General features: G+C 36.8%; 2 protein-coding genes across 4 annotated transcripts; one reads left to right on the top strand and one right to left on the bottom strand.

The window, feature by feature from the left end:
* Window positions 1-7,525: 7,525 nt before the first annotated feature.
* Window positions 7,526-9,143, bottom strand: LOC110102551 (pentatricopeptide repeat-containing protein At1g55890, mitochondrial). Its single transcript, XM_028697443.1, has one exon. The coding sequence runs from the start codon at window positions 9,100-9,102 to the stop codon at window positions 7,798-7,800; it is 1,305 nt and encodes a 434-aa protein (XP_028553276.1). The 5' UTR covers window positions 9,103-9,143; the 3' UTR covers window positions 7,526-7,797.
* A 10,370-nt stretch (window positions 9,144-19,513) lies between these two features.
* Window positions 19,514-70,705, top strand: LOC110102516 (pre-mRNA-processing protein 40C). 3 transcript variants are annotated; one of them, XM_020830874.2, is made up of 18 exons: window positions 19,514-19,730; window positions 21,423-21,515; window positions 21,940-22,358; window positions 22,452-22,601; window positions 22,730-22,999; window positions 23,113-23,761; window positions 23,845-24,005; window positions 24,119-24,156; window positions 34,230-34,308; window positions 36,303-36,755; window positions 37,380-37,463; window positions 47,578-47,718; window positions 47,850-47,956; window positions 48,053-48,176; window positions 57,285-57,428; window positions 57,573-57,719; window positions 58,216-58,338; window positions 70,116-70,705. In XM_020830874.2, the coding sequence occupies exons 3-18, from the start codon at window positions 21,948-21,950 to the stop codon at window positions 70,425-70,427; spliced, it is 3,393 nt and encodes a 1,130-aa protein (XP_020686533.1). In that variant the 5' UTR covers window positions 19,514-19,730; window positions 21,423-21,515; window positions 21,940-21,947; the 3' UTR covers window positions 70,428-70,705. The 3 variants fall into 3 exon arrangements, with proteins under 3 accessions (XP_020686533.1, XP_020686530.1, XP_020686534.1); XM_020830871.2 differs by lacking the exon at window positions 21,423-21,515; XM_020830875.2 differs by lacking the exons at window positions 19,514-19,730; window positions 21,423-21,515 and having other exon boundaries at window positions 22,217-22,358; window positions 22,452-22,578.
* The last annotated feature ends 1,384 nt before the right edge of the window (window positions 70,706-72,089 follow it).

Below are 72,089 nucleotides of genomic sequence, written 5' to 3'. Positions count from 1 at the left end.
TGTCGTCAATTCCCTCTCTTCAGCAGATTTCTTGTTTAGGCTTTTATTAAAATGACTAGTTTGAGTTGGACCGAAGATCTATGATCATATTATCTTATTTTGTTACCTCTTAACTGTTGATGCTTCTGTTACTTAATTCTTTTTATTTACTTGACAAAGTTAAAAAGAGAAGGAAGATCCAACAAAATTTTTTCCAGCTCTTTTGGTATGTAATTTTTTTCTTTTCTTTTCTTTTATTTGTATAGATATCGTACGGCAGTCTTGAAACAATGATTAGGAGTTGCCTTTCGCTGAACTTGATCTCCTTCTAACAAACATCTTCAATTTTCTTTTCTTCTTTTTTAAGTCTGATAGCTATTAATTATCTTTTATGAGATACCTATTGTATCCTTTTTAATTGATTTTCATGTAGTTTAATGATCTTCTATGCCACTATTGTGATGCCCCAGATATCAATAGTGAAAGGATTCGTCTGACATTCTGATCGAACTCCATTTCAGTTGCCTTGCTCGGACCTGAAAATTTTCAACCACATATAATGAGCTTACAAGGAACAGTAAGGGAACGAGGTCTCACAACCATTTACTGGATTAAACGTGAAATATATTAATCACTCTCCCAACAATTTTTCTCATTGCAAAATTTTTTAGAAAGCAGCACAGAAGCTGTAGTTAAATATTTAAATGTTTGGCATGCAATGTGTGAAAAAAAGCTTCGGAGCAAAATTGCAACATATTTATGCATAACATTTAGGACTAATATATTATAAGCACTTGATTTTATAGGTCGAGGAGGTGAAAGATGGCAAATTCGTCAAGGGGCCGTGATGTGAGATCAAATGGTTCCATCAATGCAGGTGCTGGCGAAGCTTAGTAAATCATTGGTTGCATGCAAGATTTTCTTCTTTATAAAGCCTTGGATGCCTGCTCAGTCCAGAGTGTTCTTTCTTACTTTTTGTTTTAAAATTTTGAGATGAAAAACTCGCAGGTTAACCATAGTCGGTTTTAAGTTGTCAGGATAAAACCTTGTAATGAGTTCTTATGACTCTATAGGATTAGTTAGATGTCATCTTATGTCCTTCCTTTTATGACTGATTGTAGCATTCAACCTGTAGAGCAGCACATTCTTTTATTATTATTATTTTATCCTTAAACTTTCTAGCTTGAGTAATCATTATGTTCAGTTAATTAAGATTTTAAGATTGAAATTATGTTCTGATGCTGGCATGATTTAGATGTAGGATGATTTATTTTCAACATTGTTGTATTGATTTCTTTATGTAGTAAACTTTGTTGTTCTTGTATGAGTTGTGTGAAGCAGAATCACGCAGCTGATATTTTAGGTGGTAAAAAAAAACTATGGGTCAGGATATCCAATTTTGCTTTAAGATGGTGGAATATGAGTTTTATCATATATTCCATTTATTTTAAAGCAAATATGATAATTAGAATTTTATCAAATTTTGGTATATGCTTCAAAATATATTATTCAAATAACATAGTTTGATTTGATTTGTTTTTTGAAGTTTCTTAAAACTCGAAATTTACTAAAATTGATTAAGTAGAACTGCTATGAACAAAATCAAATGCAATCTAATCAAACTGAGCTTTATTTTTCATTTAATTTATTTTACAGTTTTTAGGAACTTTCGTTAGTAATAAATGCTTCGCTTTTTTGTTTGCACGTGTTTGATAAGAATTAGTGCAGCCATTAGTGCCGAGCTTTAGTAACACTATAAAGTTTTGATAGTCTTGGCTTGGATTTGACAATTTATGACTCAAATAGTTTAGAAATTTTTGTACCATATTTTATATATAGAGGCTATTTGATTTGAAGTAAAAGGAGTGTAAAATATTTTAAATGTAAAGATTTTAAAAATATTCATATTTGATTTGAAGTAAAATAAATGTAATGTATAATTTTGATGTATTTAAAATTCATCCTCTAGACAAAATCAAAACAATTTGGTCTGTTTGGATCATTTTCACATGTTTACGTATTTAACAATGCAGGATCCAAGATTTAGGCAAGAGCATTCAAGCACATATGAGCCAGTTAAATGCAATATTGATTGCAAATGTGATAAGAAGAAAATGCATTGTACTTATGTGAGGCATTATACTGAAATTAGCTCCAGCAGTGGGCTGTTTGCTCAACAAGTCATATCATTTGGTAATTAAATTGAACGTTTGCCACAACGAGCCATTTATTTAATGTGAAAATTTTGAATCTTGTGATTTGGTCAATCAACATGCTCATGGCATTATTGGTCTAGGTCATGGCTAGTTAAGTATGGTTGATCAACTTGTTAAAAAGGGTGCAATTAGTGACTCATTTTCGTTATGTTATGGTGAAATTAATATTAGGGTTGGTTCAATGGTTCTTGGTCTAATTTATCTACATTCCGGCATGGTATTTTCCCAAACATATCCTGCTCGTATGTACGTTCAAAAAAGTTGTTTTAAGGAGAAAATAAAATACATACTTACTTTACATATATAATTGATACGTCTCCCACATTTACTCTAGATAATCTTTGATATATATATAATTTTATTTCAATTTATGTTTATTCAAGCATAAGAGAAGTATAAATCATCTTTATTTATACAAATTTTATATTTAATTATGATATAGAATTTTACATCTTTGATATAACACATCATAAAAAAATTTCTGATTTTATTACATATTTCTTTATTTTTAAAATTTTATTCACGTGCACCGTATGCACGTGTATTTACGCTAGTACACTATAAATGTGAGAAAGCTGGGCAGTTTCTTACCTCCATGGTTGAATAGTTTAGCATTACCCTTTGTAGTTTAACGGGTCATTTTAAATCACCCTTATACATTTTAGACTAGAAGTTTCTAATCATCCAGGTTATCAATGAAATACATCAACCCACAGCATTTCCATAAGACAAAAATATTTTTGGCATAATATGTTTATAAGGTTCAGGCAATACTAACAATGTGGTAGCTAAAACTCATTGCAAAATATGAAAATTCTAGGAAATTCCATCTTTTAGCTTAACTGTTAAAGAATATTGTGAACCTGAGTCATGCTTATCTTCGCCCAATTCTCTATATCAATGGCGGATCAAATTAAAGATTAGGAAGCCCGTCTGTAGGTTATGAAAGTGCTCATAAAGATCCAGAAAATGGGTAACAATTTGTTAGTTCCGGATAACCTCCTATCTGCTCTCGGCCATCAAAAAATTAATTTTCAAGATTAGTTCAGCATCTATCTTGGAGCACCTAACAAGCTACAACTTGACAATGAGTTTAGTGATACCATAATCATCAGGAACACCTAAAGAAATGTTGCCAGGATTCCTTACACAGTGCTGATTCCATTAAAAAAAAATATTAAGAAAGTGTACTGAAGGCAATACTAAAAAAAAAAAGAGAGAATTGTTTGTACTTGAAAGCGCAAGTTGTAAAAGGGCCAATATCAAACTGCAAAGGTTTTAGAAAATCAATTTCGAACTGGAAAAGAACACTTGCGATGTCATTTGAATGGAGGAAGTTCGACGTTTGTGGCTTAATGGAAGGCTGGAGTAGCAACCAGTTGAACGTCAGTAGCAACCAGTTGAAGGAGAGCATAACAATGCATTGCTCAAGCTGGAAGATTTCTCAGCTGATTAGTTAAAATTCATCTAGCTGTGTATAAGTGATAGTTCCAATTCAAGCATCCTAGAAGATTTGTCATTTGTATAACAAAAAATGGACAACTTATTGATGATTCATGATGACCTTTATGATAGAAATGTTGCAGCAAATAATCAACATTTTGATGCATTTCTGAAAGAAGAGGGCCTAATAGTACCGATGAAATGCTGTGATAAATATGCAAATAGGAATAGTGGTGATACGTCATCGAAAATTGTTTTGATCAGAACGAATCTCGAGGCATATTCAAGTTGGAAACTTTCAAATTTAAATTTGGGATAATTTGAATTCCAATTTCAGCAAACTTATAATCAAACTGAACATCTCAAAGAAACGAACCTAAAGACACCAAAATCAGTCCAACCCAAGCCCAAATGAGTCCAAATCGGGGGCCCATACCACATTTGGAATGGAAAAATCAATATGACAAAATGATATCTAAATATGGCATGCTTATATTCAAATCAAGCGGCTCGGCAAGACGAATCCAACGAGCATAAAATCGCTGAATTTTGACATCGTTAAGGCACTTAAACAGTTGAAAAACTCTCTATAATCGAGGGAATCAATATGAGTCATCCGATGGAGCACTCCGAACCTGCCTCGAATCTTCTCTATATTAACGGGGTGTGAGACTCATGCAAATCTATAAATAGAATCCTACTGTCAACATAAGGAGGGGGAGGGAGCTAGAGATTGGAGAGAGCTATGAAACGTCAAGAGCTCCAGCACCACCGCCTGGCCGCCGACCATCGTCGGACTTTCGCCCGACTGCTGTTGGAACACTTACCAGATGCCGACCTCCGCCGGACTTCCACCCGGCAGCCGACCGCCGCCGGACTTCAACCCGACCGCCGATTTTCACTGCATCATCGCTCGGCCGCCGACCGCCATCGGACTTCAGCTCGACTTCTGTTGGACCACAGCCCGGCTGCCGAACACCGCCAGACTTCCACCCGACCGTCGGACTTTAGCCCGATTGCCGTCAGACCACCGTCCGAATGCCGACTACTGCATGACTTCCACCATGCCACCGACCGCCGTCGGACTTCTGTCAGACTGCCGACTGATAAATGCCCAATGCCGGACCACCGCCCGAAGCCGAAGTTCTATCGGACCACCACTTGACGCCGGAGTTCCGCCGAACCACCTCCTGACGCCAGAGTTCCGCCATACCACTGACTGATGCCGAAGTTTTGCCAAACCACCACCGGACCACCGACTGAGGCCCGAACTTTCTCCAGACCACCAATAGAAGTCGGAGTTCCGCCAGACCACCGAATAATGCCCGGACTTCCGTCGAACCATCTCCTTACAACAACAGTCTTTCTGACCCATGTTTCTTGCCGACTATGGTCCTTCCGACCTCCTTCATCTACATTGATCCTTCCAATCTCCGTCGCCGACTATGGTCCTTTCGATCTCCCTTGCTAGATAATTGTCTTTCCAGCCTCTGTCGCCTACGACAGTCCTTCCGACCCCCATCACAAGACAACGGTTTTTCTAACCCCTATCTCCCGCCACCTACTATGGTTAATTCAAAATTTAAAAAAAAAATTAAAAATGATTAATTTAAAATTCAATCTACCTCGGGAAAATAAGAACCTTAAGCTTGTGAGGGCGGGGTTTGCACCTATTTTCCTGAGCAAGAACATTTCTAAATGATAGATGGATCATGAATGAGCAATAAGACAAGCTAGTAGCCCCATATTGTATAAAGAAATTGTACCTTGAGTGCTCTTACGCTTCGCTTGGAGTGGCTTTCTTACTACTTCTTAAAGCAATTTTTTTATTACTTGATGCATAAGAACTAGTTTCCTCTTGCGTGTGCAGATGAACTAGTGATTTTCTCTATTATATGTCCACCAATAAATGGTGTATGCAGAAGATCTAGAACCGTGTTGAAGGAAGCAATTAGAGATTTTTTTTTTTTCCGGACAAAGGTATAGAAGGGGAAAAGGAATAATAATAATAATAATAATAATAAATTTGACTAGCATAGAGATAAAAAAGATAAGAAAGGATAGAAATAACACATTAGTTTTACTCTGAGTGAAATTGACAAAAAGGATTCATATAACCAAGCATACGTAGCGGAATAAAAATTTGATTTTATTGTTTTTGTTGTTGTTCGAGTGAAATGACACATTAGAGAAAAAAATGTTTCTAAAAGTAAAATTAATTTTTAATTATTGAAATCTTTGAACTCTTTTTTTTAGAAGAAAACTTTTTTTTTTTGTTATAATAAAAATATGTTTCAAAAAGGAAATTCACGTTGCTTTGAATCATTCTGGGTATTTTGCACACACCTCTATGAAGTAATTGGCAAGTTGGAAGCCTTCACATGACATTCTTGATCCTTATTCAAAGCATGCTCATTTGGATTTTGGATTCAGTAAACCTTATGCTCTTTTTACTTTTAATTGAACCTATTTTACTGTTATTTCAATTTATTGAGTAAGCCCTAGTGCAACTACAATAAGCAAACAATTAGTAGATAAATCTCCATTATTTTGTGTCAGCCCATATTCCTAGTTGAGAAGAGCAAAGGAAAATTTGCTTTATGTATATGTCATGCGCGCATTAATCTAGGTTAATGCTATCATTAGGGTTGCAACTTAGTTCAGTCTTGAACAATTTGGCTTAAAGCGAGAATCTACCCTATTAATCGATAATTGGTTTTCATAAGCTGTCCCCAAAAAGAAACATCTTTTGTACTTTAGCCCACAATGAATTAAACCAAGTGCCGATAGTACAAGATGGTCGGAATCTTAGAGTTATGATTTCACCTTCAGAAAGAGAGATGATGATGGAAGAGAAGAGAAGGATGAAATGTGAAGAGGGGAGCAAACTTAAACTAATTTTAAGCCTAACTAATCAATTTTAAGCAAACTTAACTATTACTCAATGCTTGCTTAAGCCTCCAATCATCTAAAGTTATCTTTTATCGAAATGTGTTGTGCCAGAACTGTGCAACTACACCCCAAACAAAGCACTACAAAAATCATTGTGATTGCAATCCTTTTACTCAACACTTATTCTGTGATCAACCAAACAACTACCCCCAATGAGGAATATGCATAAAAGTTATCCCCATCAAGTTCTTTAAGAAGCCAATTGTAAATTTCATCTATTTAAGAAACATTTTGATAAAGAAAAACTGAAGAAAAGAGAGTACAGAAATGTTGTGTCTTAATTCTTATGATTCAACCATGATCTCGGTACAATGACTGCTGATGTGCTCAACTGTGACACTCCAATAAAAAAAAAACTACTATAAGATCAAGGGAGATATAATATGAATTATCTTTTCTCTAAGCACTATCTTCTACAACTAGCATTCTTCAACCTTCGGACTCTAGTAGCTCCACTTCAGTTACCAGTCTAGGTTCATTAAGACAAATCACTTAACGAATTTGAATTTGTTCTATCTTCTACTTTTCTTTTTTTATTTCTTTTTAGATTTACTTCTTCTTTTTTTCTTCTTTCTTTTGGATTTTTATTTCATTTCAATTTTCTTTCGATTCACTTTCATCATTTTGGAAGCCCCATAGGTTTGTTGATTCTGTAAAATCGGACCCATTTTCTCATCAAGCGAGAGGTACGAAAGCAATCAGATTTCCTTTTCGATCAAAAGTACTATGCGAAAATCTTCAATATATTATAAAATCAATGTCAGGTGATTAGCAGGTCATGTAGCCCATTTCTAGTACTTTATTTCACTTGTTTGGGATGCACAAATCTATTAGCAAAATGAATATAGCTAAACTAGTAGAGAACCAAAAATTGGTGGCATGGTCAAAGTATGTGCTTTAACATTTTTATAGACTTAGGCTAAATCTTTAGCTAGTTTATAAGGAACCGAAGAATAAATCTTCTAGATAATGCATATTAACATACCCAAACAAGCTTCATAAACATGGACACATTAGCTTCTTAAATGAAAACCATATCATTTGTAAGGTAATGGAATAATAACAATAATATTTGTAAAGATAAACCAAATGCATAAACTATTTATCGATAATTTTCATCTTGGAAAAAATAGGATCTTCTACCTCAAATGAAAAAGGTCGAGCTACCAAGAGAATTTTCATTCCAGACTCTTGAAAATGGTGCAGGCTATAACGGAAGCTCAGCTTCGAGCTTTGACCAGGAAGCCACAGCAGAGCCTTTCACAACCTTCCTCATGTTATCAACAAGATCCTTGGCCGCAGTAACCTTAGAATCCTTCACCAATTGATTAATGAGAGCTTTCAAGCTTTCAAATGGAGGGACATACTTTCTAATTAAGCATTCCCTGCATATCTCCTCTGCTGAAGCAAAGTCTTCAGTATCCACCAAGCCACGAATAAGCACAACATAGGTATCAGCATTGGGTAAGAACCCTTTCTCCCCTTTGGCTATTTTCATAGATTTCATCCTCTTAAACACCCTGGTCGCAGAATACAAATTTCCTTCTTTGCAAAACCCATCAATTATTGTATTAAAGGTTGAAAGATATGGCCGGATTCCTTTTGAAATCATCACCTCAAGCAGCTCCTCAGCCTTGAAGCTCTCCAACCTCTTACAAAAATTCAATATCCTCAAATTGTATGTGACTACATTAGGAGCAATACCCTTGCAGTTAATCTCCTTCAAAGCGTCGTCAAATCCAACTTTATCTCCTTTATTCAAATAACCACTTAAGATCGCATTGTAAGAAATGACATCAGGTTCCAATCCCTTCTTCGGCATTTCATCGAGCACCTTGCGGGCGTCATCCATTTCACCAGCCACACACAAGGAACTAAGCAAAATATTATGCGCAGCGACGCCAGGTACGATGCCAGACTCACCGGGAACGCGTTCGAAGAGATCGCGAACACGGTCACAGTGCCGATGCTTGAGGAAGGCGGTGAGAAGAGCGCAGAAAGACTTCTCCGTGCGTTCTGTGCCGGGGATCTGCTCAAAGGTTCGAAAAACGTGATCGAGCATCGAAGCGTTAGAATAAAGTGACATTATGCGGATGAAAAAGCCCTCGGATTTGGGTGCGGCAGGATCGGCTTTCTGAGATTCGAGGAGACGCTCGACAAGATCGACGCGGCGATAACGGTAAAGTCTGTTGATGGATATGTCGTAGAGAGGGCGATGAGAATAGAAGCGTGGGAGGTGAGTGGAGGACTGGAAAAGGTCGAAGATCTTCTCTGGGTTGGATTCAGTAAGTAGAGCGGATTTAAGGCGGGCAAGGGCTTTGGAGGGAGAAGGCAAGTTGTGGAGTACAGAAGGAGGAGGAGGAATGTCGAGCGCGGCGGCAGTTGAGAGGCGGCGGCGAAGGAAGAAATTGTAGCTGCTGCGCATGGCTATTGCTTTCGATAGTAGTACAGGACAGGAGCCCTGCGAAGGAAAATGTTGGCGGCTGAAGAGTGAGCAGAGTGCGTGTGGCATCTCCTAGTTTACATTTTCCACCCACATAGGTTTAAGCTGTTTGGTTGGGACCCTCCCCCTCCCATCTCCGGTTCAAATTTCCTTTTATTATTATCTGGTCTCTTTAGTTGTGCAAAGTAAGTGTGGGCTCGATATTGATGGGTGGGCTCGTTAGATTCCGCTGAGAGATTAGTTACGCCGTCAAACACTTCCTTTAGAGTGGCAGTATATAAATACCCTGTTCCAAAAAAAAATTTACATTCTCTTAAAATTTTTTTAAATGATTTCCAATTTTCAAAAAATTAATCATTCTAATTTACAACTATCTCTTAATCACGTATTTAATTTATATTTTAAAATAAATTAAATATTTATTGCAAGCTTATCTTTATAAAGAGCTTATCATAATGTGAAAATATTTTATTTATTATTTGGCTCATTTAAAAATATTTTTTTTCTTAATAGAGTAGAACAAAGAGGTGTGGGTAAATAGAAGTGCAGTTGAACAAAAGGTATGTGTCATCTTATGTATTTTGATGGTGGTATAATGAGGCCTAGTAGTGATCATCTTCATAGAGCCCCAAATTACTAGTTGTCGTCCAATACTAGGGCATCCTTTACCTATAATTTGGTTTTGGCTCCTCAACTATCCTTCAAACTCCTTAGATCTCAACCAAAACTTGTGAGTAAATCTATCTGCAATCTCTTAGCCTTCCAAAGACTCTTCTGCCCCAAAAGAAATCATTAGCCCAAATTAGATACATTGGCTTAATCTTTCTGCAACCTCCACTAAACAACCCTGAACCTGTTGGATCCCATCTAAAGATTTAGATCACATTCCCTAAACTTACCCTAAGGGCATCTCAAACCGAAAATCTCATTTTTCACTCCAAAATGCAGTGAAACCAAAAAGTGTCGTGATTCATCTCCAATCGAACGTCATTTTGCCCCCTAACCATCGCTCTCTTCTTTCGCGTCTTTCTTCCGCAAGTTTGGTAGAGACCAAAAAATGGTGCAGATGAACAGTGCCACGCCAATATTGACATCGCACTATTCATTCGCGATCAAATGGCCGAGGAAAAGGCGTTCGGTTGCAACGTTTGAGGGCCTCCATTCGGTTGTGTTTCAAACGGTTGAAGATGGTATAAAACTTCTATTCATATTAGATACATTGACTACATCTTTGTGAAACCTCTACTAAACAACCCTAAACTTGTTGGATCCCATCTAAAAGTCTCATATCACATTCCCTAAACTTCTCCGAGAACTTCTATTCATATCCACGCCTTAAATTTTCCTCCTTGAGACAGTCCTAAAGGTAAAACTCTATGGGGGTATTAGTATTTAAGTGCAAGTTAATGTAGGCTCTTGTTTGACCATCTTTCTTTGAAGAGTGAGTACGTGTAGCATCTCCTAGTTTACATTATCTACCCACATAGGCTTAGGATGTTTGGTTGGGACCCAATCTCGGGTTCAAATTCCCTTTATTATTATCTCGTCTTTTTAGTGGTGCAAAGTAAGTGTGGGCTCGATATCGGTGGGTGGGCTCGTTAGATTCCGCTGAGAGATTAGTAACGCCGTCAAGCACTCCCTTTAGAGTGGCAGCATGTAGATACCCGTTCCAAAACAAAATAGTGTACATTCTCTTAAATTTTTTTTAAATGATTTCCAATTTTTAAAAAATTAATCATTCTAATTTACGACTATCTCTTAATCTCGTATTTAATTTGTATTTTAAAATTAGTTAAATGTTTATTTTAAACTTATTTTTATAAAGAGCTGATCATAATCTGAAAATATTTTATTTATTATTTGGCTCATTTAAAAATATTTTTTTCTTAATAGAGTAGAACAAAGAGGTGTGGGTAAATAGAAGTGCAGTTGAACAAAAGGTATGTGTCATCTTATGTATTTTGATGGTGGTATAATGGGCGAATTATTGCATCCAGTCACCTGACATCCGGACAACCAATCCAGATGTGTCACATCACCCAAATACATTGGGGCCCGATGTATTTTGGTGATGTGTCGCGTCTGGATTGGTGTCCGGACGAATCCGGACTCCAGACGCAATAATTTGCCTGTATAATGAGGTCGGGTTGTGATCATCTTCATATAGCCCCAAATTACTAGTTGTCGTCCAATACTAGGGCATCCTTTACCTAATTTGGCTTTCGCTCCTAAACTATCTTTCAAACTCCTTAGATCTCAACCAAAACTTGTGAGTAAATCTATCTGCAATCTCTTAGCCTTCCAAAGACTCTTCTGCCCCAAACGAAATCATCAGAACCACCTTCCAACAATTTTTTTTTTTTTTTTTTTTTTTTTTTTTTTGCATTGCAAAAATTAGCCCAAATTAGATACATTGACTTAATCTTTCTGCAACCTCCACTAAACAACCCTGAACCTGTTGGATCCTATCTAAAGATTTAGATCACATTCCCTAAACTTCCCCTAAGGGCATCTCCAACCGAAAATCTCATTTTTCACTCCAAAATACAGTGAAACCAAAAAGTGCCGTGATTCACTCCAATCGAATGCCATTTTGCTCCCTAACTGTCGCTCTCTTCTTTCGCGTCTTTCTTCCGCAAGATCGGTAGAGACCAAAAAATGGTGCAGATGAACAGTGTAACGCCAATATTAGCGTCGCACTGTTCATTAGCGATCAAATGGCGAAGGAAAAGACGTTTGGTTGCGACATTTGAGGGCCTCCATTCGGTTGTTTGCCGAACGGTTGAAATGGTCTAAAACTTCTATTCATATTAGATACATTGACTACATCTTTGTGAAACCTCTACTAAACAACCCTAAACTTGTTGGATCCCATCTAAAAGTCTCATATCACATTGCCTAAACTTCTCCGAGAACTTCTATTCATATCCATGCCTTAAATTTCCCTCCTTGAGACAGTCCTAAAGGTAAAACTCTATGGGGGTATTTAAGTGCAAGTTTAGGTAGGCTCTTGGTTGACCATCTTTCTTTGGCCTACGCCGCATATAAAAATTTCCCAATCATCTAAGGTGTTCCCCGCACTCTTGAACACCCACCATAATGATTGAAAGCATTAGAACCATACCTCAAAGGCTAGATCAAAAAAGAGTTTCATACAAAAATTTCATGTAAATAGATAAGATACATGATTTGGTAAGAATAGCAAATCTTATGAAACCTCACATAAAAACTCATTAAAACTTTGGAATTATTACTATAGAAAATATATTTTGATATATTGAATGTCATGGAGCCCTAAGGAATATAACTCCTCAAGTTAATCATCTCTTATAAATCTTCAATAATACTTTCGATTAAGAAATTATGCTTGTGTTATGATTTTAGCCTAGGTATGCTAAGAGAATCAGCCATAATGATTGTAAAAAGATAATGAATGGGCTTAAGAAAGGCTAGATGGTATCGGCAAGGATAGACACAATTTAATTAAAAAAATATAAATGTAATTAGTTAGAATTTCTGAGAATTTTGTCATCTTAATTATCAAACTCTATATCTACTTAGTCAAGAATGTATTTAAACATTAATAATCATGAATTTTATCTTTCAAAAAAATCTCATAAATCCAAAAATAAATAAATTAAAAGGAGACATACAATTTTTCAACAAAGGTGCTACATAATAGATTTAGAAGGAAAATGAAACCTTTATTTTAACATTGTAAAGAAACTCCTCTAAAGAAATATAACAAAGATAAATTGACTAAATAAGTTAAATAGCTCAATTGGCCTCACAATCTTGCCTAAATTAAGATTATCATCGCTAAACATCTTAAGCATTGCCAAGCAAACATGAAAATCATGATGTTAACTAAATTAAGTATACTCCAAGAGAAATGATGAAGCAATATATATGTCCTTAATATAAGGCTTTTAATTGTACCCAAGATAGTTTAGCCATTGTCATGATCTATGAATTAGCTAGATTTTTATTGATTATGACTTGCATTTGTTAAAAGGCGTATATAGATCAATATGTACACTACTTTTTCACATAAAGAATAATTGAGAAAGTTTAATTTAAAATATATATTCTTGAGAGAGACAATGCATTAACATTAAGAAAAGCTTTTTCTAAAATTGATTTTCGAGTCGATAAAAATTTAATAAGAATATAAAAAGATATTTTACATAAGATCATAATCATAACATAATTCTAGAAAATTAAGGATCATCAAAAAAAGAGAAAGCAAGCGTAAATAAATATATAGATAAATAGTATGCAAATTATAAGAGAAATATCGGGAATACCTACACTCTATAAGCACATCTAGTTAAAAATTTTATAACCGTTTACGTCACCTCCTGCATTCCCTGTGTGAATCCGGCACTTGATCAAACTCCATTGCCCACGCTATTAAAATGAGAGCTCGGAGGTCTCGCTGGTTTTTCTTCTTCCTCCGTCTCTACCTCCAAACTCCAGATCCACGCGCCATCCAGCTTTCGACCTGCATATACCCGGCTTCCTCACATGCCAATCCCAACATCTAATAGAGCTGAATTTCTCACCCGTTCGGGCCAGTCCATCGATTCAAACCCTGTCGACGCCCCACACACAGCTGCAGAGATCTCGTTGAACCCATTTTGGGCTCCTTTCCAGCCAGCCGACTTCACATAACTAATCTACCGCTTCTATAATCAGACTCCACCTCACAGGTGTTCCTACTTCTCTCTGCACCTATCCCACACCTGGCTAATTTTTCGCAACAACAAACTTCCTCCGTTCCTTCAAAACCCTAACAGCAAACCTGACCCAACCTCACATTCCTCCGACTCCCTGCTTCATGAAGGCCACAGACCGTCCATCACTCTCCAGGCAGCTAACCTCATGTTGGTCTTTGATTGGACCCTCTAGCCATTCAATCCTGTCATCCTCGAGTAGCTAAACCCATGCCAACCTCCCCCAGCTACTAACCAACCAAACTCCAAATTATAGTTCTCTCTGTCGTGATATCCTTCTCCTCACCCTAGCCATATTTCACCACCTTACTAATCATCTACATCATCTACAACTCTCCAAATCAACTTCACCATACCTGCCATCTGATCCAATCTCTTAGCTGCAGCCAAAATCACATCCAGCTCGACCAAGACAGGTAAAATCTCTCTGTGATTTCCTTAACCATATCCTACCATAAACTAACAACATTTAAAATCTCACCTAGTATAGTACCTAGTATCTCAAGAAGTTGATGTGCTAAAAAAGGTTAGCTCCAAAAAAAAACCACCCAAATTGCTTTTATCATATGGAACCATCTCGCCATAACTTATTGTTTTGAATCTCGATCAAACTCCACGACCCACGCTATTAAAATGAGAGCTCGGTGCTCTCGTTGTTTTTCTTCTTCCACCATCTCTACCTCCGAACTCCAGATCTACGCGCCATCCAACTTTCAACCTGCATATACCCGGCTTCCTCACATGCCAATGAAAACATCTAATAGATCAGTCAAATTTCTCATCCGTTCGGGTCAGTCCATCGATTCGAACCCTTTCAATGCCCTTACTCACAGCTGCAGAGATCCCGCCAAACCCATTTTGGCCTCATTTCCAGCTAACCAACTTCACATAACTGATCTACCGCTTCTAGAATTGGACTCCACCTCATAGTCGTTCATGGTACTCTCTGCACCTATCCCACACCTGGCTAAATTTTCCGCAACAACAAACTTCCTCCTTTCCTTCAAAACCCTAGCAGCAAACCTGACCCAACCTCACATTTCTCCGACTCCATGCTTCACGAATGCCACAGACCATCCGTCACTCTCCAGGTACTTGACCTCACGCAAGCCGACATGGTCTTTTATTGGACCCTCGAGTTGCTAAACCCATGCCAACCTCCCCCTGCTGCTAACCAACCAAACTCCAAATTATAATTCTCTATCGTGATATCCTTCTCTTCACCCTAACCATATTTCACCACCTTACTAATCATCTACATCATCTGCAGCTCTCCAAATCAACTTCACCATACTTGTCATCTGATCCAATCTCTTAGCTGCAGCTCAACCAAGACAGGTAAAATCTCTCTGTGATTCTGTTACCCTTCGTAAAAAATGAGAAAAGAAAAAAGAAATTAAAAAAAGGGAAAAGAAAAAAGATAGTAAAAAAAGGAAAAAAATAATATACAAAAAATAGAAGAGTTTCAAAATAAAAAAGGAGCCATTTCTTTATGTGCCCCGATCATCATCGACGTTGCCCACTTTTCCCCCAGCAAAGGTATAATCTCTCAAACTCAAAATCTCATATTCAATGCTTGCAGTGCATCTGAAAATCACCTATACACGCTTTTCTCTAGTGTGGTGAGAGGGAATCTATTGCAGAGTTTGAGTCGAGGCGGGTAGGCCATATGTGTGCTTTTTGCTATCATGGTGAGAACAATTTAAGTACCCATGAGCTTGCCTCAGTGTCGGCGGGGAAAGGACTGTGTAAATCTTTCAAACAGGTGCCCCTGAAGAGCCATACATGCCTTCTCTCTAGCGTGGTGGGACCAAAGATTATGGCCATGGTGCCCCCCCAACACCTAATAACACATTTTTTTCTTAACATGACTAGAAGGCTCAGCTCCCAAGGAACATAACTTGTAACCACATGGAACCCTACATTAAATAAAAGATGCACAATCATATTAAAGAAATACAAACACTAAAAGAATTGGATCATTCAAATGAACAAAAATGTACGAACAAAGACTTGTGGTGGATTAGGAATAATTCCTACATCTCATTTGCAAGTAATAATCAATATGAATTTATAATTTGATTGCAAATGATGTTGCAAAACTTTTAATTTATATATGAACAACATAAAACTTGCAATGCACACATTAGTCTGCTTGTGAGAAACAACATCAAACGATCTTGTAATGCAAAAGTTCCCTTTGACCGATATTAACTAATTTGCAAACACTTGCAGTAGTTCCCATGAACACTGAAATACATGTAAGCAAATGCAGTAATTCATCGATCATCGTGTATAAGGAAATTGATGACGAATGCAGCAAATTGTCAATCAACAGGCAAGGTGGAATCGACAATGAATGAAACTCACCTGATGATCAGCGATAATTTGTAGATAAACACACATAATGCTTGCATAAATACAACAACCCATTTGTAGGAATGATATTTGCAATTATTACATAAATAGAAGACAATAATGAATGCAACTGTATGTTCATTAATAGAGTTTGGGAGATATGCAACAAGTATAATCACCATCCAGTAGTCAAAAGTAACATGCAAATGGACACATTGATCTACTTATTAGTAGTAATAACAAATATGCTGCAAGAATGACAAGTTCCCTGTGAACATAAATACATGTGCAACATCATATAGCTTGCAAAATGAATGCATTAATCTGCTGGTAAACGACGACAATAGATAAGCTGTGAATGTAATAATCTCCATATCTTCAACATCATCTGGCTTGTTCAAAATAAGTCGATTGGCAAATGAATACACCAATCCACTTGTAAACGATGACAATTGATGAGTTATGAGTGTAACCGTTTCAATGGATTGCATATACATGTAGAAGTCTCCCATGATCACAAAGTTAGTATGCAAGTAAATGTAGCAACTTGCCAATCAATGTATGTAAGGAGAATCAGTGATGAATGCAATTCACTGGCAATCAATGTTAACTTGCAGAGGAACATATCTACTTGTCTGCATGCAATGAAGCTTCTTACAATCATACTCAATGTGACAAGCGATAGATACTACTACACCCTCACAGTCAATGTCAATCAACCATTTAGTGAATATACAGAAGCTCCTACGAGCCATTGTAGGGGGACTCCTCATTTATACATTAGTCCACCTATGAGTGATGGCTAGAACCATGCAACCAACATAACAAAATTCCATGCAAAACACTGATGAAGATGGAAGATCCCCATAGGCGCAACAATAATAATTAGTAACAGACAATGGATGTTATGACATCCTTGCAAACAATCACTATTCAACATTAAGCAAATACACTGACCTCCTCCAAAGTAAAGGTAAATGACATACGACAAAGGGAAGTTCCTATGAACCACTACAAGAGACTCGTTATTGCACGATAGTAACCTGCATAAAGTAGTAAATAACTCATGAACTATAATGCTAGGTAACCAGATTTGCAATATGGATATAAGTAGACAGAATGTGTCTACAACTTTCAAAATGAAGTCATGTGCACTTGCTAACGTGGATTATTTATATAACTTACTATAATTAATGCTATAAAAAAATCTCATGCATCAAAATACGCACCGGCACATTGCATTAACATGCAAAATGCATCATGAACATAGGTCAATATATATTATGCAAGTGGTACGTACAACATAGGCCTACTATGACTACATTTAGCTAATATTGAATAAACATATTGCAAGTGTCCTCACCTAACATACAAATATACGAGATGCATATACATTATCACGTGCAAAATATAAATGACAAAATATTTAAAGATGCTTTTCAAATTCTCACAAAAATTCAAAACTCAATGATGTTAATATTTTAAATTGAAATAAATCATCAAAATACTTAAAACAGAAATGCCCATCCAACTTTCACAATAATTTATCGAGCTGGACAAATATGAAAAATTACTTCAGCTCATAAGGAGCAAATGTCTAGTCGAGAATATCACTAAAATTCATTCTCAATTCATCTATTACCAGTAAGGATGTGGCACGCGTCTTTTAATTGGTGGTTTCACAGCCAAATGACACAACATGTAAATGTTATGACCGGGACCATCTGAACTGGTGGTATTGCTGCCAAATGATACTGCTAAATTACGGTTATGGTTAGAGTGTGCATGTTCAATAATTGATTCAAATCCTTTAGATATGAATCAATAAAATATAATTGATATGGCACAATGCCCTCTATTTATGAAGGTGGATTCAAATTTGTCCCCTTAAATAAATATTCACCCCATATCTACAAGGTACCCTTGGACGAAACAACTTATGACTGCCAACAATGATCCTTCTGTCAGGTTGGGTCGACTACCTACTATGACTAACTAGACTAGGGACCATGATGACCCCTGATGATGGAAGCATGGGATATTGATCGTGTCTATCATCACTCCCTCCACTATTTGCTTTAAGTGCATGGTGGTAAATTTTATTTTTAAATATAAATTTTTTAAATACCAAATTATGCTGCTAATATACACCATTTACCTTGTATCTGTTTGACTACTATCCTTAATTGGAAGTTCTCTCTCTCTACTAAGAGGGATAATTAATTATAGGGGCTTGTGCCTATAGGAAACCTGAACTCAGATCTTAAAGTCCTCGCAAAACGAGGGCAAAATTTTCGGGTAATGTCTTATTTAAAACCAATTTGCCTTCTGAAAATTTATCTTGGAACTTATTTGTTAAAACTCTCCTCGATGATCTGAAAAAAAAAAAAAAAGAGTCAACAAAGATGCCAGGGCACGAATTTTTGAAGTCCACAAGCTTAAAAAAATTTTGCTTATGATTTTTTCCTTAAGAAATTTGAACATGTTAAAGAGGTAGACATATTTGATTTTTAAATGGAAATAGATATAAAATTGAATCCTAGCAAAGTGCTTTAAATATTTTAACTTTTTGAAATGAATGGTCTCACATATTATATAGATAGCTTAATTTCTTATGATTATGTAGGATTTAAAGTTGTCATTATAATTACTTGACTTGATTTAGGTTTCGTTTGAGATGACATTTTTATTATTACTAAAAGCAATTTTTTAATATAAAAATTAATTTTTACTAAAATACTGCTTTAAGAAACAATAATAAAGTTGTCATAGACGAAGCCTTATTTAAATCATACTTAAATCCCTATACTACCACCAAATAGCCCCATAAAGTTAAACCCTAAAACATTAGAATTGGTGTTATTGAACCAGTTACCGTCGTAACAATTAATATGTTGATGAGGTTGAGCAATGGTTATATTCTTATTATACCACAACAAATTATTACACAAAACCAAAATGCACCATCTCCTCATCTTGACAAATCAATGCTAGAGGTTTTATCAAGTCAAACCTATTCATGAACCGACAAGGTTCAACATGATATATAGCTTATGAGCCAAATTTTATAGCTATTGAGCAAAGTTTGGCCAGCCTTCTTTGTAAAAATGAGAAATACCGCTCTGTGAAGACTAATACCATGCAAATACCGAGTTGTACCGAGTTTTTTTACAACTCGGTACAACTCGGTATTTGCTCGGTATTGTTTGCTCAGTATTGATTATTGACGAGCAAAATCGATCATTATCTAACAATACGGAACAATCTTAGGTCCTGATCGGGTTGTCGGAATTCACGGTAAATAATGAAAACGAGAGGCTCAATTCCGGCGGCCGAACTTACAGTTGCGTAGGTTGACCGGACCAAATAAAAGTTCCTCAAATTCGGTGAATGAGACTAGTTTACAACGATACTCAAAGCCCCTCTCCCACGAAAAATTATTACGTCCTTTGTGCGGCAACTTCTCAGGCGAGCAACCACTGTCACCGGAACCCTAAGCAAGCAACAATTTCTCCATCTCGTTTATCCCCTCTCAAGCGTCCCTCCATCACCTCTGCGGCTTCTGTGATTTCTGTCACATATCGTCGGATTTTCCGCATCCAGGTTGGCTCCATATTCTTATTTAGGGTTTACCATTATTATTTTTTATTCTGGTTCTTCTCACCTAGATGAGTTATTTTTTTTCCATTTGATCCGATCCTAAAACATCTTCTTTCTGAAAGTCTACATTTTGAGAGCTGAAGATGATTAACTGGCGTTGCTTTTTGGCTGTTCTATTATTTGGTTGCACCTTGCAGTTTTCGTGCTTGATTTCCATTCCATTCTTGCTACTCTTTTACCCGAGAGAGATTTTAGTGAAATGAATGAATATATATGAAATTGTTACTTGGGTTAATTTTCATTGTGCGCCGAAATAGGTCGAGCGCTTCCATTCGAGAGTCTTTCTGTTTTCCATGCTTTGGTCGGCATTTCATGTTGATAAAAAAAAGTCATCTCAAACAAAGTGAAATGTTCACAAGGTTGAGGTGATCCCCTGCTTCTGTACTGTTTGCAGCTTCTCTGTTTCAAGACTTCAGCAGCTTTGTTCTTGATCTCTGCACCACATCTGGCTGGCGATCCCCTTATCCACCGAGAGATAGGGATTCATCAACTTTTTAATTATTTTCTGATGAAAAGGTGGGACTTAATGTCGTTATATTTGCATAAAGTAAGAAACATGCATATGGCGGGTTTTTTAGTTAGTTATGAACATACCATTGATATATGAGAACTTCTTAGCAAGACATTGCATGCGTGGACAAATGTGGACATTGATTCCTGCTGAATTGGTCAGGAAGAAAAAACAGGTGAAAGAAAAGTGACATGGGTTGCCAGTAAGCCTTTCTTTCTTAGCTCACTAGACGGGGAATATGCATAGAGTAGAAAAAGCTTGAAGCAACTAGCAATGCTTCCATCAATCAAGGAAAGTTTGACCAACCAACCTGCCACCGTGGTGGATGGTAGTATGTTAAAACATTGATTTATGAGCACTTCTTAGTTAATATTTTTCGTGGGATGACGTTTAAATAATTAATAGCCATGAGTGTGATTGTAGTGGTCTAACTAAATAATGTTTTCGAATTGGTAATATAATTTTGGAAAACATTCCTAAAGAAAAGTTATTTTTAAACTTTTGAAATTGTGTTTTGTCTTTGCACTTGATGTCCCAATCCTTTCGCTGTTCCTAACAGTCACATATGAGATGAATGAGAATTCAGGGTATTTGGCTTCTCTTGCTGCAAATTTATCTAATTTAACTTTTTCAGTCTAGTTGCTAAATCTAGTTTCTTGAAGCAACCTTTACTAAACTATTGAAATGTATCCAAATATTTGCATGATTGTGCGATTTATTATTTTCCTTTTATTTTCTTGTTGTAAAGTATTTTTTGTTAATAACACTTTAAGAGAAGGAAATTAATTGGGTAAATCTGTTTAGTGAGAAGTTTTGTTTAATGGGAAAATGTGTAAATCTGCTCCACAGCCAACGTTGTTTAGTTTTTCTGCTGGAACTGAGCTTTGGAATGAGTTTACGTGTGCTGTATAGGCAACCTTAGGAAAAGTTGGCTTATCATTAACATTGGTAATTTCTTGATTAGGAAAATTCATGGAATTGATTTATTTCTAGAGAGCTATGAATTTACTTTCTGAATTGAATTTTCAACTTCAGTTCTACTCCTTGCCCAAATAGTATTGTTTTCTAAGGCTAATGGATTGATAAATTTGGAAAAATTATTTTTTCTTGTTTCTTTTAATTAGGAACATCTGGAACAAAGTTGGATGGAATTCTACGATTTGATATGCCCCAAGCATTTGCTAGAGGCATGGTGGGAATGTAGAGGAAGACTTAAGGTTGCTCTTGGAACCTTGTAACAAAGATTTTGCAATGAGTCCTGGGGATTGCCCTACAGACAACCACCCCTCCCCTCTCCTTATCGCATGGTCATCTCATTTGTTATCTTTCCATTTTGGATATCCTTGCAAGCAAGCAAGGACCATTTCTAGTTACATAATTTCCTTATGATCACTTCTTCCTTATTATTCTCAAATTGAGACATGAAACCTGTATATTGAAATACGAGTTGCCTGACCATGCAAAAATGCTTGCTTATATTTTTATTGAGTGGCTAAAAGCAAAATCTTGGTGGGAATTCAGAAGTTTCCTGTTTTCATTTTTACATCTCTTTTTCTTATACAATCAGTTTCCCAATAAGGCACCTACATCGTGCATATACCCACTATACTTATGACATACTTTTCTCTTATACAATTGCAGGTTGAATAATGTCTTCACAAGTTTTGGTAGCACAGGAGGCACAGGAGGTCCCAGCTCCTTCCATGCAGTCACAAACTGCTGAGTCACCTATTCTAGAAGCTCCACAAGGTTCGCCGCCTTCAAATCCTTCCTGCATTCCTGCCGCAGCTGGAGGATCAGGTAGTAATGTTGCAGTTCCAGTTACAGACCCTCCAAATATAAATTCTGGCCCAGCAGAAGCAGTAACCGTATCCCCTACCACGAGCTCATCAGCTCAAAGGGCTACTCATGGTATTGCAAGTGACTCATCACAAGATCCTGTTCGGGCAAAATTTGTTACCTCACATGGCTATGTTGTCCCTCCACCTTCTTTTTCTTACAGTGTATTTCCTAGAGTGAGCTCTGCCTCTGGGATCCCACAACAAACTTCGTCTGCTCCTGTTAGTTTTTTTACTTGGGCTACTTTTTGTCAGGCTTTGTATTCTACCCTTGAGTTTCTTATCGCTGGTTTATTTGTATTGTTTTTGGCGCAGGCTTTAAAACTAACTCCACAAATGTCTCCTGCTGCTCTACAACCGCCAGTCCCTGGGCAGTCCTTAGGAAATAGACCGTCTTTTTCATACAACATAGTTCCACTACCTAATGCTAGCTCTGCTTCTGGTCAGCAGTTTCAACCCCCCGCTGTAATTCTCAAGTGCTTTTAATTCTTTAATATTTGCTGCATATGCTTCCTCTCTCTAATATAGATAAAAAAATGTCCTCCTAACGAAATTATCTATCTCATTTTATTATATCTATGTCTTATCATCAGGTGAACAATCAAAGGCAGTTGTTGATTGGAAATTCTGCCCCACCTCCACCACCATTGGCTACTGCATGTTTGCAGCCTCCAGTACCCCGCCAACCTATTCGCCCTAATGCATCCATTTCTGCAACTGTGCCACAGAATTTTCCACCACCCATGCAGTTTCCTGTTCCCCCTCCTAAGGGCCAGCTATCACCTTCAACAAACTTTTCTTTTGGTGGGGGTTCCCAAACAACGACAGTAGAGGCCTCTGTTAAGATCTTGCAATCCAGCACAGTATGTTTCTTGGATATTTATGTAATTTAACTGATGTTTTTTCTTATAAATCTACAGTTACTCTGAAGTTTCTCTTTTAACTAAAAGGTCATCAATGATTTGTATGTTTGCAGTCTGCCTCTGACACAGTTTCTGTGGATACTGACATAACTTCAGCATCAACTGGTTTAGATTCAAAATTGTCTCATGATATGCGTACAAGTTCATCCGTAGGCTCGACAATTTCTCCTGTTTCTAATGCGTCGAGCATGTTACCTCCAACTGGTTCTTTGATAAATGATCGTCTTCCAATGGTTGGAACTTTTACAGGTAATAATCTGCCTAAAGCACCTAATCCTGTTGCTGTTCAGCCAGCAAACCCCCCGGGGTCTTCATCAGCAACAATGAGACCTATTCAGCATAATCAAGTTCCCGCACCATCAACTCAGCCTTCCATTACAAATCCAACACCACAAAATGTTCCTCAACAAATTTATCCACATTTTCCATTAGTGCCTGCACAGATGCCTCCTCCTCATGCTCCTTGGATGCCTCCTCAGCCTGCTGGGTTACAATGTCCTCGGCTGCCCCAATATCCAGCTGTACTTCCTGGTCCTTTCCCCTTCTCAGTGAGAGACATGCCACCACCCTCGGTTCCTTCTCCTGATGTTCGGCCTCCTGGTGTTTCCCATGAGGTGAACCGTGAAGAAGCGCTTACCTCAACACCAGAGTCATCATTCCCTGTAAGTAATACTGGAGCAGGATCACCGCCCTCTGATGCTGGTATGCTATTTTTCAATGAAATATTTGCTTTTTGTTGTATTTTAGTTTTTTACATTTATTTATTGATGATTCTTTGTGTGCAGATTTTGAAAAGGAAGCTAATGATATCCAGGAAGATGGTAACAGTAAAAGTGAAGAATTGGATGCTTGGACAGTGCATAGAACTGAAACAGGTGTTTTATACTACTATAACACTATTTCAGGAGAATCTACTTATGAAAGGCCTTTAAAATTCAAAGGAGAGGTAATGTACTTATGATTTGTCACGCCTTACATGAAGTAATTTAGTGTCATTTTTGGTGAAATTGTTATTTTTATCTTGTAGTTTGTATGTTATCCTCTCTTTTCTTCATGCAGACTGAGAAGACTGCGCTTCAGATTATTCCAATCTCGTGGTATGTATTTAATGCACACTTTGGTGACCATCATACTGCTAATCACATATGAGAAACTTAATGAGTTCCTTATTTTGGTTGGTTATTCATAGTTGCTTACCATTATTGTTAATTCAAAGATTTCTTTTCTTAGGTTTCATTTTGCTATGATTATAATTGTAGTTATACCTAATTTGATTGTGTGAAGTTAGCTGATTAGGGGAAGTTGCTTGTCTGGAATATAATCATTTATTATTGCAAACTCCTTTTAAAAGTTAAAATAAAGTATCTTTTATAAGCTTGCATGGTGAACAGAGAGAGAAAAAGGATTCTGATCAAAGGTCGTCATAAAATGTTCATTGATAGCTTCAATTAGTTATTATATTAAATGTATTGGCTTAAAGGATAAAGTACTTCGTAAGAACAGTAAATGTTTTCACTGCCTCAGGTAGAACCAAGTGCTTTATTTCATTATTTTTGTGTTTTATTAAACATTTTTCGCCATGCATATTTGTAGAAACATCCCTATACTTCACCCTTTTTGATTTAAGGGTTACTTTTAAATTAAAGTCTTTATGTTGTTGTTGTTAGTAACTTTTAAATGAACCTTATAGCTTCCTCAGGTAGGGAGGTGTCCAACGTGGTATGGATTATGTAGGTGATATATCAAGGTAGTCCTGAGTTTTGTAATGATCGTGTATGAGAATTAAGAATAGTTTTGTTTGGCTGTTAGTAATAATTGTAAAACTTAATGTACCAGTTCCATGTTTACCTCAGCCTTTAATGCTATTCAATCATTTATAAATTATATCCTTAGCTCACTTTGTCTTTTGGTTAACATAACTTAGCCTAAGATGAAGATCATGAGGGCAATTCTCTTGACATTTGGCTATTGGAAACTCTTAAATATGGATCATATTAGGAATGTGTAAAATTTGCTAAACTGACATTGAAACACATACGGGATTAATTTGAAATGCATATCTAACAATTAATATAGATCTTAATCTTTATAGTAATGCTACATTCTCCAAATCCTAGCCCAAAAAATGATGAGTTGGCATGCTTACTTGACAAAAAATGATCGTGTGCAGAAGTGGGAATTAAGTTTTCAATTCACTCATTTTCTCTCAAAATCTCTCAGTGCAGAATTGCATTTCTCTAAAATTTGATACCAAGAAAACGCAACAAGGTATACAATTGTTGAAAGCTTTTCCGCCAAAGTAAAATCATCAAAATCTTTATGACATGTTAAATCAAATGTTAACAATACAAAGCAATACAAGATGTATATCAATTTCTTTCCAACTATCAAGAAACAAAGAAAGTTTGATGCATACCTGCTGAAGAATTAATAAATAATTGATACGAAATCTTGCATACTAAACAAGTTCTTGACCAAATATCTTGGAAGCGTCCAAACATTACTTTCAACATAACAGAAGAAATACAAATTAAAAATCTAAATAATATAAGTGAACAGTCAAGTTAGTCATAAAATGACGCTCTAAATAAAATAAGACATAATACAAGTAAAAACCAAGCAATGATGTTCTAAGGCAAATTAGTGGACAAATTCACCTGCACATGTTTCACAATACATACTAATTTTGTCAAATATACGAGTCTGGAAATAGTCCATGGTAGTTAAATTCAGTGTAATAGGGGAACATATCCTTGTAACACAACGCATGAGGAAAAAAGGCGTGAGAAAAGGTTGATGAGGTGTATAAATAGATAGGAAAATTTGTGCGGGTGAATGAAAGAAGCCTTTCTACTTAATTGTTGATGGAGGGAGGGAAGAGCGGAAAATTGACTACACCATAGAGAGAGATGGAGTTAATCACACATGAATCGGGCATGGGATTGGAATGAGGAAATTTATGTTTGAAAGTTCAAACTGTTAGAACGAAATTAGAAGAGTAGAGTGTTTGGTTGCCTTATATCAATTGATGGAGTGTGCACATTATGATTGCTACATGGATATTGCATAGCTTGCTTCTTATGGAGTGGTCTTCTTCCACCCCTCCCATCTTATGCAAAGTGTGCGAGTTTGTTTGGCCCCACTTCTTTTTAGGACTACATGTTTCATTGTGGATTTAAAAATGCTGATTTGGAATTTAGTATTCTAGATATTATTTTAACATACATATTGTTGACATTATTAGATGGACTAATCAACAAGCTTAAGGTTTTATTGATGAATTGCAAGGCATTGAATGCTCATCTATATGATTTAAAAAGTAGTATGGGATTCCACCAACCTCTTATCCTAGCCGTTCAACTTTGAATTCTAAGGGTTGCTTAGAACTCTAAGAATTAGAATTCAAAGCATAATTTTTTTTAAGGAATATATTATAAGTTGAACATAGATTTATGAAATATATAAAAAGTACTAAGAATATCAGATTATTTTTTCATGGTTATCATTAGAGCTGCATTGTATCTAGAAATTTTCATAGATCTTATACATGCTGATAAAGTTATGTTTGATTGATAAGCCAAGCTATTTGAGCATAAAAGCTCATCGATATATATAATTTTTAATTCCTTGTTGATATTTTTAGTCACTCAATATATCCTTTTAGTCTTTCTACTTTATTTTATCTATTTTACTTGTATTATTTTATTTTCTGCATATTTTTATAATTACTAAAAATTTGTTTATAATCTGTTTTTTTAAAACTTATGAACAGAAACTATAATTTATTGTATATATTCTTTATATTTATGTCATACAATAATTTAATTGATAATTATGTCTTATAATTATAATATAAGTTAAAAATAAATTTTGTTTTTTATTTAATTCAAAATTAGCTATTCATTTATTTATCCTTTAAATTTTGCCAAAAGAATCAAAATGTTCTTTTTTATTTTGCATATTTTTAAATAATTACTAATAAATTGTTTATAAATTGTAAATGAGAAATTGTATTTTTAAAACTTATGAAAAACTATAATTTATTGTATTTATTTTTAATAATTATGTAATACAATAATTTAAGTGATAATTATGTCTTATAATTATAATTTAATTTTAAAATAAATTTTATTTTTTATTTAATTCAAAATTTTCTTTTCATTGATTTATCCTTTTTAAATTTTGAGGAAAGGATCAAAATTTTCTTTTTTTTCTATTGCATATTTTTAAATAATTACTAATAAATTTTAAATGATAAACTGTATTTTTAAAACTTATGTGCAAAAACTACAATTAAATGTATTATTTTTAATAATTATGCCATACAATAATTTAAGTGATAATTATGCCTTATAATTATAATTTAAATAAAAAAAATGTGATTTTTTATTTAATTCAAAATGATCTTTTTTTTTTTTAATTTATCCTTTAGACTTTGAAAAAGGATAAAAAATTGGTCCAACCATATAAATTGGAGGTTACAATTGTTAGAAAAGCCATAGGATTTACAAATAACTTGTAACAGTCCAAACTCTTAACTATTGAGATATTGTCCGCTTTGGCTTAAGAGCCTTACGGTTTTGTACTGTTTGTGTAACTTCCTAGGCTCAGAATCTCTTCGAGACGAGCACGCTTAACTATGGAATTTCATAAATGAAATTCTAACAATTACATCAAAAGACACGTCAATGTTTAAGAGTTTAGCTTCTTTTATTTAAGAGGTTTCACAATCTCCCAACTTAAGTAACTGACGTCTTCGTTAGTATCTTTATCCAAGAATCATTCTCCCATCAAATAGTATTCTAGAAGTGGCTCCTACAAGTTCAAGTGGTGACTCCCGCCGTGTAGAATTTTGTCTCATACAAGGTTTACGAGGTGGATACCATGGCATAACACTTTGTCTTATATAGCTCTAGAATCCTATCTGCCCGGTGGATGATTCTGGTATAAAGTTGTTTTTAAAATCTGATCATGTTGTTCTTAATAACACGCAAAATAACATTCAAGTTTTTTTATTGTTTTCAAAATATGAACTTCCAACTATTTGACCTCTAATGTCATGATGGTCGGCCCCAAGCTAGTCGTATGCTAGCCCCTTGACAACTACTTGTGAAACTTGCGTCGAAGCTGATGTCTTCTTGGTCTAGTTCATTAGCATCTCCAGTTGTGGTGCCACTATACTCTTACAAACTGTAAAATAAATTAGTTTATGCGATATTCAATAAAAATAAAATTAAAAATAACCTATAATTAAGATATCAACCATATTTTTCAAATCAAAATATTAAAAAAAAGTGATCCCAAATGTTCCCTAAGCTTTTAATATATGTTGATATTATGTTTAAGCTTCTTGTTCTCTCCTATATTTGATCTCTACATTTCTTAATTAAATTGCTCTCCAAACATTATTAATATTATAGTCTATGAGTTGCTAATTTCTAAATCAGATGATACTTAAGATTTAAAAATTAAAATTAAAATGCTCTCATATGTAAAATATATTTTATATTTAATTTTTAAATTTTAATGATATTAAAGTATTATAAATGTAAATTATTTTAAATAAACAAATTATATCATGATTATGAATGAAACAAAATTGTTGAAAAACGATTAAACACGTGCAATTTTAGCAGTAAACATAAATAGTCTTACAAATTAATTGCTAAAACACAGTTTTCTTTGGACAATGAATGGATATTTAAACAGATTTCAATAGGGGAGTTACTTGTAAATAAATTCGAGTTAGATAAAAATGATTTGCGATGCTTGTAATCAAAATTGAATTTGAACCATGCAAAATAAAATTGAGTTTTACTGATTTTTCATGATTCATGCCCTTTGTCATGATTTATGCCCTTTGTCATGATTTACCCTTCATAAAGAAATGGTGATAGTGATGTGGCAAAATGTGAAAATTGTGGAATAATCATAAGAAGCCAACTTAGTAGCAAAGACAGCTATTAACGGGACAAGAATAAGAGTACATGCTGAAGATCAATATTAAATGTTCCTTATTTTATTTTTTTCACAATCATGTATTTTGTGTGTAAAAGATTTATTGGGTTGTATTTATCATGAAAAAGTCATTCATAAAATAAAAAAATTTGGGTTTCAAAATTTGAATTTTTTGAATTTTGAATTTTGGGAGGAAATTTATTAAATTTTAATAGTAAATTGATTGTTTGAATTTTCATGGTTCAAATAATCAATTTATAGTCAATATTGTGTTGTTCATTCCTCTGAAAGGAGGAGTTGCATTTCTTGGCCACGAGGTTCTTCCACCACCTTGGCACTTTTTCGCCAAAAACAGACTAATATTTTCAAGAGTTATAAGTGCTTGCAAATATTTATGATGGTGAACGAAAATGATTGATATCTTTTTTGAAGAAATTTGGAGTTTTTTCCAACTGAGAGGTTTAGGTCTCTTCAACCCTTATTACGATGAGCGATTGATTTTATGTATGTGCAAATCTTTGTCATTTCAAACTGTAGTTCTCTTCTCCTAACTCTCATCTACAATATTAAACCAATTTCCCTTTCATTTCCTCCACAAAATCCCAAGTAAAGCCTCCTAAGATTTGTCGACAACAGCTCGCAGAAACATGTCATAATCATGTTCCATTAGCTATTTGAACACCTTAAATGGCAAATTGTGAAGAACTCAAGAATTGTAGTAGTGACAAATCTCCACCAACTAAAGTGATTTAAGCTCCTAATCCTAAATCGAGTTACATTAAAGGCTAAAACCCATCCTAGGGCTGTGTGCCAAATGGAGTTTCAGGAAGACCTAGTTTTTCCAAGTCCCCTTATTTAAAAATTTATAAAATTATGGAATACTCAGGATCATATATAGATACATTTAACATTCCAAGCATTTTCTATGACCAAGGTTCAATATTTTCTCCTCATCAAAACCCTAAACTTGCATATGAACTGCTCTATGGTTTTGACTTGTTTTAGTTGTCGTTGACCCTTACTTTCTTAACCCTTAAATAATCTTAATTAAAAATTAAATAATCCAAAGGTATATATATATATATATATATTAAAATCAATATTCAAGATGATAACCCTATGCCACATCAGATTGGGGATTCAAACACATGACTAAAGGAAGGAGTTTGAAGGGTAAATGATGAATCGGTTAAAGAAGATGGCAATGTTGGATATGTCATGACTATGCTAGGGATGATAGGATTTGAAGGAAGTTATGTCTATAATGACAATTTGAGAGGGAGTAAGAAGATTCGTCAAAGTAAATAATATTTGTATGAATTTTGATGATGATACATTTTAACTTTTGCATGAGACGGTGACAACATTTTTTGCTGCTCATTTGCATTTGCAAGACAATATTTATAGAAGGCGATTATGGGGACAATGATCTTGTAGGAGGGTGATGGAAAATTTGATGATGGAGGGTTTATTGAGATGGGTCGGTGATGAGGACATCGACAGACGCTACCGACATGTTTATCGCCGGCGAAACCGCATATCGACGGCCACGATTCAGCGCCTCTACTTTTGATTGAGATGACATGATGTATTTTATTATTGTCTTGTTTGATTTACTATTTTTCCATTTTACCCCTGTGGGGAGTTATGTTTCTTTGTAGCCCAGAGGGCAATTTAGTCTTTTTTCACTTTTATGAGTCAAGACCTATATATAGTGGTCTCTTGTATCATTTTGAGCTTAATGAACATTTGAATGAAATTTGTGTTTTATTTCTACTTCGTCTTGCATGAGTGCTTGAGAAGGAGGAGAAGCTCAAGGTGAGCAAATCGCAAGGCCCACCAGTCGTTGGAAGAGTCCGCGGCTCGTGGTTACGTTATCATCTTCTCGTTGTGCTTCGTTCATCTCCTTCCCCTTCCCATTGAGATCCAACCGGCCGAACCCGTGCTTGGCCACCTCCGCCTCCTTGGAGCCCGCCGCCCACCACCTCACATTCCCGGCCGACCTCCTTGCCGGCGATCCCCCCCCTCTCCACCCGTCATCCCACCCACCCATCCTAAGTTTAAAATTTGAAATTTGAATTTTCAAATTTCAAAATCTTTCCAAATTTGGAATTCCAAATTTGGAAAGTTTCTCATGACAAATTTAATTTCAATTTAAATCAAATTGGAATCTTCATTCCATCGCCACATCATCACCTCCAATTGGAAACCTAGCTCTCCACTAAATTCCCTCTCCTCCTCCTCATCTTGCCGCCGGCCCTAGCATTGGCTCCCCCATTAATTGCCAGCCCCTCCTTTGGATCCCGCCGCCCATCCCCTGTGAAATCCCGCCGGCCTCCCACACCCCATCCCTCCCTCTTGGCGCAAAGATCCTCCATCGTCATCGCACAAACCTCTTCTCTTCGAAAGATTTGCCAACATCAAGCATGTATGGCGGATCCGGAGTTTGAGTGGGGATTGGTCTTCAACGCCGACGGGAGCATCAACATCCTACGATCACCTTGTTTTGACGTAGGATTTGAAGACGAGACCACCGTGGAAGAGTACTTGGAGAGAGTCGTCCCGATCCTTGCAAGCATCTACGACCGTCAATTTTCAAAGCACACGTGGAGCCTTGACGGTCACCTACGACACCCATCCCCGCCGGCTACTCTTCCTCCGACGAGGTTCTTCGGCGCCCTTTCTCTAGTGGTAACTTCCTTCATCGCTTGGATCTTCTATCTCCGCCAAAAGTCCACCAATCTTTGAGTGATACGGCCCCAAGGTGAAATTCTCGTTGTTAAAACGTTGGGTTTTGTTATTTGTACTCCGCATTTAATTCCCTTGGATTTTTGAATGAACTATTTTGGTTAATCTCAAGTGCATCTCTTTGGCCTAAGCGAAGTTAACGTTTCTAATTCTTAACTTTATCTTGCATGATCCACATAAATTTATAATAAGCAAACTTTAACAATTCTCTTTTAATTTTGATCGTAACTCCTAGTAGTTTCACATCAGTCGGGCCTCCCAATTATTAATAATTTAGATTATTTGAATTTTGGTTTTATAATTGAATTGGGCCTTTTCTTGGTAACTAGAAGGTTAGAGTAATGAATCAAACTGAGTTTTAGATTGAGTATTCCAATGATCAATTTGAGATATTACTAATCAATAATTTGCTTAAACAAGTCGGTTTGCATTGATTTATGTAAATTCCAAGTGTTTTGCACATCCATTTCCTTTATGTGACTATAAATTTCTTAACTAATAGCTATCTTTTACGTGAAGTTTTTGAATATCCTGCAAAGCTTGTTCATGTTGTACTATCATAAGTTGTAGGGATAAGCTTCTACTCATCTCTTTATTGGACATGCTTTTTATCTATAATTATAAACAAACCTCTCCCTAAATATTTATTTATTTATTCATGCATTCTATCAAAACAAGGTAAATTATTTAAATATAATTGTTTAGTTGAATGGTGTTGATTAGATAGTGTTGTAGGCAATGGTAGTAAAAAAGGGAGAAATGAGGTATTATGAGAGAATGGTTCGAGATAAGCTAAAAGGATTACATTGAATATTCAAACTTAGAACTAAGCTAAATTATGTTCTAATAATTCAAATTAAAATATGAAATCACCCAAAATGATAATTTATTTAATTAAACAAATAGATAAAATTTTAATTCCAAATAAATTAAAAAATAGTGAAATTCCATCGTTATTGAGAAAACTTCTCTTTTGAAGAGTATTTTTGTATTTTTGCACATTTATTGAGCTGATTAGAAAGACCCAAATTACATACTAGAGAAATAGTGAATTATTGACAACAAATGTAATTTAGCAGTAGATTACTATCTTTCTGTTATGCAACTATATTAGCATATTAAGTATCGAGTATTTTTTCAATCCTCATTATAGCTTTCTTCAATATCATTGTTATTCGTGCCAATTGAGAATGTTCCTCAAAATTATTTCTTCCCATTGTTATACGTACCAATTGAGAATGTTCCTCAAAATTATTTCTTCCTAAGTCCGATTTATCCAGCGGAAATCGTGAAGCAAAAATTCAAAATATTACAACAAAGTTAAATTAAATATTTTGCCATTGATGACAAAAGGTGTCGAAGGGAAGGGCTTTGGTAATCAATGCAGTTCATGGGCCAAATCACATGAGGTTTGAAAATGAGGTCATCGATTGGTTGGATGAGGCTTGAGTAGCTGAGTCGAATAAATTGAGATTTTATAAATTGTTGCAGTTTAAGGACACAAGCTGTTGACTGGCAATAGGCTGTGTTGGAATAAGTTATTGACGCCAATGTTTAAGTTGAAAGGAAAAGCCGTTTCCATAATTGATCAATAGGCAGAGATTTTGCACGTGTTCTATGACTATAACGAAGATAGGCTAAGGCTACAAGCTGAAATGGTTGTAGTCAATTGATGGAGTGCTAACGTTTCATGTTGGTAAAGAGAATAGGAGCTATGATGTGGTTCTATTGCTTAGTTTATTTTTGGTTATCATGCATCACTCAATGAGTTTGTCTTAAGGGGCGCTATTATAAGATTAGGAGTGGCTGATTGCCTGATTTCATTGGGAGGTGTCTATGGAGGGCATGCTGGCTTGCTACAAGGATAATTGGGTTTGAGTTAGCATAGATGCGGAATCAAGATGCAAAATGAGCAGGAGTAGTTATTAAGGCAGAGGAACCACTGGGAAAAGTGAGGGAAGATTGCCAGATTCCACGGGTATTGTAGATTGCAGAAATATCTTGTTTCAATTCATTTAGTAGCCCTCAATTAGAAATCCGAATCTCCTCTTTATAGAAATATAGCAAGATAGAGTCTAAAAGATAAGAATTATTATTTTAATTCAAATATAAACTAAATTACCCTACTAATTTAAATTTAATCTTGATGTTATTAAACAAAAGGATAATTTAACTGATAAACTAAATAATACATCTAAAATCCTAATAAAGTTAAAAATTCTAAGATTAAACCTGTCGGTAATCTCTTGTGCTGCATTAAATGGATTTTGCTAATCATTTCTTTGATTGGGGATCTGATGGCTGTATTAGGGCATTTATCATGTACCTTTTATGATGTGCATCTATTCTGGCTGCTGGAAATACTGAAATTTATGTACTCTTATTTGTTGAAATGCCCTAATTGTCTCATCCTAATATTTGTTTCTTGTTTTTTTTTTAAAACTTTGTTGTATATCATTTTCAGGGAAAAATTATCTGGTACTGATTGGTCATTGGTCACAACAAATGATTTGAAGAAATACTATTATAACACCGTGAACAAGGTAGGTTCTTATTTAATTAATTTTCTCTTAGATTTGATAGTTAACATTTCACGCTGCAAGTTACTACTCCACAAAGCAAATAAATATTAGTACACTAATCTTATATGTATGCTAAAGAAGGCCTTAATTGTTGGCCTAACACTGTGAAGTCTAATCAAGGGACTTTTTTTTGGTGGGTCTATTTTTCCACTTGTGGCTGAGCTCATTGCTTCTATTGACATGTAGCTTCTTTCTTCTGCTGCCACTTCCATCTTGCTTTTCAACAAGAATCCTGCTCCACATGCCTGTGGCCTTGTTTTTTGTTTTAATTCTTGGAAGCCTTATGAATGTAATATGGTTATTTTTAATAATTTAGCACACATACACCGATTTTAGATACTAGAGTAAATGAGTCTGTTTTGCAAGGGCATTTTTTTTGAAACGATATATATTTTTTTCTAACTAGAGCACTTAACGTCAGGTTTTATATATATATATATAATAACTTTAGTCATATCTGGTAATAATTTTTGTAGTTATAATGAACCGTTCAATAACAATAGTTTGTAGCAAAGCAATGCATATTCATTCATGACGCATATGCTTTGCTTAAAGCTTTTGTTTCATAGCAGGGCCAACACATTGCTTTGGTGCAAGTTTGTGCTTCGTAGGCAAGTTATGTGTAGTGCCAATGCATCACTTCGCTTCTAAAGTGTAACATTGAAACATGAAAGAATATGTATGAAGTTTTTAAAGCAATCTGATTTTTTCTTCTATTCAGTTGGAACTCAATTGCACTCTATCTTATCTTTTAATCAACCTATTCAATAGTATCTGAACTTTGATTTAGTTAATATGACCATTTTTTTTCCAATGTGTTTGAATTCCCCCTTTTACCATCTGCTGGTAGTTGGTATCTCTACTTGTAATTATGTTTTCTTCATAGACTGCTCCAATTATTGAGTGGATGAGTAACTCAATTATACAATTGATTTAAAAGATTAAGCTCATTTGTAAGAGCTCCGAATTACCTATCATGTAGTAAAAAATTCTTCCTCCATGTGAGCCATGTGGGTTTACAAGTTTGAACGCTGCTACCTTATGCTAGGGATTTATCTCAGTATAGGCTTAATAAAACTAAGTTTTTGAAATAAATCTGTGGTATGATATGTACCAAGTTTTTTGTCTCAGTAAAGTTTGGTAGTGGAGATTTTTTTTTTCCTCAGAAGCTTTGATACATTTCCTCTTGAACTTTCTTAGACTAAGGTCTGAAATGACCTTGTTGTCTGATAGGAAATACTTGAGTTTGCAAGTAATCCTATCGGATCTACTTGAGTTCGCAAGCAAACCTAACAAAAAAATCAGTAAAAACAGCGAGAAAAACGTAGAAATGTTGTAGAAAAGCAAGCACACGATAGCAACGTTTTTATAGAAAGCAAAAGGAACAAACACAAAACAAGATACAAGAGATCCTCAATTCAAGAGGAGGATCGTCTCTCCCAAATCTCTAGACAATAGCGTCTAGAGCCCAAGCACCCAGAACCCTAATTATTCAATCAATCAAAACATAATCTCTCCCTAATCCCTTCATGTACTTTAATACAAAAACTTTCATAATCTAATTTCCCTCCCAAAGCTCTAGCCGCCCCCTCTATTTGATTTTGAAAACATAATGATGGGTGGGACCCATCACTTTGGGCGGACAACAGGAGAGGAGGCGGACAAGCTCCGCCTTCTATAAACTTGAGCCGGCCTTAGCCGGCCCAACCGGCGTAACATTGTCGTTCTTTGAAAGGTGATTAAATAAACAAAATGATGTGATTACAGTCTTAAAAATATAGCTGACAAGCTGTTCAAACAAGCTGTTACTCAATGAACTCACAAGCTATCACTATGTAGGCTCAGAGCTTTTTACATTTTATCTCGCTTTTATGGAACATGAGATTATGTTTTGTTGCTTTACCATATTTTTTTTCTCTTTTCTGCTTATCTAACATTGATAATTATATATATAGGTTAGTAGCTGGCAAGTTCCTGCAGAAGTTTTGGAAATGAGAAAAAATCATGTAGCAAACTCTTCAAAAGAGGAGAATGCTAGCATTCCCGCAGATAAGGGAACTACGCCTAGCAGTTTGAATGCTTCTGCTCTGCAAACAGGTGGTCGTGATTCTGTGACCTTGAGAACTTCAAGTGGACAAGCGTCTGCATCAGCATTGGATTTGATAAAGAAGAAGCTGCAGGAATCTGCTACCCCAATTGTGTCGGCACCTCTTCAAACTTCAGCTTCCCCTGCATCTGATTTAAATAGTACAAGAGCTCTAGATGTTTCAGCTAAGGGGCAGCAACCTTTAAATAGTAAGGACAGAGTTAAAGATGCTAATGGAGAAGGAAATATTTCAGATTCGTCATCTGATTCAGATGATGACGAAAGTGGGCCAACAAAGGAGGAGTGCATTATTCAGTTCAAGGTATTTCGTTTTTATACTTCCTAATCTAACTGTTTTTCCTTTTTTAGTAGTAAATTAGTTCAATGCCTTTTATTTTTTTATAGTTTCAGTTCTTTTTTACTTCATATGAGAAAAGCTAGCTGCACAAATGCAATGCTTGGAGGAGGGAAATGTTACTGTATCTATTATTGATCCCAACATGTGTTTCTTTTTGTCGATCCTCCTTTATATTGCTTCCCCTCTGCAGCCATTGCTAAAGTTCCTTTGAAAAATGATTAACAAGAAAGGGGAAAAGGCTGGTACTCGGTTCAGAAAAGTACTTCTAAGAACAGCCGCTTCTTAACTTATTTTTGGTTGGAAGCTTTTTCCCTTTTAACTAGATCCGGTGACAGGACGAATTGACTCTTATTGTTATCAAATTGTTGTTTTTTCAGCTTAAAAAAAAATGTTGTTTTTTTCAGCTTAGTTGATCTTTGTTTTTTTTTTCAGAAACATCTGTTTTTATAGTTATCCCTTTAGAGAAAATATCTTTGCTAAATGCTCAAGAATTTTAACAGTGCTTATGTTTTTTCGTTTGTCAATTGTTGCCTTATATCTGCAGTGTTTTTATGACCGACTCAATTATTTATTTATTCTACATTATAGGAAATGCTTAAAGAAAGAGGAGTGGCGCCATTCTCAAAGTGGGAAAAAGAACTTCCAAAGATAGTCTTCGATCCACGCTTTAAGGTTTGTTGAGTCTAAAGATTATGAATTTTGGGCCTTTCCTACGACAACTGAATAAAACAGGTTTGTTAGAACATTATGTTGAGCTCACTCATGCCCGGGTTATTTTTTATTTTTTATTTTTGTCCATTCCTGAGACAAGATGTTTTTCACCTTTTGCTGTTTTTGATTTTGGAGATCGATTCTTTTTTTTTTTTATTATTATTATATTTAAGGTGTGTGCTTATTGACTGTAGGTAATGAACATTGCTACTATAAACGCTTACTTTCTTTTCTATGGTTTTCTCCGGTGCTAGTTTGGACTGCATTGCACAATTGTCTTTATAGTTCTTTTTATCATATTAATTAAATGGTGGCCTGCAGGAACAAGCTCATCTTGTAGCAACAGCAACTTTTCTGATGACTAATTTAGCATGGGAACACGTCCTAACAAAAGTGGTTTGCAGATTTGATTTTTTTGAGGGGCTAATTTTGAAGCCTGGGAAAAAATTCCAATGATGAAAAATGGACGGTGTGCAGGAATGTGCTCATCATTTAAGGACCGGTTTTGTAGGATCTTTGGAGTTGATTTTTCTTGGATCCTCTCTTATAACAAATTCTTGATCAGAGAAGTGGAAAGATTTTGAACTTTACCTTAGATCAACAATCCATTTGATAAGCTTAAATAAGACAACTGATTTCACACAAGTAATCCATGCCATTCATGTTTTGGATCTTTTATGTGAGTTGGGAAGCATTTAAAAACTAAATTGACCAATGATTGATGTAACATAATTTTAGGGGACATGGTTAGCATCTATTAGTCATATTTTGGGCATTTCAATTGTCAACAATAAACTTTTGGCACTACAAATCATTTTTAAAGTAGGGAAAAACACGTCATATAAAACCTCATATTGGACATCTTCTCATAAATATTTGTTTTTGATTTGATAGTTTAGTTAGAAAATAGAAAAAAAACTATTTTGAATTTATTGTTTGGTTTTGTATGAATTGTGAAAGTATATATAGATTTCTTCAAAAGTCTTATAATAGACATAAATTAAATAAAAGTTTCCAAAAGGTGTTAGTGGCTAGAAAAGATGAGAGGCACACGGATTGTAGTCTAAGGGCCATTAGAGGATTGATCCAATGTTTAGAACCCTTGATCCGTGTGCTAAATCCTTATCATGATTAGTTGATTTGTGGCTTACACGATCATTTAACACTTCCACCCAAATTGAATGAGAAAATTTATCATTCCAAATTCGCTTGTACTATTTTGAAAGTGGGGTTGCAGGGTTCTTTAATGAGAATGCCTATAAGTTGATTTTTTGTTAGCACATATAAAGTACAAATCAATTCACTTTTATAAATTGTTTATCTACGTTCACATGCTTGGTATGACTATGTGTAGTGGATTATATGTGATGTTGATGGCAGATTTGTTATCTCATCATATATTTGTTGACACTTTTCATTTAATTTTTAAATCTTTCAAAATGATTTTGATTACTAAAAATTATAGAAATGGCTCTAAAGTTAGATTTAGCACTACATCTTGAAACAATAGTTCAATTTTTTTACTCCATATTATGATTTTTTTCCCCTAAAAAAGTACAATATCCAGTTGTGAATCTTTTATTCACTTGTGATCCTACATAGTTTGCATCACTATTTCCCTTAATTTACAAAATATCCATGTTTTAATAGAGAATTCATTTACCAAGGCTTGATTTAAGGTATCTGAAGTTCTATAAGCGGCTTAAAGATGAGATTGTTTAGGTTTGTGCATAAATTGATTGATGAGAGTCATTGCAAATGGAAATTTTGGATAGGTGTGAGATCATTTGTCTAATTAATCTTTGATGCTATTGCATGCATACTTCTTTTCCTTTTTGATACTATCCCAGGTTTGAATGTTTGATTTACTAATTTTGACCTAGCTTAGTTGGGGTTTCTTAAGATTTATAATCAATCATTTTTATATTTTTTATGAGATCCATGACCTTTTTTTTTTGAGAGTAATATTTCTTATTCTGATTGAGCAATTTCTATTCCTAAAAAATATTTAAGTTCGTATCAACCAAAATTTGTAGTTATGAGTACAACTAGTGGTCATCAAGTATTCTACCATTAAGTTAATATCTTTTAGCACGTGATAAACAACGTTTTATTCTAATAACATCATGACAATGGAGAACATGTTAGGAGGCATGAGTAGTACTCTTTATAATTTAATGAGTGACCATGCTTAAGACACCAAAAAAAATTATACATTTAAAATAATTGTATTATTTTAAGTGCAATGTAGACTTATTATTGTGTATACAACTAAGCTATATGATAAATTGGCATTTCTTCTCCAAGAGACGTGCAATGTCCATTATGTATTAGACACAATACACGTCGGACACGCCTTTGACACGCGTACGCGTCTTTGACATGCAGCCTTCAACACGCGTCAGACACGTCTTTGATAGGCGTCAGGCACGTGTTGTACACGCCGAAGATATATCCGATGAAAAAAATATTAAAAATAAATTTGACATGTGGGTCGAACACGTCTTAAATATTTTATTATTTTTTAGAATATAATTTCTTGTATTTCAATTTTGTATATATTAAAAAAATAAGAACTAAATTTCTTATGTTCTCTCCACAACTTGAAAATCAATTGCCTCTATGCAATATCTCATTCTCCTTACATTCCCATTTTCATTTCTTTCTAGTGGGTTGCAACTAGGATTTCACAATAACAAACAATGCTCTCTCTTCCACACTTTTACAACATCAATATTATAAAATCAGCTCAACATTGAAGTTTGATGCTATCTTGCTTGTCGCAAGCAATTTCTACATCCACAATTATTCACCCGTGCCATTTCGACATCTCAACTTTGTCCAATGTCATCATAACATTGATGCTCGACTCTTGACGGCATTGCCATCTCTCCTCTAGATGCGACTCTCATCATCCTAATATTAATTATTTTAAGCATAGATCTGAGTTAAATGACTTATTACTTATCTATTATTCTTAATATTCCACTTATTCAATTTGTATATACTATTTTTAAGGTATACAAATTATAATACCGTGTCTAACTTGTATCTATCTCCTATGTTTTCAATAATTGACATGTCCCGTGTCTATGTTGTGTTTGTATCTGTGCATAATAGAAACTAAGCTAAATTAATAAATCATTAGTAAGTAGAGTAAAATGTTACCAATATTTTCTCTTATATCGTGCATTCTAAAACTCATTCGTGGAAAGATATGATGTTTTTTATCATAAGCATGTGTACTTCAAATTTCACTGTTATATCTTCACTAGCCCTCTATAATAACATACCTATTTGGTACCCATAAAATTTTGCCCACTAGCATCACCATGAAGTGCACTAGGAACTTGTATAGGTTGTGGTTAACTTAGTGTGGTGCCTTTGAAATCCATATAAGAGATGATGAACTAGCGGTGCACTCGGATCACTTAAAAGCACATACATAAAACCTAAATAGATTCCACAAGTTGCACTAAATTTTGAGCGAAATATGCATGGAAGATTTTGTGATTTCAGTGTCATGGTTTCTAATAAATAAGATACCGTGCATCTTTAATTTACATGTGTGAAGCATGCATACAAGAAGTGGCAATGCTTTATGGTGTAGAAGTGGTAGCTGAAGAGGATAACTTATCAAGTTTTGTTTTAAGATTAGCAACCTCATTTTTAAGCATTTCATTTCCATTTTCTGACAATTTTTCTAATTGATCTTTCAATGATTCTAAATCATGTTTGCAAGAAGATAAAGAATTCCTATGTCTAACATTCTTATTTGTTATTTGCAAGGAGGATGCCTTTCTTTGTGGAGTTCAATTAGGAAATGTACAGAAATTTAGTCCTTCTATAATTTTCTATAATAGGCTGAATTTCTTATATTGAAATCTAAAACATTTATTTTTTCTTCTCCTTTTTCTTATAGCTCCACAATATAAGTTTCTGTTCTCAGTACTGTAGCAAAACTGCAACTACAATACTCAATAATGTATTTGTCATGTTTCCCTATTCTCTTGCCCTTCCTCTAATTGCTTTTGCAGGATACATTATTGTTAGGGTCTTACCATTGCTTGCAGATTGTTTTGTTGATTTATGCAAATTGCCTTCTTGTTGGTGTCTCGTTATTGTTTGCAAATTTCCTTACTGTGAGAGCTTTGCTATTGCTTGCAAATTGCCTTGGTGCTACTTTGTTACTATCATTGTTACTGCAAACTTCAAAGCGACCGCAATACTTTAGGAAGGAAAAATAGCAATTGGTTGGTGCTTTCATATAATATGATGGAAAGAAAACCTATAAGAGGTGAACTAAACTAAGAAGAGGGTCTATAGATTAAGTTGGTATTATAACATCTATCCTTAATGTATAGTTCAAATAAAGACAGTATACAAAATAAGGTATTTTCCGTGGAGTTCATAGGAAGGCTGGTAAGAGACTATTAAGAAGGGAAGAAGGCCAATCAATGTTTAGCAATGATTCTACCCAAAATATGGCTGATCAGGTGGCTAGACTGATGAAGTTGATGACTGCCATGTTGGAGTTGATGAAGATGCAAACATTTGCCAATGTGACTGGTAGGTCAAGTCATATTCCTCTATGCCTTATAGAAATATGAATGGAGAGGATGAATATGATAGGAAATACTGAGTTCGCAAGTAACCCTAAGGGAATACTTGAGTTCACAAGCAAACCTATCACTAATTGGAGAAAAAACAGTGAGAATAAAGCAAAATCTGGGCGAAATCAGCCCCAAAACGATGGATTGCAATAAGAGAAACAAAGCAAAATCAACACGAAAGCAAGATACAAGTGATCCTCAATTAGAGAGGAGGATCGTCTCTCCCAAGTCTCTAGACAAGAGAGTTTAGAGCCAAAACGCCAAGAAACCCTAATTTTCAATCAACCAAAACATGAAAAACTCCCTAATCCCCCTCATCCTTTTGAATACAAAATATTTCCTAATCAATTTTCCCTACTAAGACTAAACCACCCCCTCTGTTTGATTTTCAAAACTCAAGGTGGAGTGGGGCCCACCCTATGGGTAGGCCAAGCTAAGGGAGGCAGATGATTTCCGCCTCCTATAATATTGCTGAACCGGCCTTTGGGCCGGTTGGACCGGTTCACCCTGAACCGGCACATCAATACCGCCCTCCCAAAGAATCACCTTGTCCTCAAGGTGAAAATCTAGAAACTGCTGTCTCGTCCTCTCATATGGCTCCCACGTGGTCTCGTAGTCAGGAAGGTTCTTCCACTGGATCAACACTTAGTTTCATCTTCTTTCTGACGAACTCCCATCAGCTCTAAGGGTTCTAGAATCACCTCTAAATCATTCGTAAGTGTCGCCGATAGCTCGGGGTTGGCTGTGTAGTCACCAATGGCCTTCCTTAACTGCGAAACGTAAAAAACCAGATGTATAGTCGCCGATGGAGGTAATTTCAGTCGATATGCTACTGCGCCAATCTTCTCCAGCACTTCATAAGGCCCAAAGTACCTTGGAGCCAGCTTTTCATTCCTCCTGTTGGGGATTGTCTTCTGTCTATATGGTCGGAGCTTCAAGAACACCTTCTCCCCCACTTCAAACTGGATGTCCTTCTTATGCTCATCCGCTTGTTGCTTCATAATTTGTTGAGCTCTTAGAAGATGCCTCTTCAACTCTAGCATTTGGTCCCTCTCCTCCAAATACTTCTCTACTGAAGAAACGGGAGTACTGCTACTCCCAAAGTGCACCAAGTGTGGGGGATATCCCGTCCATACAACACCTTGAATGGGGTCATCTATGAAGCCGAATGAAAAGAGGTGTTGTACTAGTACTCATCCCATGATAGCCACTTAGCTCATAGCTTGGGTGTCTCCGACACAAAGCATCTTAGGTACGCCTCCAAGCTCCTATTGACTACTTTCGTCTGGCCATCCGTTTGTGGGTGGTAAGCTGTGCTCCTCTTGAGGACTGTCCCTTGTAATCTGAACAACTCTCGCCAAAAATGGCTGAGGAACACCATATCCCTATATGATACGATCGCCTCTGGTACTCCGTGCAATCTGACCACCTCCCTGATGAAAGCTGACGCTACTGTCACTGTGGTGTAGGGGTGTCGGAGGGGAATGAAATGTGCATACTTGCTTAGCCTATCCACCACCACTAAGATCATTGTGTACCCCTCTGAGCGGGGCAACCCATCTATGAAGTCCATAGATATCTCCTCCCATACTCTTCCCGGTAGAGCTAACGACTGTAGTAATCCTCCTGGTGACATGGCCAGGTACTTATTCCTTTGGTAGATCTCACATCTGGCTACCATCTACTCTACATTTTTATGCATCCCCTTCCAGCACAGCTCTGCTGCTAGCCGCCTGTATGTCTTCTGTACGCCTGAATGGCCCCCCACAGCTCTTCCATGAAACTTATGGAGTAAGTTTGGGATGTGGATCGAGGTCCGGGCCATCACAATTCTCCCCTGATATAGCAGTTTGTCTCCCTCCACTGAGTACCCTAGGTGGCTATCATCTTCTTTCAGTAAATCCGCCATGATCTTTTCCAAACCTTCATCTCTAGCACTTTCTTCTATGATGACCTCCCAGTCCAACATCAAAGGAACATATAGTGCCACTGTTTGCAGTTCCCCCATACATCTAGACAAGGCATCTGTCATCTTGTTCTCCACCCCTAGCCTATACTGGATCTCAAAATCGTACCCCAGTAACTTGGACAACCACCATTGATGCTCTTCTGTCACCATCTGCTGTTCTAGCAGGTATTTCAAGCTTCGTTGATATGTCCTGACAATGAAATGCCTTCCAAGTAGGTAGGGTCGCCACTTATGGATGGCCAAAATGATGGCCATCAATTATCTCTTGTAAACTGACTTCAGCCTGGCTCTAGCAGTCAATACCTGGCTGAAATAGGCGATGGGTCTACGACTCTGCATAAGCACTTCACCCAGCCCATACCCGGATGCATCTGTCTCCATAATGAAGGTCTGAGTGAAATCTGACATAGCTAGGATCAGCCCCGTAATCATTGCCTTCTTCAGGCTCTCAAATGCTGAAGTGGCCACCTCCCCTCATACCTTTTTCATCTGCTCCGTGAGTGGCCATGTTATAGTACTGAAACCCTTTGCAAACCTTATGTAGTAACCTGTTAGTCCTAGAAATCCCCTCGGCTCCTTTAGGTTTTTCGGCACTGGCCACTTGAGCATTTCCTCAATTTTGGACTGATCTGCTGCCACCCCTTCTTTTGACACAATATGGCCCAAGTACTCAACACTGACTTGTGCGAAGCAGAATTTCTTCAAGTTTGCCCTCAGCTGGTGCTCCTGCAGTATTTCTAACACCCTTTTCAAATGCTCCTAGTGCTCCTTCATCCTACTGTAGACTAGGATGTCGTCAAAGAAGATCAATACAAACCGTATGAGATAAGGTTTGAAAACCTTATTCATACGGACCTGGAAAGTAGCAGGAGCATTGGTGAGGCCAAAAGGCATAACCAAGAACTTATAATGTCCCTCATGAGTTCTAAAGGCCGTCTTGGGCATATCCTCTTTCATCCGAATCTGATGTTAACCTAATTTCAAGTCTATCTTGCTGAAAATTCTTGTTCTCCGTATCCACCTTGGCGACCATAGTATCCCTCCTGACGTTCTCCGTATCCACCTCCCCTTTCTTCCCTCTGGATAGGCTCCAGATGGGGTCTTCTTCCTTCTCCTTCCATGATTTCCACCTCATCTTCCTCCCTACGAATTTTTTCCTTCTACTCTTTTCGTCACAGAAGCTGCCGTTTTATTTTGAATTTCTAATATCTTTTTCATCATGTCCCGTAGATCGGCAACTTGTCCTTCCATGGAGGAAATCTTTTCCTCCTCCGTCGTTTTGATTTGATTCATCTCTCCTTCAAACATTTCCTCCAGAGCATCCACTTTTTTGGCCGCCATCACAATCCGGAGTTTGTAAAATCACAAAATCTGGATTTGGAACTCCAAAAACAGCAATCTCCCTTCCTTCTGGGCAAAAAATCACCGCTGAAATTAACCGAAAACAGCCCTCCACTGGTCCCACGACTTGCTGATACCAATTTGATTGTAAATACTTGAGTTTGCAAGTAACCCTAAGGGAATACTTGAGTTCACAAGCAAACCTATCACTAATTGGAGAAAAACAGCGAGAATAAAGCAAAGTCTGGGCGAAATCAGCCCCAAACGATGGATTGCAATAAGAGAAACAAAGCAAAACCAACACGAAAGCAAGATACAAGTGATCCTCAATTCCAGAGGAGGATCGTCTCTCCCAAATCTCTAGACAAGAGTGTCTAGAGCCCGAACGCCAAGAAATCATAATTTTCAATCGATCAAAACATGAAAAACTCCCTAATCCCCCTCATCCTCTTGAATACAAAATATTTCCTAATCAATTTTCCCTCCTAAGCTTAAACCGCACCCTCTGTTTGATTTTCAAAACTCAAGGAGTGGGGCCCACCCTATGGGCGGGCCAAGCCAAGGGAGGCGGATGGATTCCGCCTCCTGTAATATTGCTGAACCGGCCCAAGGGCCGGTTCAGCCTGAACCGGCACATCAGAATAGGAGGTAATAATTTCTATTCTTGATGAGAGAATGCAAACACTTAAAGTAGAAACTAAAATGATAATTCTTACATATGATGAGACAAATGATACTGAGAGGCGGAATGCATGGACTGACCAATTGGAAACTTCACCTTATATAGCGACAATGACAATATTGCATTTGCCTGATTGAAGTTAAGCCATCATGGCTTGGCATTGTAGAAAGCCCATCTAATGGAATGTTTAAATAACCGATATGCTTAGAAATATGTTCTATGGGGTTATATAGAAGGTTAATGGAAGAAGTTTCACAGTTTGAGGCAATGCTAGGGGCAATTCAAAGTTTAGATGTTAGTTGGTAACTTTGGAAATAAATTTTGGGAAGGTATTAGTACTGATGAATTACAATTAGGATTTTATCTTCAAATTGCAAATAAACTTTGCTTGTTTCTAATAAACAATCTCTATTAGGCCAATATGTTGGTGATGCTCATAGTGGACAAGATCCAAGTCATTAGGGATGAAGCTTCAGAACCAAGGCATAAGGGGGAATACTTCAAAACCATCTAAAGATGGGTCTTCGTTCTATAAAAGAAGGAAAAGAAGATTGATGATGGTCATTCCTCTCACAAGGCGAACACCTTCACTTACCAAAGAAAAATGCAAGAAGCTGCACCTTGAACTGCCCTAAAAAATGGACGAAATATGGGAAATGGAAAAATAATTGTTGTTATGATGGAGACGCCATGCGAATTCTACTGAATAGTGCAAACTTATCTCTTTCTCCGATGGAAATACCTTAGAACATATTGGCCTCCAATATAGACATGTTAAAGGAGCTGTTCATCTTGAGAATACGTTAAGCAAGAGGTGGTCAGATCCATCATTGGAATTGAAAATTAGATGAATATCATTTCTGTTAATTTAAGAAAAAAAAAAGTTTTGACATCATACTCCATGCCAACACTTATTCCTTTGGGTTGGATTTAGATGGGGCCGGAGATGATTGAAAGTAAATTTTACAATCACTAAGGACTACCTGGATGAGATGGCATGTAAGATTGAATTCATAGGTTGCTTTTTGTTACCCTCAAAACCCAGTTTATTTTATTGTGCATGCTAACCGGAAGAATATGGAGAGTACTTAATTGTACAGCTTTATGGCTTATTGAGCTTTTCCCTAATGTGATTTGCTATTGCTGATGTTCTTATGCGCCCAACATATTTATTGAACAAGTTTGTGTTGGATTATGACATTCTGAATAACATTCGGGGATTGATAGTGGGGAAAATTATTGGGAATTAATGTTTTTAGGGGTCTTGGTGTGAATTTTTTGTTTTCATTGTGTATCGAGGATCTGATATGTATTTAATCTAAATATAGTCTTTTATCTTATTAAAATATTAAAATTTATTTTGAATATGTAATAAATGAATATTTCCTCCACATTACTTGGAATACATTTATTGGAACCTCTACTAACAGATTCTACTCTTTTTTGCTCCACTTGCATGAATTCTGGCAGGCAGTTCCAAGTTATTCTGCTAGACGAGCAATCTTTGAACAATTTGTTAGGACACGTGCTGAAGAAGAGAGGAAGGAGAAGAAAGCTGCTCAGAAGGCTGCAATTAATGGTTTCAAACAGCTATTGGAAGAAGCCTTGGAGGTTGTTGGTGGCTTCGCTGTTTCACCAATTATGTTTTTTTTTAAGGATGAAGCTTCTGTATAATAGTTTGAGAGGTAATTCTTTTGGTTGAACGGACCATTCAATTGACGCTAATGGGCTTACTGTTACAGGATATGAATCACAGACTAGACTTCCAAACATTCAAAAGAAAATGGGGAGGTGATCCACGGTTTGAAGCCTTGGATCGTAAAGAAAGAGAGTTTCTTTTCAATGAAAAGTATGTTGTTCCAAATGGTTTCCTGATAAGATTTGATAGTTTCTAATGCGTGAAGAAGTTGCTTGGCAGTTTTTTTAATTTTGGAGCTTTTTGTAGGATACTTCTAAGGAAGAAGGCTGATGAAGAAAAGATTAATGCAGAAAGAGCAGCAAGTATGAGTAGCTTCAAGTCAATGCTGAAGGAGTGGCAGGAAATATCTACAAGTAGTCGGTGGTCAAAGGTAGTTTGTTTCATTTGCCTTTATCATAGCATTTTTTTAATTGAATTCCATGCGTCTGTCTTTCAACTATTTTAAGGCAGGGTATTATTGGCCTATCGGAAGGTCTATGAAAAAGAATTAATTGTTATAGTCAACTGGTTATGCATTTGTATTAATGTTCATGTGTTGTGATTTGTTGATAATACATGTTGTATAGTTGCTTATGTTGATTTTATTGTACTTTTGGGTAATTTGCTTGAATGTAATTTATGCATGGGGTGAAAGAGTAAGTTATGAGTTACTCACATTTCACACATATATGACTCAGCATTATATTGCGTGATGTAAGAAGGAACATTGGAAAATTCAAGACTAATCAACTTTAGAAGTGGTCAACCAATGCTATCTTTATTGACTCCCAAATTGGTGGAAAGCGGCATGGAGATTTCTGTACTTAAACTTCAGCATCTAGGGAGGTCAGGATGGTTACAAGCCACCCTCACCATCCAAGAAGTCCAGTCACCCCACCCCACTCTTCTCGAAAAATGGGCTGTCCTACACATCACCAAATAACCCCAATCACCTTCTAAATTCAAGGAACCACTCTGATTCCTGAGGGATTTCGAATTTTTCAGTAGGAAAATTGTAGAAAGTAGGTTTTTTTTTGTTGCAATGAAACTTTAATGATGATTTGAATTAAAATGAAAAAGCGTTTGACACCTTTCTTCCTCATTTTGGCTTGGTGGCCAAAATTTGCAATCTTTGGTAAGATCATTTTTCATTTTTCTTGCTGATTTAAGTTATGCGTTAGATTCTTCTACCTCTCCTCAATTTCATTCCACATGATTCAATCCAGCCATGCTTCATAATTAAAATAAAGAGAAATACTTCCAAGCACTAATCAACCAAACTAAGTTTCTGGACATAGTTTTAGATTTGCTTCTACCACAAGCCTTCATTCCACTTGGAATTTACCATCAACTCTTCAACAGTTTTATACACATTACCAAAGCCTTTCCACCTGTTCTCAAGGCCTGATTTGAGCAACCGTAATTTTAGAAACTCAACAAGTGCTCTCAGCTTTTGCCTTTTCCTAGGCTTGGTTGACCGCTACTTCTCCCCCTCCACTTGCCACAATCAATTCATAGCATCGCTATGGTTTCTGCTATATTCGAGATACCATTTACAACATGCATTACTTTTGGTGGTCTTCCATAAAGGTTCTGTGGGCTTCGAAAATTTGGCCACAGCCTCTGCCCGCTTCGCTTTTTTTTTTTTTTCCTCCACTCGCTTTTTTATTCGGCGAGGGAGTTTTAAGGATTAAGTTTTGGGGTAAATTTTGGAAGGCAGATGAGTTTGTAGATAAGACACTACCCAGAGATTTCGTCCTCATTTTGTGAGGACTTTATGATCTGAGTTCCGGTTTCCTATAGGCGCAAGCCCCTATAGTTAATTATCCCTCCCGGTCACGAGAGAGAACTTTCGATTAAGGCTAGTCGTCAATAAGATACGTAGAGAATACGTGTTATCTGGCATATAGTAGCAACATGGGTTTGGATTTGAAATGTTTGAAAATTTGGGTTGAAATATTTGAGTATTTAAAATTGAAAATTTTCACTATCTTGCACTTAAAGCGAATGGTGGGGGAATGGATGTTGGACCCGATCAAGATCCCATGGTTCCGTCATCCCAGGCCATCATGGTCCCTAAAAGTTAGAGGAGGTAGTCGACTCAACCTGACAGAAAGATCCTTGGACTACTTAGTCAGAGGAGGTAGTCGACCCAACCTGACAGAATGATCCTTGTCGGTAGCCATGGGTTGCTTTGTCCAAGAGTACCTTGTAGACCTGGGGTGAATGTTTGTCTAAGGGGACATATTTGAATCCACCTTAGCTAACAGAGGGTTTTGCACCCTATCAATCATATACTATTGATTCATATCTCAAGGATTTGTTGTTACTAAGGAACATATCCTCTCTAACCATAACCGACATTTCGTGGTGCCATTTGGCAGCAAAATCACTCTATCAGAGGGCCCCGGGTCATAACCGTTTATCATGCGGTGCAATTCGTCGACAAAATTGCCAGTTAAAGGACACGTACCACACCTTTACTGGCAAGAGATTGTTTGAGAATAGATTCTAGTGATATTTTCGACTAAACATTAGCTCAATGTGAGCTGAAGTTATATTCAAATTTGTCCACCTCGACAAACTGCTGTGGATGGTAGATAGATTTTGTTTTAAGTGTTGATGGATTATTTCAATTTTAAATATTTTTAAATTTTGAAAATTTTGGATTCTTTGTAGCTTTGAATTTCGTAGGTATTTGAGTGGCATTTTGAAATTGTTTGTGAACCCCTCCGGTTGAGATAAACAATCAACACGGCCATCATTGGGGTGACCTTGATGTCACTTGAAAACATTTGGATTTTGGTGGAACTTTGAGAATGTTTTGAAATATTTGAAATTAATCCCTCCGGTTGAGGTCTGCATTCAACACGACCATCATCGGTGTGACCTTGAGGTCACTTGAAAAATATTTGAATTTTGTGGATATTTGAGGGCATTTGAAAATATTTTGTAGACCAGTCCGGTTGAGATCTACATTTAACACGGCCATCATCGGGGTGCTTGGGGTCATTTCCATTTTATAATATTTGCATTTTGTTGATGAATCTTGTCGACTTTGTCGAACTGTCGACAGAGGATCAGGTTTCATAGGCTTTATGCATTTATTAATGAATTCTTATTGTTATAGGCCTTGAATACCTAATATAAATGTATTAAGATAAAAAAATTGATCATCGCAATCGTATATTAGTTTGATGATTCGAACCCTGTCGACTCCTATTGATCCAAATAGAAAGATCGGGTTCGAACTTGAATTCACTTATTGACCCGCGCAGCATCCCTAGACGTCATGTGTGTACCAATAACACGTTTGCCGGGGCCCATGCGGGTTTTGTGATTGCCCTTGCCCCTTTTGTGTACCTATGTGTATACAAACTATAGTGCATGTGCCCGGGGGGGATTTTTGGAATTTGATGGGTCTTCTACGACTGCTTGTAGGAGCTTGTATTTGTCATAGTACTTCAATATTTATTTGTAGATGGAACTTGATGCGTGTTAGGTCTCCTACGTCTTTTGCGAGGACCCATAGGCATTTACATTTACTGTATTCCTTGTGCATTTTATTGCAGTCTTTGGTCCTCGTGGTACATTTGATACATGTATGCATGTAGATGTATTCGTTCACATATTAGAATTGACTTCAGGATACTGCATTTACTGAAGTATTTATGTATCTGACCATAGATGGCATATGGTGCGTGCATTTGTATTCGTAGGGAACCTGTATATATTGCAGATCTTCTGTCCTTGCAGAGGGTTTAATGTAACTGTTTACATTGAATTCTTTATTGATCGCAAAGATATCCTTAGCATTTACAACATGATATTTGTTGTCACTCATAGGTGGGTACCTTTATGCATGAAAAACCTTTTATAGTGACTTGTAGGAGCCTGCATTTAATGTATTTCTTTTGTATCTTGCCTGTGATGTGCATGGTGGTCTCCTGTAGCGGGCCGTAGGATCTTATATCCATTATAGTACTGTTGTGTTTCTACCCTTATAGCTTGCAAGGGTTTGTATATTTGACTTCTATTGGATAGTTGTTTTGACTGTAGAAGTGTTATTGAATCTTTGCTATGACATCTCGTAGGTGTTGTACATTATGTTGTAGACATGTTATCTTCAATTGTAATGGATCCTCCTTGCATATTGAATGATGAATGGCTGAGTTTGTTGTCAAATTCTTTATGCAAGTTGCTCAATGAACGGTTGCATTTATTCGCAAGGAATTGTATCACTCGTAGACAATAGGTTGCATGTGCTACGGTTTTTCTACCGATGTCTGCAGGGAATTCGTTGCATCTACTATATATTCGTCACATATTCTTCACATTTCATTCATGAATACATCACGGTGTTTATTACAACTATCACATCCCTTCCACAAGTGTGAGTGTTGTATATTGATGAATATCATTCATAGGTGACTGCAGTTTGTTGATATTTGCATTCCATTTGTCATGATAGCTCTTGGTAGATTTCTTTGGAGATTTTATGTCATTGCTTAAAAAGTCCTTAAGCAAAATGTAGTGGAGACTTTATCCAATACATATTTTTGTAGTCAATGCCATTGTCTCAAACCAATCAATTGCAAGAGTTTCTCTAATCATTTGTTGGGAAATTTGCATAATCATCTGCACTTGTATTTTTTACTTTCTCTTTGGTTTTCATTGATCAATGCTTGCTAGTGGATCATATGTCCTTGAATCTTGTTTATTATTGCAAATTTGTTACACTCCTTGTATGTGATCGTAGGTGAGTTAGTATGCTACAAGGCTTTCATGCCATGGCTTTGTGACCACATCATATCCTTCACAATCTTTTCATTGCTTGCAAACAAGTTCCACTTGCAAACTCCTAACCTTCAAAGAGGATTTGACATATGCATGATGAGTTTTGATATTACATTCCTCAATGTTTTTATTCCAATAGAGATGATTGTTACAAATCCATTGTTGTCCATATGAGTTCAAATGCAGCTCAAGTTCGAGTCCAAATTCCTTGTGTCCAAAGTCTTGTTCAAGTTCCACTTGATGTTGTACAGTTTGAGTTCAATGTCCACAAGTGTACTTCAAGTTTAAGTTCATTTTCAAATTTGAAGTTATGTCCACTTAATGTACAAATCAAATTCAACTTGGATTCAGGTTCATTGGTATTTGGTTCAATTTTGAGTTCAAGTCTTTGTGATTCGTTCAAGTTCAGATTCATTTAGATTTGAATTCGTTTAGGTCAATTGCATCAAGTTCACAAGTATCCTGCGAATGTTCATTCAAGTCCAAGTGTGGTCCCTTGTTCACTCAAAATTTCGGCAGACTCCTGGCGTCTCCCCCGTTTAGGGGAAACTACGAGAAACTGGGCCTTCCCACCACGTAAAATAATAGTGTGTATGATAGGTGTCTTTAGACTCCGCGATTGTGGTCTTCATTCCACCACGCGCAATAAAGACGTGTATAGGGTCTTCAAGGGTACCTGTTTAAAAAGACAATCGGCAGACTCCTGGCGTCTCCCCCGTTTAGGGGAAACTACGAGAAACTGGGCCTTCCCACCACGTAAAATAATAGTGTGTATGATAGGTGTCTTTAGACTCCGCGATTGTGGTCTTCATTCCACCACGCGCAATAAAGACGTGTATAGGGTCTTCAAGGGTACCTGTTTAAAAAGACAATCGGCTTTGTCCCCGCTCGAGGGTACTTATAAGTTACCCCATCTCGCCATAAGCTTCGCATTGAGTTTCCATCCCACCACCGCAATAAAGGCGTGTATAGGTGGTTTTTCTGTGCGTCACGAACGCCGAAATAGGGTTTTAGGTAATCACCCGCCTCGTCATAGGCGTCGCACCGGGGTCCCATCCTACCACGCGCAATAAAGGTGTGTATGGGCAGTTTTCCGGTGCGCCACGAATTTCGAGATGGAATCTGAGTTTAGGGAGTTATACATGCGAATGACGACGACGGTGGTGTTTGTGCGCTTATCGAGGCAAGGAAATATCTTTTTTTTTAATAATAATAAAATTAATACTAATATTAATATTAATATTAAATTATTATCATATTATCATAATATTACTATTATACATCATTAATAATGATAATAATTTTAATATTACTATAAATGATATAATATTAACATTATTATTAACACTAATATCAATTGATACTAATAATTATAAGAATAATAATGATAATATATATATATATATATATATATATGTTTCTCGATTTTTTATCATTAGAGATGTAAAGCCCTAACTCTCAAATGAATTTATGTTATACATTTGTAGTAGGAAACTTAAAATCAAATGGTATGTTTGTATACATACGACTTCATTTGATCCTATGCAAGTGGCATAGTCAACACAACCTATAAATAGACAACCATCATATGCAAATGAAAATAAAATATTCTTGTCCCTAGTCGAGTTGATCTATCTCGCCAACTATTTAGACTATCATCTCAATTACATAGTTGATCACACAATGAAAATAAAGTTCTCGGATCTGCTCCGATAGTAAGATGGATAATAGAGGTCACCTATATTAGAAAAGAAAACTTATAAGTAAAATATAAAATATAAAGAAGATTCATGGCAACCAGTGCATGATTTTATCATCTCGCTTTTGTATTCTTACACGTGAAAATAATTCTCTAATCCCCTATATTAGGTATGATTATTATAAAATCATAATAGAAGAGTTTCCTGATATTGTTTGCGAAACCAATCTTTCCATTAAAAAATCAAGCAAGATACACAAGGCACCACATACCTTGATGATGGATTTGATTATTGTAAATCATTCTTAAAGGGATTTTAGTCACATATCACATCCCTGATTATAATGAAAATTTAATCCGAAGACTCCAATCCATAATGACAAATGAGGTTATCATAAGATCATACTCTTACGGATAATCATCCAAATGAATTTGAGATAATCAAAATTCAAAGCCCTTAATGGTCAATCTTTTCAACCAATCAACTTGATTCTGTAGCAAGACAAAACTCAAATGCTCTTAAAGCCTTACAAAAAGAGCTAAAAAAGTAAAAGAATAGTCAGTTTGCTAACTTAGGATTTAGTTTGATAAAGATGATCGACATTTTGAGTTGCTAACTATCTTAGTCACCAACAAGCTAAAAGAAGGCCATGTGGGATAGTCCCCAACCTAACATGTTGACAATCGAGCCAGTGTTTTGTAACTTCTCTAGTTTGAAAAACGCTACAACAATGTGGACTAAAGATAATGTTCCAATAGTTTTAGAATTTTGTGATTGTAATGAAGATATCAAATAATTGGATCTCATCTCTAATTTTGAATTTGTTTTCTCTGATGATGTGTATGATCATAGCAAATTATCATTGAAATAGTCTATATATGTGTTGAAATGCCCCTAAATCAATTACCAAGTAGTTGAAGATCACTAATGTAATCATTATTGACTGGTGCCTCTATCTCAAAAAATGTATGATAGGAGATAACATTCTAATACAAAACTCCTATCAAACAATGAATATACTCATGCCTCCTGTTTATTAAATCCTATTACTTAAGATAGGGTCACTGGCAAAATGCCCCATTAATTAAAGACAAACACTCAAAACAATGTTTACCTTGATGATGGATTCATTTGTTAGAATATTATAATTAAAGGGGTTATTGATATCATTAAAGCTCTTAACCACAAAGAGACATACTTTGAGCCTTATCCCTAATGATGCGTTTGATTTTTAGAGAAATATAATTGAAGAGGATCATCATTATAAAAAGGCTCCCTTAAAATCTACATTAAATTCTCTTCGAGCTTTCTTGCCAATGATGGTTATTGTCACATATCATCTCGATTGGGGGAATTTTATCTAAAACCATGCCTTCACATCCAAATTAAACCCTCTAAAAAATTAATAAAAACTCAAAAAGTCTAAGAAATAATTGACATCTTCACAGTTAAAGCTACCCAACCTCCGCACTATTTTCCTAAGGGTGACAAATTCAAGTCTACCTAAAGCTAATAAACATCAAAAGCTATGTCTTGTTTGTCCGTATGATCACACTCAAAAATCTCATACCATTAAAAACATGTCAAAATCCTTTTGTGTTGAGTATTTTTGCTTAAAATGTGCTCCTGAACCACATCAATTATATGAAGAGTTAAACCTGAATGTTCCACATTGGTCGTGTCTATGAATTTTGAGCCATAAGATGCAATTTATAAGTTATGAAGACCTATATTAGTCAATATTAGTCTTGAAATTGAACATCAATAAGTGTTTCCATTTTTATAATATAACTTATGGCTATTGGTAAGGATATGATCGGAAACACTTGAGAACCGGAAACACTTGTAGTTCTCAAGTATTTCCTATCAATCTTTGGAAAACAGCGAAAATCTTCACAAAAGTCCGCACAAAAATCACAAAAATTGTAGATAACTTGTATGATTTGATGAAAGGAATACGGAAAATAGCAAGATACACTTGATCCTCAATTCGAGAGGAGGATCGATCTCTCCCAAATCTCTAGACGCCGCTAGAGCCCAAAGAAAACCTAAATCTAAGAGATCTCAAATTTCAGCCAAATTCAAGATATCCAAACCCTAGGAAAACAAACTATTTAATGCATACAAATCAAAAGGAATTCCCTAAACAATCCCTACATTCAAATTTCCCTCCCAAAACCCTAAAAAATCCTTCCAAATGCGAGTTGTTTGCTTCGGCGGCTAACGCGGCATCCGCAGTTGGCGGAACAATGCCGTTGTTTCGCCCGTAAGCCGGTCCCTCCTGGACCGGTCCAGCCGGTCCAGTGGATCGGTCTAACATAGGCAAAAATGAAAAATCACAGATTTTTGGATTTGACGTCCTTTAAACTGATTAGAATTGCCTGGTTTGGATCTTACTGGGTTATAATTAAAACCTTGTGTAAATCTATTATGCCTAGATATCATGACTTAGGGTCTTCAATCTTGGACAATTTTGACTTTGATTCTGTAAAACATGGTTTTACTGATTTGGGCCATAAAACATGAATGCTTGTTAATGTTCGTGATGTTTTTGGAAATTGACCATCCTTTATTAGAAAGCCATCTTTCCTTAGAGCTGTTTTCATAGTAGTGCTTGGCTGCCCTGGATGCAAGATTGGCCTTACAATTACTCTTATTACTTGCATGTGTGGTGCTGAATTTTCCATTTATAACCAAAGAAATTATAAAACAAACAATTCTCGTGTTTGGCTTCTTAGACAATTCATGTTCTTTTTCATTTATTGTTTCTCATTGTCAGTAAATTATGAATGTTCCGTGATGTTTGGTACTTTTGTGTGCACTTTTCTCTTAAAGAGCATGGATTTTTTTCAGGCAATATAAGTATCCGAGTTTAAGGATTGCTACGATTTGCAACTATTCTCCTAGATCTGCTTCTATAGATTGTTTTGAAAGCTTTGTCTGTTCAGCCATCCAATTTTTATGTCATTTGCACTAACTTCTTCCTTTTGACATTTTTATAGGTGAAAGATAATTTGAGAAATGATCCAAGATACAAGACTGTTAATCATGAAGAGAGGGAAGCTTTATTTAATGAATATATTGCTGAACTTAGAGCAGTGGAACACGAGGCAGAGCGTGCTGCAAAGGCTAAAAAGGATGAGCAGGTACTAATTGTGTTAAGTCTTAAAGAGAGGACTAGTTTTGAAAAAATACATGTACCTGATTTTTGTTTATGGGGATGATTGCGCTTTGACACTTGAGGTGTTTTAGTAAATTGTTTTGAGCTGTGCTCTACCGCTTTTGTGTAGGATAAGCTAAAGGAAAGAGAGCGGGAAATGCGGAAAAGAAAAGAAAGAGAGGAGCAAGAAATGGAACGGATTAGGCTGAAAGTTCGAAGGAAGGAGGCTGTCAGTTCCTATCAAGCCTTGTTGGTAGAGACAATTAAAGATCTGAAGGTATTTATTGACGCATGAGCTCATTTCTATATATATTTGATTGGTGCCATTTTTTTTTTCCAATCTAGAGTTTGCACGCACTGGCTTTTCCTTGCCTGCCCTCTTATGATGTTTGAAGCATTTAGGCAAGAATGATATTATCAGGGATGCCATTCTTCTGTGTATATTGGTTAAAGTTTCCACTGCTAGATGTGGGTTTATCTCAAAGAAAATGTTTTTATATGTTTTTTTCATCTATATTTTTTTTCTTAACCAACATACACTTGCGTACAAGCTCCTATTATGTATGCAGATACTGAATGAAGAGGGGTCATTCCCTTTTCAAGAATGAAAATGTGTCATTATTTTCGATTTTACTCTTCCAACTGTGTATTTCATGGACTTGCGTTGGAGAATTTTTTGTTTCATATACAGATAATTCCATCCATAGTAAAATAAACTTTAGAAATTTCTATTTATTACTGTATTGACACTTAGACAATGATTTTATTCTTAGGCTTCCTGGACTGATTCGAAGCCCAAGCTGGAGAAGGATCCTCAGGGTCGTGCTACAAATCCTGATCTTAATCAAGTTGATGCAGAAAAGCTTTTCCGAGATCACATCAAAGACTTATATGAGGTAAATTAATGAGCTTCCAAGTCTTATTCATTTAGATTTCTCCTGCGTGTACAGTTATCTAACAACGCCAGTTTATCCTTCTCTATGCTATTTTACCATATGTTTATTTGGTAGCCATCCAATCTACGAAAAAGTCCCAATTGTACTAATCTTTAGGGGAAAAAAAAAAAATGTGGCATGGGTCTGCAAATGTATCCTGTGTGTTGTATGAATAATGAATCATGGAATATATTTCTTCTATTACAACCTGCAGCTGTCAAGTTTCTTCCTTATAGTTGATTGTCTTGTTCGAGTTAAACGGATATTAAATGACATCACAATCTTCAAGATATGCTACTATGTACTTGTACCATTACGTTATCCACCTTTCGTCCTTTAACTGCCCCAAATTGAGAGCAGTATGCAATTTTTATTTTAGTTTTGTTTTAGGACTTTGATGATAGTAAAAAAGTAATATGGAAATTAGTCATTTCAAATAAAGTGAAATGATGTAAGAATAAGTAATTTTAAAACATACGGTATTTCTAATTAAAAAATGGGTAATCATCTCTGTGGGCTCTGAAAATTCGGCCTCGGCCTCCGCCTTCACTGTTGTTGCTTTTTCTTTTGGCGAGGGAGTTTTAACGGAAAAAGTTTTGGGGTAAATTTTGGAAGGCAGATGGATTTGTAGATAAGACACTACCCAGAGATTTCGCTCTCATTTTGTGAGGACTTTATGATCTGAGTTTTAGTTTCCTATAGGCGCAAGCCCCTATAGTTAATTACCCCTCCCGATAACGAGAGAGAACTTTCGATTACAGAAGGATCCTTGTCGGCAGCCATGGGTTGCTTCGTCCAAGGGGACCTTGTAGACCTGGGGTGAATGTTTGTCTAAGGGGACATTTGAATCCACCTTAGCTAACAGAGGGCTTTGTGCCCTATCGATCATATCCTATTGATTTATATCTCAAGGATTTGATGCCAATATGGAGCGTATTGGCTCTGGCCATAACCGGTATTGTGTGGTGCTATTTGGAGGCAAAACCACTTGGTTCAGAGGGCTCAGGGTCATAACCGTTTATCCTGCGGTGCCATTTGGCGGCAAAACCGCCGGTTAGAGGACACGTACCACATCCTTATTGGCAGGAGATTGTTTGGGAATGAATCCTAGTGATATTTTTGACTAGGCATTTGGCTCTTTGTGAGCTGAAGTAAATTTTAATTTGTCCACCTCAACAAACTGTTGCGGAGGGTGGAATGATTTTGCTTTAAGTGCTTGAATGGATTTTTTCAATTTTTAAATATTTGGATTTCTGGATTTTGGATGATCTTTGGAATTTTGGATTTTCAAGCATTTGAGTGGCATTTTGAAATACTTATGATTAACCCCTCTGGTTGAGATTCACATTCAACACGACTATCATCGGGGTGTTTGGGATCATTCATTTGAAAGTATTTGCATTTTGTGGATGAGCCTTGTCAACTCTATTGAGCTGTCAATGGAGGATCGGGTTTCTCGGGCTTCATGCCTTTATTTGTGAATTTTCTTTGTTAAAAGCCTTGAAGGCTTGATATGAATGTATAAAATAAATATTCCGGTCAATTTCATGACCGCATATTTATCCGATGATTCGAACCCTGTCTACTCCTATTTACCTGTTTAGGAGGATCGGGTTTCATAGGCTTCATTCCTTTATTTAGTGAATTATTTTGATTATAGGCCTCGAAGGCCTAATATGAATTTATAAAAACAAATACACCGGTCGCCACAACCGTGTATTTGTTTGAAGGTTCGAACCCTGTCGACTCCTATTGATTCGCATAGAAGGATCGGTTTTGAACTTGAATTCACTTATTGACCCGCGCAGCTTCCCTAGAAGTCACGTGCATACCAATAACACGCTCGCCAGGGCCCATGCGGGTGTTTGGGGATATTTTGTAGTTATTCGTTGAACCTTGTCGACTCCTATTACTAGGAGGATCGGGTTCGAATTTATTGACCCGCGCAGCATCCCTAGACGTCACGTGTGTACCAATAACACGCTCGCCGGGGCCCATTCGGGTTTTATGATTGTTTTTACCCCTTTTAGTGTACCTATGTGTATACAAACTACGGTGCACGTGTAGGGGTACTTTGAAAGTATTTGTAGACGTCTTCTGCCCGCTTGCATAGAAATTGCCAATCTGGTGGTGGTATCAGGATGTCACGAGGCATCCCATTATCTTGATGTTGGCTCCCCTTTTTTTATTCACCAGTGAAGTCTTTCTAGAATTTGAAATCAGTGACTGCTGCTTTGAAAAGGGACTTCTTTTCAGGATCACCAATATAGTAGACTTGTTATTTTTGGTGTCTATTGATACCAGAGCTATTTTCTTCTTAAGGATAGGACCAAGAAGAAACTTTGGAACACTAGGAAGTTTAGTTCTAATTTGTTCAAACATCCCTTTCTTTCTGCCAGGGAGTCCTTTTTCGTACATCGAGTTGCCCTTGTACCCAACACACTTTGCAACCTTTTAGTCACCGTTGTCGTAGGTGACATCTGTACTTGTGCCCATAGTGGTTCGTTGTGCCTACGATATACACACTGTTGTTATCCACAAGTGGCTCATGTTCATTTGCAGTGACCCATTGTATCCACTACGACCTCCCTGAAGTGTTTGTCGAAGAGCCGTTGTCCCCTTCATCATATCCACCTTTCACCAATCTCAGGTGGGTCGATGTATTTGCACTTGTTTGTAGGGGCGGGTCCTCCACTATCAAGTGGTAGTGTTATTGTCTCAATCTTGTAGGGATTGTCGTAGGAGTCTATTACATCCGCATCATGTCCACCTTTGATGTTCACAATTTATTTACGACAATGGGTTAACTATTGATCTCCAATGTCACATTCTTCAATCAACAGGCATTATTGCTTGTGTTGGAGATTCCAATAGTGCATATAGGACATACATGTGCATTTTGCAACCATCTATTGTCCTTGCAAGTGTGGTGCATTTGATCTCGTTGGAGTTCGTATGTGCTTCAAATGCGTTGCGTTGCGTATATTTGCAAGAAGTTTTGTTGCTTGTAGAATTGAATGCATAGGGGCCTTCCACAGTAGATTGTGGGTACTTGCATTTTATGTGTATTATACATCTTCACTTGCAAGAGGGCGATGCATCTGGCTGCCATTGAAGGGTTGTTGACTGCGGGGGTGAACACAATGGCCCTTGTGATATCATTAAGAGCTTGTATTGTTGCTTATGAGTGAACTAACAATTCATTTCTATTTGGGATTTTAATGAATGTCCTTCATTCATTCATTAATCTCCACTGGCATAATCAAATTTAATGATTGATATTAAAATAATTATACATCCATTAAATTTGATTATCAAATTATGGTTCAAATCCAGGTTAATAAGTTCTCTATTGTACACTTGCAAATGCTTTGTTGTTATTCAAATTGTTCAAGCCATTAATGCTCAACTCGAGTCCCGAATACAAGTTCAAGTCAAAACTCCTTGCGCCAAGCTCATTTGAATTCAAGTCAAGGTTCTTTTGAGTTCAAACAGGTCCGAGTACAATCAGATATTCGCCCGAAATTTCGGCAGCCTTCCGGCGTCTCCCCCTTTTAGGAGGAAGTTACGAAAAACTGGGCCTTTCCCACCACGCTAAGAAAAGAGTGTATGGTAGGTGCCCTCTTTCGAGGACACCGCAGCCGTATAAAGTCTTAAGAAAAGCGTGTATGGCTCTTCTACCGGTACCTGTTGCAAGAGAAAAGGCAATTGTTTCCCCGCAGGTACAGAGGAAAGCGTGTATGGTAGGTGTCCTCTTTCGAGGACACCGCAGCCGTATAAAGTCTTAAGAAAAGCGTGTATGGCTCTTCTACCGGTACCTGTTGCAAGAGAAAAGGCAATTGTTTCCCCGCAGGTACAGAGCCGCGTACGGGTACTTAAGAGTTGTCCCGGCCACGCTAAGAAAAGCGTGCACTAGGCATTACCTGCCTCATTGTATGCGTCGCACCGAATTCCCTCCTACCACGCTAAGAAAAGTGTGTATATGTGGTTAGTTGGCTCATCGAACACGTCGAGGACAGAACTTTGGGGGCTGAGGGGTCGCTCGCTTACCTCGTCGTAGGTGTCACGCCGGGTTCCCTTTCCACCATGCTTGTAATTACGCTTAATTAATTGTTATTAATTTATAATTAAAAATAATTAAAAATAATAATAATAATAATAATAATAACTCCTCCCCCTTATCTAGTTAGGCCGATTTACAAGATTAGGCCAAAGAGGTGCGTTGAAAGGGGGAGCTACCTTCACTACAAACGAGCTCCTGTTTTGCTTCTGATCAAACAGGATAGGAAAGTCGTCCCAGAAGCGAAGTCGGACAACAACAAAGGGGCGGAAAGTCTCCTTTACAGCGAGCGGAGCTCCCTCCATTGCTCACGATCAAAATGTCGGAACTTCCGATCGACTGGAAGGGACGACGTCGGAGGAGCGAAGTCGTCCAGCCACCAGGGGACCGGGGAAGCACAGGAAAAGGAGAAAATTAGCTTCACAGCGAGTGACCCACGTTGTCGCTTCCGATCAAAATGTCGGAACCTCCGATCCGACGGGAGGGAAAGTTGTGGAAGGAGCAGTCTTCACAGCCGCGAGCTCACGTTGTTGCCTCCGATCAAAGCCGTAACTTCCGATCCTATAAGAAGGGACTTCGTCGGGGGAGAGTGAGAGAGATAGCAAGAGAGAGCAGAGCAAAACGAGGCCGAAGGCCTCTTTCTCACGACCATTTAACGACGCGAGCGCGTCGTGCGACATGGGAGCGGCATGCGACGTGGGAGGAGGTCGTGCGCGACGTGCAACGTGGGATTGGGCAGAGCAGGTTAATGCCTTTTTTATTTGATTTTTTTTGTTTCACCATGGGAGGTCAACAATCTCTGTAGTACTCTAAGAGAAGTAGTTTATTTTTAAAATTTAAGAAAAACTTTATTGAAAATAATGAACTCCAAAGTTTTTTAATCAAGTGTGAAGATATAACCATAAGGTATGACATCCTAGGTGCATTTTTAGTTACATCTGAATTATGTTCTATTGATATTTAGTTGAGATATACTTTGAATTCAATTATTGGTACAACATGCTGGAGCACTAAGCCAGCACATATTTGTAAATACTTTTGGTTAGCATCGGTAGAAATGTTTGTTAAAACTAATCGTGGCAAGTAATTAGCTCATTTCCTACAAAGTGTGAAATCTATTGAGGGATGTTGGATAGTTTTATATTTGGACTTTTGGGTGAAACTGGCTCGAATTGTCATTTCAAATTACTTTCAAATAAATTATAAATCATGCTTAAGAGTAGTTTGGTTGGGTGAAAATTTTATGTAAGGCATTTTCATTTAAAAATAACTTTTGTGTTTTATTTTAGTTCTTGAATTTGTAACACCCCATTTTGCAAGTCTCAATATAGTCAGCCATGTGTTGAGTAAATAAAAAATTTGATTTGACCGATTTTTAACGCTGATCGATTGGATTTGGAGCATGTTCTAGAAGGAATCAACATCACCAACCCAATTAAAATATGATGGTTAGTTCACCAGTTTAAGCATTTTGTGGTCGAGAGTATGAAAACTTACTAGATAATTCGGAGCTTGCTAACCGTTCATCCCTTCCTCCTGGTGTTCAGATCTTTTTGAAGCATCAATATGGCCTCACTGGATCTGCATGACGTTTTCAACCCCTTCTAAGTTCCATCAATGTGTACGCCTCAAGGCGGATAGGGTCATAACCCTCTAATTAAGAATAAAAATCACACATAAAATTAATGACAATTCATATGCTATAAATTAGAAATAAACAGTTAAAAAAGAAAATTAATTACCTAAACCCTAAAAGAAAACAAAAACAAACCAATCAAAATAAAAGTGAAGTGAAGTCACTTCAAAGATAATAAAAAGTAGCTAAAAATGTGAAAAATATTTTAATTAAAATAAAAAAATCAATATAAGAAAAATTAAAATAAAAAGAAAAGAAAAAATTGGTTAAAAATAGTTAATTTAAGGCTTTCACAGAAATTTAAAAGAAAGTGAATTACAGCTCTTTTTATCTAAATTTGTCTAAATTCTATGCCTAAAATCTTAAACTCTCTTTTATGTAACAAATTTTTTTTTTTAAAAGTAAATATTAATTTTAGATATTCACTCATGCATATGCCTCAAATGATAAAGGCATAAGCTTTGTTCAGGCAAAAAAAATGTTATGTCTAGGGGCTTTTGGGTGGCTTTTGTTGAGGCATACTTAAGGCGGGTACTCTTTTTTTTTTTTTAAATGCGGGTACTTAGAACACCTTTCAAAATCATGTTGCATGTCTGTTGAGGCTAGTTTTGTAAGTTGAGGATAGAGTGATCTAGGGAGACTTAGTGCTAAATATCATTTGTTTTCCTCTCCGATTTAGTGGAGTATTCTTCATCTACATTGTGGTCTTGGCATTTCTTTTGCCTGTCTTCTTTTTTTACTTTAATACGGACATGACTACTATGGTTCACTTTCCACATCTTTAGACCTTGCTTCTTCTCCCAATCATATAAATATTTCGGGCTAGATGCTTGACCATTGTTGTCTCTTTTCTTCTTGAGTACCTCCCCTTCTCCCTTTCAGATCGTATATTCACATTTTTTGTATTCTCATTGAGATATTTTGGTGCTAAAAGCAAACTAAGTTTCTGGAAACCCTATACCACTATGTTGACAATCATAGACACATTTGTAAGTTGACTTCACCGTGACAATCAATGTTGTCATTCCCTTGCATAGATATAGATCATATAGTGGTGCTCTCCATTGTCTAAGCCATTGTTTAATATTACACACAATATGAGGCTCGCCTTAAGGCCCACCTCAATGCAATTTTGGTGAAAAATACTTTGAAGCTTATAGAGAACTTAAGGTGGCGCCTAATGGAGAAAAGTCGACAAGCACATTCTTTTGTCCCTGAAGCACAAACAAATTTGACTTGCTAGTGTCAATTAGGGGTGTCAATATTGGACCCGACTTGAAAACCTGACCCGAACTCAACACAAAAATTTTGGGTTTTGGTTGACCCGAATCCAAAACGGATTGGGCTCGGGTTCAACAAATTGAACCGTTTCAAAATCGGGTTACGTTCGGGTTGACCCGTTGACTCAAAATTGACCTGTTTTTGACCTGAAAACCTGACATTGACCCGTCGACCCGAGATTGGCCCGTTTTTTTACCCGAAAAATAGTTTGACCCATTTCTGGACCCGAACCAGCAGTTTTTTGTTTGCACTAGGTCATTCGGGTCGGGTTGGGTTGACCCGAACCCGAAGCGAGTCTGTTTCGAGTCCGGAAAATCGACCCGGTTCGGGTTGACCCGAATAGTGCCGGGTCAGTTTCGGGTTCAACCCGACCCGTGACCCGTGATCTGAAATTGACACCCCTAGTGTCAATTAGGTAGTCTGTGGACTTTTATTTATCTCCATCGTGTGGCTAATAGGTTCCTTTCGTGAATCTAAGGAAAGATTCTCGCTGCTCAAGAAATTTAGTAAGTAAAGTTCTCCTATCAACTTAAAAAGGGCTTTCTCAAGTCGACCTTTCTTTAGGTTCAATGGCTTGAAGCTGACGTCGCTCGAGTTTTTTTAATGAGACATGCGCCTCAGTTTGATTGAGGCCCGCTTTGAGCTCAGCCTCACTTCACTAACGTGAGCCATATGCTTAAAACTTACCTAAATTTTAAACTAAAGCCCCAAACAAATCACACTATCATACACCCCCGAGCTGCAGCAGCTTCCTCATCGTAGCCATCACCGCCTTGCTTGACCTGCAGTCCGTCACCTTCATCACAGCCGCCATCGTTATAATCGTCGCTAGGGATCACTTGGAAGCCGCATACCACCACGACTTCTTCTAAAAATGCTGTAATATTACTATCATTTTTATGTTGACAACTATCCAAATCGCTAAGAATTTTTCTACTTTATTTTTTTAATTTCTTGCCTACATTGGCGACTAACCAAATCAACATATTTCATAGATTTGTCATTTGTTGGCTAATCACAGCTTGACATGTTGCTTACTTGCCAGCCTTATCCAATTTAGTCAACTAACATGACGAGTCAAGTTACACCAAATTTTTTGGAAGGTCTCTCATGAGAGCGGCTAGGGGTGTAAACGAGTCGAGTATTGCCTAATCTAGCTAAACTTGTTTAGTTCTTACAGAGCTCGAGCTTGACTCATTAAAACATTTATAGGTTTGATCTTTGCTCGATTACTCGAGCTCGTTTGGAAAGCACAAGCTTAACTCGATTGTTGAGCTTGATTTTTTAGTTTAAAATTAATTTTTAATATAGAACTAATTTATAAATCTTAATATATATTATATAATGCTAATTTAAATTTTTTTAAAATATATTTTAATTCAATCGAGTGGCTCAACGAGCCGAGCCAGGCTGAGCTCGTGCTCGTTCAATATATGAGCTCGAATATAGGTTTGAGCTCAAATTTGTGGCTCGATAAGCTTGACTTGCGAGTTTGTTAATGAGCTCTCCAGCCGGCTCGGCTCACTTACTCCATAAGAGTGGCCAACTTGATGAGTCGTAGTCTCAATGTTATTATTTTATTTAAATCACCCCAACCTTTAGGTTAGGCTTGCCTTGGTCCGCAGGATCCCCTAGAAAAAGCCACTGATGCTAATTGAATTGTCACTCGATGAGGGACATGCGGACATCTTTCATCCATTGGATGTAGAGTCAACCTCATGAACTTCATAGCAGTTATGGCGAACGACTAGTTGGGACTACAACTCACTCGTCGACCAAGTTCGTGATGAGCCATCTCCCCTATATGATAATAAGACTCTAAGGCAAAGTCTACATTGATTCAACAAGTTCCACGCTTGCCAGACTATCTACCTTGTTACCCCAATAGGTTTAATGCATGCCGAATGATTTTCTTGATACATTGCAATTTTTGATTTGACATGCCCCCCAAGAATTACCACTAAAGCCGACAATGCTAATTGCTTGGGTTTCTTGACGAGGGGCACTTAAATCTCCTTGTCCTTTAGCTGTGTGGTTCCCTACTCATCCTGGTTGTTATGACATACTTTTTAATGGTGAATAACATGGTTTAAATCGGTGAACTTGAAAATTGAGATGTTTTTTCTTAGCGAGATAAAATGCAAGCTTTGAAGTCAATTGAGGTGTAAGCCTCAAACCCAAAACAAATCCTAAAATTATATATATATATATATATGGCCGTCGGCCACCCCTCACCCTTTCTTCAAGCCGCCGGTCATCCCTTCCCCCCCAAGCCGCCGGTCCCAAGCTCATCTCCTCCACCTAGCCACTGGTCCCAAGCCCCACCTCCTCCACTTAGCCGCCAGCCCAAGCCCCAACCTTCCCTCATCCTCCTCTCCCTCTTACAGCCTCCGACCACTCCCCTCCTTTCCCTCTTAATGATGATTTCAATCATCATTACTACCTACATAAATTAGCCTAAATAATTTGGGAAAGAATTAATTCAATTTGAATTTCAAATTTGAATTTCAAATACTTTCTTAAATTAACTAAAGCTAAATTAGGAAAGTTCCTAGATTCAACTCTAATTTAATTTTAAATTAGATTTGATATCATTATCTTATTCCTAAATTAGGATAATAATTAAGGAAGCTTTTAATTCCCACCTAATCCCCTTCCGCATGCATCCCCCCCCCCCCCCCCCCCCCTTCTCACAAGCCTTCTCTTCTCTCTCTCTTTCTCTAATTCAATTACCCCATTACTTGAATTTCAAATTTCAATTCCCTTTTCCTAATTAAACTAAATCTGAAAATTAATCTTAGATTTTAGTTGCATTTCCATACTCCAAACCCTAAACCCTAACTTCATAAAACAAGCCCTTCCCTCCCTTGGCCGACCCTCTCTCTCCCTCTTGAACTTTCTTCTTTCATGAGTTATCTTCCCAGATTAGAAGAAGATAGCCATCCCTTCCCGACTTTCTTATTAGTGCATGGCCAATCCCGAGTGTAACCATGGATTCGTCTACGACCACCAAAGCTTAGTGGATATTCTTCAATCCCCTTTCTTTGACCTCAATTTGGAAGTTGACGACTCCCTCGAAGAATACGTCAATCACATCCTATTCACCTTGGCACCTTCTATCGTAGAACATCTACCCTCAGGATATTGGCGAATTATCGGACATCCAACCGCGTCTCCCCCTCCAACTAACTTTCCGTGGATCAAGACACTTGGTGTTCTATCACTTTTGATGGCATCGTTAGGATTGCTGAGATTCTCCTTCCGCTAAGACCTTTAAAAGAGCGTGAGTGAGGGAAACTCAAGATAATTTTTCTAACTATCAAGTGGTGGATTTAAAGTTTACAGCATTTAAGTTTATGCTTTATGATTGAAGTAATTTTAAGTTCTTGCTATTCTACAATGTAACCAATTTCCATAACTATATTGATATTTTTAAATTCCTAAAATCCCATCTGGTGAAACATTAGCTTACTGTTACATCAGAGAGTGTGAAAGAAGATTCACGATAAACACTCACTTAAAATCTAAATATGCTAAGAATATGGGGATTCGCAGCATAACTACACGTAGTCACAGATTTCGTCACTTGCAGTCAACCTTTTGCAATAGTCACCACTCTTCTCCCCACTGTGCTTTTTGCTGCCATGCTATTTTAAACTATTGACATATATGAGTTATGGCGATATACAAGTTGGGCAATGCTATGCCTCACTTGCTAGCCAAGTCATCGGGTTGACCGGGTCTATTTTTGTCAGTTGAAACTTGTCTCCGCAAACCATTTTGTTTTGATCATTTTCTGGTTAGACAAACTTACATATAGTGCAGCTGAATCCATTCTGACCAACGACTCTCAGTTAGCTCAGACACAAATGATTATCTTATATATAAATTTCTTCCATAGAGCAAGCACCTTTTGCTTTGACCCATGGGCGACATCTCCAGACCTTTATCTGTTTCCTTGATCTAAAATTATCTCGGCCGAAGGCTCAACCTGCGTAATGTCTACTGCCTTCCTTGCCTCGCAGGCTGCGTGGTGCCATCCTAATATCAGACCATTTTTCACATTAACGGAAGTAAAAATTTATTTCTTGGGCCAATTCATTTGTGCATCTGCAAGATGTAAATGCCATGCAATCAGAGTTATTTACTTTTTAGTGCTTTAATCTGCAAGCACTCCAAATGAAACGAATTAAACAGCCCCAGAGAGTCTCTATTTCACGATGAATTATTTTGTGCGGATGCCGAACGCCGTCCAGAGCCCAATGAAAATGCGCCATGTCACCTCCTACTCGGTAGAGCAGCTCGGTACTCTGCTCGGTACCGAGCTCGGTACTGGATTACATGGCTGCACATGATTTGTTTCTAGATGGTAAGCTGTGTCCGATGTCCGCACTGAATAATCTCTCTTATTTCACTGCCCTTCCGTTTGACAGCTATACTGAGTGGCATGCTTTTGTCAAAGTACATCTCTTTTATTGCATAGATATATGTTGCATTTATAGTTCAAGATTGTGTGATCCAGCATTTTTGTTTGATAAACAAGGTCATCGCTGCCTCATTGCAAGCCTGCAAGTTAAACTTAGGTCTCGTTTGGGATGGCTTTCTTATTGCTTTTTAAAGCAGCTTTCTAAAAAGCTATTTAAAAAAGCAGTAAGAAAGCCATCTCAAACGAAGCCTTAATGTGTGGTCGCAAAGTTTTTTTTGTGCTGCTCACAGTAGCAGGGCATGTTTCACCCTAATCATCTCTCTTTATTTTCCCAGCGATGCGCTCGTGATTACCGAGTTCTATTAGCCGAAATCCTTACAGCAGATTCAGCTGCCCGGAGTTCAGAAAATGAGAAGAACTTTCTCAACTCATGGTCAGAAGCTAAACGGGTTCTAAAGCCTGATCCCAGATACTCGAAGATGCCAAGGAAAGACAGGGAAGCTTTATGGCTAAGATATGTTGAAGATCTGATGAGAAAGCAGAAGTCTGGAGCTGACACAAAAGAAAAGTTTAATTCCGAAGGAAAGAACAGAAGCCCTGCTGATGCTTCGCGGAGATCACCAAGGAGATCTCATGTTCGGAGATAACCTAAAATTTCCAACAAATTTTCATATAGAACTTTAAATGTTCCTCGCAATACCCTATATATCTCTTCATCTCAGAGAACTACTTATTAGCTTCGATGTTTTTTACTTTGTACCATTTTTTTTTAATTATAATCAGGAGCTTAGCTTTTCTTGGTGAATCACTTGATACAAGATCTAATGTTATCCCACAGGTTCGAAGAAGTTTTTGAAGTATTTGTGTTTTGGACACTAAGAGAGAGAAAGATAAGCTTAATAGTTTCATGTAGTGATTTATTTCATTTAATGCTTATTAGTCATTACTTTTATTGTTTGAGAAATGATATCTGAATCATTTTGTCTGCCAATTTCATAAGCGCTTGTGGACCGATTGTCTACTTTCTTCATAAGCAGCTGTGAGATTGAACTCGAAGAAAATCCCAACTTGGAAGATAATGCAGCCTTTGGAAGGTAATAATCAACACAAAAATATCAGTCACCCTGCTCTGGGCTCAATTTTAGGAGAGATTATTATGTGCAGAGATAATTTTTCAGTTTTGTTTCTGTGAATAATAGAGACGCAACAGTGAACAATAAAAGCGTAATAGTGAACAATAAAAATGCAGTGAAGAATAATATATATTTTTTGAAATAAATAATTGTGCAGTGCTTTTTATAATTTTTTTTAATAATTATTAACCCTATGCGCTTTTATTAGACTCACTGCGCTCTTATCCGGAAGCCATTCAGGATACTATTTCCTATTTTCAGACGCTTTTTAACCCTTCGGCTCGGACGGACTTTGATATCAATTTGTTTCTTGCTGGTAACGTGATTCCGACTGATTTTTTACATTCATTAACTATGTCATTCACCGATGCAGAAATTAAAAAGGTTGTTTTTTCTGGAGCATCCAATTCTTCTTCAGGCCCGGATGGCTTCAACTTTGATTTTTATAAATCTACCTGGGTGGTCATTGGACCTACTGTCTGTAATGCTGTGAAATTTTTTCATAGCAATCATTATATGCCCCGAGTGGCTAAGGCTACTGCTGCCATCACCCTTGTTCCCAAGTCCAGTCATGCTGAAGCTATTACAGATTTCCGTCCAATCTCTCTTTGTAACACATGCTATAAAATTATAGCAAAAATCAGAGATAATCAGTCTGGCTTCATCCAAAAAAGGGTTTCTATGGATAATATCCTTCTTGCCAATGACATCCTCTTTCATACTAGAAACTCTTCTAATTCCAACCTGTTTTGTGCTAAACTTGATATTAAAAAAGCTTTTGATAGTGTTTCTAGGGACTTTCTCTTAGCCAGGATGGTACAACAAGGTTTTCCTAGCTTGTTTATTAACTAGATTAAAGCTTGCATAGAGGATATTTGGTTTTCTCTTTGCATTGATGGCGCTCTTGAAGGGTTCTTTCCTTCTTCGGCTGGGCTGAGGTAGGGGTGTCCTCTTAGTCCTTATCTTTTTTGCATTGTGATGGATGCTTTCTCCTGCCTTATTGATCATCCACCCTATAACAATAATTTTGAAGCAATTAACGTAGCGGGTTCCAGGTTATCTCACCTTATGTACGCGGATGATCTCATTATATTTGGAAAAGCTAAAGTTGATAATTGTGAGAATCTTTGTCACTTGCTTAAACTCTTCTTTGATGCCTCCGGTTTACAGGTCAAT

This window comes from Dendrobium catenatum, unplaced genomic scaffold (assembly GCF_001605985.2).
Source record: "Dendrobium catenatum unplaced genomic scaffold, ASM160598v2 fragScaff_scaffold_932, whole genome shotgun sequence".
Classification (NCBI taxonomy): Eukaryota; Viridiplantae; Streptophyta; class Magnoliopsida; order Asparagales; family Orchidaceae; genus Dendrobium; species Dendrobium catenatum.
This window is presented reverse-complemented; position numbering and strand designations above follow the sequence as displayed.

Excerpts from the sequence above, each read along its gene's own strand:
- LOC110102551 (XM_028697443.1), bottom strand. The coding sequence starts at position 9,102 with ATGCCACACGCACTCTGCTCACTCTTCAGCCGCCAACATTTTCCTTCG.
- LOC110102516 (XM_020830871.2), top strand. The coding sequence starts at position 21,948 with ATGTCTTCACAAGTTTTGGTAGCACAGGAGGCACAGGAGGTCCCAGCT. Across the intron at positions 22,602-22,729 it reads AGCAGTTTCAACCCCCCGCT|GTGAACAATCAAAGGCAGTT; the intron begins GTAATTCTCAAG and ends TCTTATCATCAG. Across the intron at positions 23,000-23,112 it reads AGATCTTGCAATCCAGCACA|TCTGCCTCTGACACAGTTTC; the intron begins GTATGTTTCTTG and ends GTATGTTTGCAG.